This window comes from Opisthocomus hoazin, chromosome 4, assembly GCF_030867145.1.
Source record: "Opisthocomus hoazin isolate bOpiHoa1 chromosome 4, bOpiHoa1.hap1, whole genome shotgun sequence".
NCBI classification, from domain to species: domain Eukaryota; kingdom Metazoa; phylum Chordata; class Aves; order Opisthocomiformes; family Opisthocomidae; genus Opisthocomus; species Opisthocomus hoazin.
This window is the reverse complement of record NC_134417.1, coordinates 47,923,787-47,995,875: the sequence shown is the minus strand read 5'-3', so window position 1 is coordinate 47,995,875 and position 72,089 is coordinate 47,923,787. Positions and strand designations below refer to the sequence as shown.

The 72,089-nt window shown below is 39.3% G+C and overlaps 2 protein-coding genes across 4 annotated transcripts in view; both read right to left on the bottom strand.

Moving 5' to 3' along the window:
- Positions 1-13,508, bottom strand: part of TCAIM (T cell activation inhibitor, mitochondrial) — a 21,599-nt gene extending 8,091 nt beyond the window's left edge. The window contains exons 1-7 of one of the 3 annotated variants that reach the window (XM_075418939.1): positions 13,388-13,507; positions 10,392-10,468; positions 6,981-7,116; positions 6,291-6,444; positions 5,093-5,339; positions 3,371-3,493; positions 852-949 (exon numbers count right to left, since the gene is read on the bottom strand). In XM_075418939.1, coding sequence (XP_075275054.1) covers positions 852-949; positions 3,371-3,493; positions 5,093-5,339; positions 6,291-6,444; positions 6,981-7,116; positions 10,392-10,420 — 787 coding nt within the window. In that variant the 5' untranslated portion in view covers positions 10,421-10,468; positions 13,388-13,507. Of the gene's footprint in view, positions 1-851; positions 950-3,370; positions 3,494-5,092; positions 5,340-6,290; positions 6,445-6,980; positions 7,117-10,391; positions 10,469-13,387 lie in introns of all 3 variants that reach the window. The other 2 variants (XM_075418938.1, XM_075418940.1) reach the window with 2 other exon arrangements.
- Positions 13,509-19,109: 5,601 nt separating this feature from the next.
- TOPAZ1 (testis and ovary specific TOPAZ 1) lies at positions 19,110-59,662 on the bottom strand. Its single transcript, XM_075417415.1, has 20 exons — positions 58,483-59,662; positions 54,519-56,988; positions 49,299-49,366; positions 46,780-46,910; positions 44,718-44,779; positions 42,317-42,429; positions 39,962-40,047; positions 39,106-39,243; positions 34,657-34,720; positions 33,380-33,531; positions 33,049-33,141; positions 32,652-32,767; positions 31,096-31,162; positions 29,891-30,065; positions 28,236-28,336; positions 24,172-24,337; positions 23,135-23,299; positions 21,870-22,073; positions 20,605-20,788; positions 19,110-19,323 (listed from the first exon to the last, which is right to left on the bottom strand). Exons 1-20 carry the CDS (start codon positions 59,660-59,662, stop codon positions 19,110-19,112), a joined length of 5,949 nt encoding a protein of 1,982 aa, XP_075273530.1.
- Between the last annotated feature and the right edge of the window lie 12,427 nt (positions 59,663-72,089).

The window sequence follows — 72,089 nt, the reverse complement described above, 5'->3', positions numbered from 1 at the left end:
ACAGCACGATCAACTGTACCTGTATAATTACTGACAGGTATTTGTCCAACATCTTATTAAAGATCTTCAAAGACGGAGACTACAACAGGTTCACAAGACAGACTTCTCTAGCACTTTAAATCCTCAGCAGGGTTAGGTAAAGCAACTAATTTGAAACCTGATACAATTTAAAACTACTACTTATTGTCCTACCCACTCTCTCTTTTGACAGAGGATTAAGCGAACCCTCAAATGAAAGCCACTCAAAACTAAGTATCTGCAGACAGGCATAAAATGTGGAGTTACAATTAGAGCAAAGAGTTACTGCCACAGGTCAAACAACTGTACAAGAAGAATGGTAGGTCAGGTTTACAGAACATTTTAGTTTTTCCTGAGAAGATACAGACTTCAGTATAGGTATTTTATGGAATGATTAAGAGAAGACAATATGATATTAAAGGTATTATACCAAGTTCTCCTTATATTAGCTCTTTAAAAAGCTAGTAGTGTTTGCTTCTTGAATCTATTATGGGTCACAATCCATTGCTACCTCCACCCTTTCAGCGATTCAGTCTGAATTTTTTAATTTCAGTGTTAGTACTAACTCTAATGCCTTCAAGTCACTCAGTTTACACTTATTAAGTAGTAAAATAGAAGCTGAGCATAGCGAATACACTGTAAGGAAAGGTCTCTAAGAAATACCCAGTAGCTCAGAATGTAAGTTCTCATCAGCTTTTCAGTAAGCCTGGCAGGTTTTTTGCAGTTATCAAAAGCATTCATGAAAAGCACTAGAGCTCCCTTGTCACGGAAGACTCACGCTCATCTTTGAATCAATACTGTATTAGGATATATCAAACAAGCAACAGAAATACCTTTAACATTCTTTAATACTTCAGGTCTTTGTTGGACTAAGCGACCTAGACTGTGTAGCTGGCTACAGCGGTGAGCAATACCCCAGCTTCTCTGCCACCTAAATAAAAATATAATTGAAAGGATTTCATTCTCAGCATTATTTAAAAAAAAAAACCACAAAACCAACTCTAACAAAATAACACTTCTTCAACAGTAATAAAAGCACAGGCCTACTTGAAAAGCTGTGTCATATGCTATTTTAACACAAAAACCTAAATAAAATTTCACGATCTCTGTTAAAGTGAGAGAAAAAAAAAAAGGAATAAAACCAGATACAGGAAAAAATAAATATAAAACCTGGTTGACTGAACTTGCAAATCTCTGCCCCAATAAGAAGGTTAGCAAGTAAATAGCAACAGACAACCCAGTATTTGGTTCAGTCCCCTTCAGTTCCTAGCCCAAAACATTACTATGATTCCTGTGGTAAGTTGCTATATAGATAAAATCATATTTTTTGTGGAGTAATTTTTCTATCTGTATTAATATATGTTAAACCATACAGGAGCGAAGTATTACACTGGTGACTTCAATATACATAGTTTTGACATCTCTTCCATCAAGACAGATCAGACAAACTATTAATTAAATTTCAAAAAGCATTTAAATTGTAAAGTTGTCCCAGTGTATTGAAAAGTTATTCTTGTACAAAGTTCTACCTGATATAAAATTCTCATAATGGGAAATTACCACTCCCTTACCGTACTGGTCTGGCTGGGATGGAGTTAAGTTTTCTTCATAGCACCTGTGTTCTGGATTTTTTAGTAAAACAGTGATGATAACACACCGATCTCTTGGTTATCGTGCAGTGCTGGCACAGTGTCCAGGTTTTCACTATTTCCCCCCACTCCACCCCCATCAGCGTGTAGGTTGGGGTGGACAAGAAACTGGGAAGGGACACAGCCAGGACAGGTGACTCCACCTGACCAAAGAGATATTCCAGACCTTATGACATTGTGCTCAGCAATAAATGCTGAGGGCAAAGAAGAGGAAGGGGGACCTTCATGGGCATCTGTCTTCCCAAGCAACCATTACACACGCTGAGTCCCTGCTTTCGAGAAGCGGCTAAACATCTGCCCGCTGACAGGGACTAGTGAATGAATTCCTCCTTTTGCTTTGCTTGAACACATAGTTTTGCTTCGCTTCACCTGTTAAAATTCTACCTTGATCCATGACTTCTCTTGCTCTTGCTTTTGCTTTTCCTATTCTCTTCCTCCCATCCTGCTGGGGGTGTACAAGCGAGCAGCTGTGTGGGTGCTTAGCTGCTGGCTGGGGTCAACCTACATCATCTCACCTTGGGAAATCTAACTGGCAAAAGCCACCCTGAGATGCAGAGAACGGGACTATGCCACAGCACTCACAAGGCAATTCAATCTATTATAATGCAAGTAATTCTAATAACTATTTACTGTTACCTAGCAGTACCACTTCCGCTTTCAGTAGCGCCAGGCAGGAATGTAAAAAGGTGGCTTATAGATCCTACCTTCTCTTCAGTTGTCCTAAACTTACGCATGGAATAAAGCTAAGGACCCCATTATTTTGCAAACCTCTGAACACCAGTGTTAGGCTGCAGGCTCACAAGTAGTTGTTTCCTTTTAAGATACTTGCTTGTCAGATTTCCTGACACTCACATTCTTTTCTGACTTATGGTTAATACAACTCTTGGAAGGTCAATAACTCTACAAGGAACACAGAAGTTTTTGGTGTATTTTAAAAGCAAAAACTGTAAGAAAATTAAATACCAGCCATAAATAAAACCAAGCCTACGCATTTATTACTAAAGACTGTTTCAGAAACTTGAAAAACCCCCACCACAGCACAGTTGCAGAGGATCAGAAATTGTGTTCACAAAAACTGGCTTCAGCTTAAAGGAAGCCAGGGCCCTTTACAGTGCAAAAGGAACAAAAGCATAATTTCAGAAGCTCCAGCTCTCTTTCCTCGTTAAAATGAGGTATTAACAGACCAGCCTTTGAAATAACCCCACAAAGTTTATTTTCCCATTGTTGAATACCCTCACTGCCATTTTCCCATCCTGAACATCCCACTTCAGGACATCCACATTCGAAGGGACAAAATTTAAATTATTTTCTGAAGAATATTCTGAAGAATCAAGGTTACCACCTGTACTCAACCCTTTCAAGCAAACAAATATCCCCCTTCTCTGGGGTGTGGGAAACAAGACACTAGAAAGAACAACATTTTTATGAAGCCTTCACAGGGTGTCAATACATACCATGTGCAAAGTTTCATTTCACTGCCAATCTAGTTATCTGTGTAGATATTAACTTGAATTCAGGAAGAACAATTTTATTGAGCAAGACACCCACACTAATGCATACGCACAGGTCTTACTTCAAGTGCTTATGTGTTTGCCTCAACTGGAGTCTACGTTATTAGTTATAAATACCAGGTCTTTTTGAGTAGATTGTAACAGGGAACTTCAACTGTCTTAATGCAAGTCCAACTGACCTAAATTTATTACCTGATATCTGAGAGCTGGAGTTGATGCAAGAGTTCAAATTTTAAACGTTCTAGTTCTTTTCTAAGTGGCAAACTCTTTTTCAGCTTTTTTACTGCACTTGCTTCATTATCATCTAGCCAGGATCTGAAAGAGGAGGAGGAAAAAACCCAACAGTAGACGCATGTTGTATTACCTTTCATGCAAACAGTACAACTAACTGAATTCTTATGGTTAATATAAATGTTTTATTTCAAGTTACCAGGTGAAGGGATTTTTTAAAAGTGGAGGACAGAAACTGAAATTGCTAAATGCTTCACCTTAAAATATCTAAAAAGGAAAACCTGGCACTTGATGTCTTTGGCAGAACTAGGTAATGAAACTGAACCAAAAGACACTGACAGTGTTACAATCGTAAGACTCTGAAAGCTGTAGAGCAGCAGATTAGTGTGATTTATGGGGGGCAGCTTCAGAACTTAGTGCTTAAATGAAAGAAATTTCTGCATGTCTGTCTTTAAAGAAACAACCAAAGTGATCGTAATAGACTATCAAATAAGGGAGGCGGTACTAAAGGGCCAAGTTAGGTAACTCTTACAGAGCTGCAATAAACATAGATTAAACAGGTCAAAGTTTTACAGTTCTTTTGTCCATAATCACAACCAGGCAAACTTTACTCACGGAGTACATATAAAATTTTCAATAAATAGATCATTCTAGGAAAACTTACTCTTTAAGAGATTCCGCCTTTGTTCGTAGCATAAACTTATTTTCATACTCCTATTTTTACAAACAAATACTTCCATTCTCACACTGTATTCTAAGTGAAAAAATTCAAACTCCGAAGCAAAAAGAGAGGCCCAATGCCAAATGGCTAGGTATTAAAACCAGACTGTTAATATGTAACTGTTTGTGGCACTTCTTGTAAATGTGTAAAAACAAGTACAAATATTCTCTAGTATGTTAAATCTCAGTTAAGTGATCTACAGTAACATATATTATAGTAGATTTATTTTTGAGGTGCTAGGTAAGATGAGGCGCATTCTTAGCTCTGAAGATCTGACCACCACAGTTCTCCACTTATTTCAAATGGTACCTAAGTCTTATCATTACAAAAAGTTTTTCAGGGCAGTATTTTTCACCCTTCCCCAAAATGAGCACATACAGATTTTATAAACAATCAAAGTCTAATACACAACACACTGCATTTAATGGAAGTTCAGTATTTCTAATTGCCTCGATGGAAATATTAAGGTTGGTATGCTGAACAAATCAGAAGCACACCACTAGGATACCTGGCACATTAAAACATTCTAAGCTTTGTCTGCATTCCCCAACAGAATGTGATAATGAAATACTAACAATTAAATTAATAGCCCTATAGTGTTGTGTAACAGAAGTCCTTTAAGAGGCAAGGAGCTATTTGGAGCAAGCGGAACCTCCACCTCCTTCTGAATTGCCACCAATATCCAACAAAACTGAAAAACTAGATCAACCCAAACTTGATTGACCAAACATGAATGCTGGCAAACAAGAATGCCTTGGCTTAGCTGGCGTTATAGTTATCCCAGGAGCTCATCTGAACTCTCTTTATAAATGATAAAAAGCATGACAGAATTACATGTCGGACAATGACATTTTGTATTGTTCAGAATGTTTATTGATTGTCTTTAAAAAAAAAAAAAAATCAGTATTAGCATAAGAACGATTTAGCTTACAAAATATCAGCTAAGTAAAAGCCTTACATACATTAAAGTTGTTTCCACTCTCTGGGCTTGTTCTAGTTCTTCCTCAGGATCCTTGAATCCAGTAAATGAATAATAAGTCTTATCCCATTTGATAGGTCTGTACAGTGTGCTTTTAGCTTCCTTGTGGGGCTGAGAGTTCACATTCAAACTTTGAACATGCTCCGTAGACAAACTGCAGGAGTTGAGAATATCTAATACTGTGCTCAGGAGATCTCTAGTATGTAACGTAAAACTGACTGCTCGAAATCCTATAAAATACAAGTACCACAAAATTAGTATTATTTAATTAAAATTATTTTAAATGCATTTGTATTTCTCTAATCTTACAAGAACCCAAGCAAGGCGTACATAGGTGGAAAATATTACAATACTGTTATTTCAATACTCACTGCAAAAAACACGTGCAGTTTAACCTTTAAAACTGTTATGTGTCCAAAAACAGAAATAGAGCTGTTTTAACTATCTGAATCTTTGGACAAATTCGAAACCTAGCTACAGATGCAGCATAACCCAAGAAAGGATGCTTTTGCTTTAGCAGTGGCAGCTTTGTCCAACAGCTCTACACAATCCACATTATTACTGACCATCACTCTGTATATACTTTACTGTAGAAGAGCAGTATGACAACAGCTCTTCACAGGATACCAACAGAATCTTCAGAACAAAACATTACACTCGCACACTGCCTAAAATAACGTCCCATCACTTTGCTATTGGGCCTTACTGCCCCATTAGAAAGCAAGTATTAGACTCAAGAGCAGAACACAGCTGCCAGTTCAACTGTTCTTTTAAGTAGACTGGACATAAAACTATTATTTTCTTGACAAACAGTATGATTTTGTTTTGTTGCACTAAGGTCCTTCACAATTTACTCAAGTGTACTGACTAGCAGGATATAGAATACAAAACTCATCTGTTAGTATTAAAAGCAGAAAAACTATCATTTACATCAACCTATGGTTTATACTTCCTCATACCGTAACTTGACTTCAACTTCATAATTTCTCATTCTTTCAATGTTTTTTAAAGGTTAAGATGTTTAATTACTTGGGATGGCCCTAGCTGTCTGATCTAATACATATTTTCATGGTTTGACAGGGTTTTATTCAGTTGAAAAGTCATTATGAGTGCACAAGGCTAAATAACGGTTTGAAAGAGTTTAAAAACAGGAAGACACATTCTGCACGATATAAAAGCACCTGAAGCACTGAAGGATTCTTGAACATTAGAAGCGTTTGGTTCTCTTTCTCTTACATAAAAAGTAAGCTGAGTTGGCTTAAAGCAGCGAAATCCTGGTTTCTGTAGATTCTCCAAGTAGCCATTCAACCTCTTCAGAGAGTTTTCATTTACTTCCTGTTTAAAAAAAAGAAAACAAAAATTACAGACGATTTATTTGGCCATTTTTCATCCAAACCTTCTTAATCTTACATGCAGAATTAGTTTTTACAAACTGCCAGCTGCTCTTAAGTAGTGATACAGTTCATACTCTCAGCATAAATAATTATCATGCGTTAATAAACTCTACGATGTACATACTTGTACATTCCAAAACACCACTTCTAAGGCTTTCAAGCTTAAAGAAATCCATTCATACAAATATAATGCACGGCATTTCAAAGTGATAAAGCAAGTAGTATGTATTATGAATTAGGCTGGAAGGATTCAGTATTCTCTTTATAAAAATTAAACAGAAAATATGACTGATAAATGACGGGTGTTGAAGGGATCTATCCTTGTTAAAAATAAAGAAAGTGCATCTTATTGTTCTTTGGTAACAACCACATTCAATTCTAATATTACGTTTGTTTCTCTGACAACAGGAAAACCAGAAAATTTCCATCTTTGATATATGACAAATTTACAAAGAAAGCACACTAAAAGATTATTACCCTCTCTTTGGGATGCTGGCCAAAGAAATCTGGATGTACAGCAAAATAGAAAGGTCTGAGAGCATTGATGGCATCAGCTCCTGACAAAGTTCTTGACTGAAGAACACACTGTAGCAATAGCTTCTCAAGACATAACCTAATAAAATAATAAAGTGTTTATGTATGATGCAACGAATCAAGTGACAAACTGATATAAAATACACTAGAATGTGACAGAATGGAGTAAACATTCACAGTTGCAAGTATAATCATTTAAAACTGATATTAGAAGTCCGAATTCTGGGTTTTTTCCCTTGGGACTCACAAAGCTGTATTTATAGAGAGCAAATCCAACAGGTTTGAGAGATGGTGGATGCCAACGGCTGACTAAAGACACATAAATAAGTACAATAACTTTTCCCTCTACTTTCTCAAAGCAGGCTCAAATAAAAAATTCCCCAGTCAAGTAGTTCGAATGATGAAGACTGGCTTTAGTGGTATTTTTTGCAGCCTTTGCTGAAGCTGTTCTTAAAAGCCAACCCTTACGTACTTTTGAACCTCCAAGTTAAAAAGACCAACCCAGTATTTTTCAAGCAGTGCCAAAAGAATATTAAATTTTACCCAGGAATAATAATCATAATTCAATCAAAAGAAGTTCTGCATTAGTTTGAGGGCCAAATACTTGTGCCCGTTAAAAAAAAAAAAAATTAACTCTGCTTTCCCAAACATACTCTTCTATAGGAGACCTCAAGCAAAAAGACAGTACTTTTTTGCCCTTTGTTCTTCACTGAAATAGAAGAAAACAAGGCCTAAAAGAAATTTCAATGGTAAGAAAAGCAGATTGTTTCACCTAAGATCAGAAGGAAAAGTTAAGTAGAAGAAGTTCTAGGAAGTTCAGAAAGTACAAAAGATTGAATACCTCCAATTACACATAAATTAAACAACAGCTCGGCAAAGAGCACACTTGCGTAACAGAAGACCAAAATGGAAGGAAAAACAAGTTATGAACTAAAGACCACCAAAATTTCCTGTCACAGATCAAAGCTGACATTCAGCTTAGCAAACTAATTACCAAGAGACAGCGTATACAAAAGTAGCAAGAAAACGTGGATTGGTAAATATTTAGTAACAGATTTCTCCTTCAGCTAATTTCACAGGCTAACAAATTCAACCAGGCAACCATTTTCTCTGTGGTTAATGTTCATGTTCGCTTGCAACTCGGAAGAGCAGGGATTCTGCTCTTTTAAGCAATACAGTGCTGTTTCACTCCTCACATGATACATTCAAACTGCAAGCACTGAACAGGGAAATATATGGCAGATTTGAGGCAAAGTTGCTTCCAATCCACATAAAACTAATAACTTTATTAATAACAGGAAGCAAGACTGTTTTATAAAGAACTATTTGCTCAGCATCCTAGACCAAATAATCATCCTGCACAGAGAAACATGTGAGACTATCTCCTGACTGCTTTCACTAATTAAAAAAAAAATCTGCAAATCTGTGCTCAGACAATAAGCAGTATTTTTCATTGTGGCATATGGTAGAGTAAATGACCACAGTTGTCAAGCAGATGCAATGACCCTTCCTTTACCTTTTCCTGTCAACCTTTCCAGCTCTTCAATTAGAAACATGAAAGCAGTTAAAACTAATGTTTTCTGCCTAAGAGGTAGGCAAATATTTAATTAGTAGGTCTTAAAAGTCAGCTTGCTGAAAACAGGAGAAGTTTTTGTAGAAAAGTGGGATGGAAAACCTGTAATGTAAGATGACTGATGAAATTTCAAACTGTTACGATTAAAACAAATTTTCATGCATGAAGATTAAAAAAAAAAAAAAAAAAAAAAGTATTACCAGCAAACACTTCTACCTCCTTGCTGGCTGCATCTGAGAAAGACACTAAGACTAGTCACCACTACAGCCCATGATCCCGCTCAAAACAGCAGGATGAAGTACCACAGCAATACCATGATTTTATGGAGACCAAAAGCTCTCAGTAACAAGAACACGCCACAGTTGCTCAGTGATGCAAGAAAAAAAACCTCTACCTGACCTGGCAAGAAAGGAAGCAAAGAACACTGAGTAAAAGTCCACTTGATCACATGCTTTACCGTTTTGGATCCAGAAACACCAAAATAATTGTGTTGCTGACAAAAAAATAGCAGATTTTTTTTTTTTTTTGGTAGCAAGTGGACACAAAGTGATAAAAAGGAAAAAAAAAAAATCTTTCCAACAAAGGGGGGAAAAAAAGTAGTAAATTAACCAGCTACCTATCTGATGAAAGTTTTGACTAACAGCCATGCAAGAAACCCACATCCTCCTAGACCTCGCTGCTCGGAGGAAGTAAGGAGCTCAGTTCTTTCCATCTTCTTCATGCACCATTTTCCACATCCACTCTCAAGCAACATTGCATGCTGTTTCCAGTAGCTAGGAAAAAAGTTCCAGCGTACCTGGAAACTACTAATCATACTACAAAGTTTATTAATCATAAATTTCCATCTGGTATACTACAAGAAAAATGGCCAAGTATGGTTAACTTCAGTTCTCTTGTTTTGTATCTAAACACCACTGTCATGCTAGTAGGAAGGCTCAGGATTCCAGCCAAAGGTCTATTTTGAACTTGCTTAAAAGAGAAACGCTCAAAGGCCAGAATTAGTCTGCGTGACACAAGGAAGAATTCATTCACTGAAGGTGAAAGGCAGAACTCTGAGGCATCCTTCCAGTGAACTGACAAATAAACGAATTAAAATGAATTTAGAGAGACAAAATGCAAGAAAGATGCTTACGGCTTCACTCACAAGGAGCAAAGATTGTTCCAAGAGCTTCAATCAGATCTGAAGCGCAGAGAAAGGCTTCGTGTTAAAATCAAGGTCATAACCACTTCGAGGACAGCAGCCTCCACTTCATGAAAGATATGAAACACAATCTCCGCTAGAACAGATTATGCAATTGTACTCGAGGACTGATTTAATTTATTGATTAAATAATTCCCTTCAGCTTTCTTTGTTTTTTCTTCACAACTCTCTGAAGTTTAACTTTTTGGCTTATATAGCTTTGGCACTGAAAAGCTTTGTTAAATTAAGCTCATTATTACAGATATATTCACTCATTTTGAAATGCTGAGCTTTAATAACTCAATAACGCACTAATACATTGGATATCATATTCAGATTTAGACTACCACTTTCTCATAATTAAGCTATTAAAACCCTTGTTTTGTTAAGAGCCTTTTTAATGTCTCACTCGAGGATAAGCATACGGCATTTGGAGATTTTCAACTATGGATGCTCTGTTGAAAGCTTCAAGCTGTAAAGATGAGAAAGTCAAAGAAATAAGCATTAAACAAAAATACCAAACCAATTTTACATACAGGCAAGTCTTTAGCAAACATTTAAACATACGCTAAAGGTAAATCAGGTTAGCAGCATGCCATACCTTCTCATGGGTCTCAGGCAGCAAAACATTTCAGCAACTCAAAGGTCAAGGCCAAATTTCAGTCATCCACTAACTCACTTGAAAAAAAGAAAAAAAAACCCCTGTTTAATAACGGACATGAGTATTTTTCTCTGTTACTTATCAGTGCATTCTCTAAATCCTAGGCAATAACTTTTAAGTCACACTAGTAACACAAAATTGAGAAATCACACACACCCTGAAGTTTTGCATAAGAATGCTTTCCGTTTCCTCTACTAACAGCGAGTCTTAAAAATATTAAGAGTTGTTACCATATTTTGATTTGAAGATAAATATTTAAAGACGTTCCAGTTAGGAAAACAACCCTAAAAAATTATGTATTGAAAATGTTTCCCACTCTTCCTGATGTTCAGTTTTTGTCTGAAGTCTAAAACCAAAAAACCTGAAGCTTTCTTTAAGCACTAACACATACCAGTCTGCGGAACTCCCTGTAAATGTTTACTGTGTTAAGTCCAAAATTTTCAGACCCATGATAATACTTTAAAATTTATATGCCAACTATTTTATGGGGCCACAATATAAAACCAAAGGGAAGACACTGTAAGAGAACAATGCCTGGAAATCATAGAATAGTTTGGGTTGGAAGGCAGATTTCAAGGTCATCTAGCCCAACTCCCCTGCAATGAGCAGGGACATCTTCAACTAGACCAGGTTGCTCAGAGTCCCATCCAACCTGACCTGGAATGTTTCTAGGGATGGAGAATCTACCACCTCTCTGGGCAACCCGTTCCAGTGTTCCACCACCCTCATTGTAAAGAATCTCTTCCTTATATCCAGTCTAAATCTACCCTCTTTTAGTTTAAAGCCATCACCTTTTCTCCTATCACAACAGGCCCTAATAAAAAGTTTGTCCCCATCTTTCCTATAAGCCCCCTTTAAGTACTTAAAGGCTGCAATTAGGTCTCCCCACAGCCTTCCCTTCTCCAGGTTGAACAACCCCAACTCTCTCAGCCTGTCCTCATAGGAGAGGTGCTCCAGCCCTCGGATTATCTTTGTAGCCCTCCTCTGGACCTGCTCCAACACATCCATGGCCTTCTTGTGCTGGGGACTTGTCTTGAGCTTGTCCAGGTCCCCCTGGATGGCATCCCATCCTCTGGTGTGTCAACTGCACCACTCAGCTTGGTGTCATCTGCAAACTTGCTGAGAGCGCACTCAATCCAGCTATGTCACTAATGAAGATATTAAACAGTACTGGTCCCACCCAGTACGGACCCCTGAGGGACACCAATCTCCATCCGGACATTGAGCCATTGGCCACTACCTCTGCATGGGACCACCCAACCAATTCCTCAGCCACCAAACAGTCCAGCCATCAAACCCGTATCCTCCCAATTCAGAGAGAAGGATGTTGTGAGGGACTGTGTCGAAGGCCTTACAGGAGCCCGGACAGATGACATCTGCAGCTCTTCCCTTGTCCACTGGTCTAGCCACGCCATCACACAAAGCCACTAGGCTGGTCAGGCAGGACTTGCCCTTGATGATATCTTTATCAAAAGTTTTCTGGCATTGATAAAAATGAATCAGCAACTTTTACCAGTAACTTCTGCACCATGCAACTGTAATTGAGTGTTTTCCAACAGGAGATAAACCACTTGGCATGCCAGAGTGCAAACATATACCTAAATATTAGGAATTATGAGGGAAGCTCCTTACTGGCAATATTTTCTCGTATGTTTTCATGCTCTTTTTTTTTTCAAAATACACTTTGCACTTTTCAAAACAACATATTCCCACTAAGTGTGCCCTTTTAAAGCACCCAGGATGAGCAGGTATCAGAGAAACAGCCTCCCTGTTCCAACACAGAGTAACACCTCCTATGACTGTCTCTCAAAACACTTGAGGTTTCAGAAGTGCATCTTAGCAATACAAATATACTTAATCAAGAACAGAAATTGCTTGCCAGATCTTTTACTAGAGGCAAACAGGCTGAGGAAAAAAACATGCTGAGCTAAAACATCCCCCCCCAAACTTTGTAATTTGTCTTCCGATTTTCAACCAGGTGGGCAAGACAATAATAATTCCATTTTTACTGCCCCTAACAACAGTCCTAATCGTAAACTAAGTTAAATACGTTAACAAGCCCTCTGGTAATAACACAGCTTTCTCTCTCCGTAATTTTAGCTTCAGGGATTCGGACAGAGGATGGAAAAAACCCATTACCTCACTAATCTGCGGCGACACTTTATATAACCAGACAAAAGCAGCATTGTTTTAAACGCTCTATTATAAACTGCTCAGAAATTGTTACACTGCTCAGTTAAAAAACAAAATCCCCGGTGTGGAGCGAGTTCCGCCTGCCCCCACCTCGCAGCCGGGCTCTCTCTCACCACACGGAGCGCTCCCGGCGCCGCAGAGGCCCCTGGAACCGGGCACGGCGCGGCCCCAGCGCCCACCTCAGCGCCCACCCGCGCCGGGCCCCGACGGCGGCGTGAGGGGAAGCGACGGTCGGCACTGCCCGAAGGAAGCGAGCCCCAGCGACCCAGCCACCAACCGCTGTAACCGGTAACAGCGGAGCCCTGGCGGAATCCAGTTTAAAGCCCACGGTCCTGCCCGCAGCCGCCTCACGGCACAGCCGTCCGCGCCGCGGGCCTTCCCCCCCCCGCCGCCACGCAGGCGCCGCGACACGACAAGCGATCCCGCCAGCAGCAGCGCTCGGAAGCGCCGGTGCCCACCGCCCCCGGGCCGGCCGCTGCGCCCGGGCAGGTGCCCCGGCGCTCGGCCACCGGAGAACGGCGGCACCGAGCTGGCGCCTGCCGCCCCGCTTCCCCGCGACAGCCCACGGAGACCCGGCGGCCCTCGGCTACCCGCCGCCCCGCGCCCGGCCCGGTTTCGGCTCAGCCCCCCCCGTCCCCAGCCTCGCACCGTGCTCCGACGCTAGCGACGGCCGAGCCGACCCCCCGCGGGGCTGCGCTGTCTGCCCCTCTCACCCCCCTCTGCCCGGTGTCCCCGGCCCGTACCCCCTTACCGCCACGGCCGGACAGCGCCCGCCGGGGCTCGTCCCCCATCGCCCGGCGCAGCCGCCCCCGCCGACGGCCCCGGAGGTGGCGGGAGGGGGCGGGGCCGCGCCGCGGCGGGCGAGGGGATTCCCGCCGGGGGCGGGGCCGGTGGGGACAGCGCGCGCCTGCGCTCCGAGCCCCGGCGGCTCCTGCGCGAGCGCTCGCTCCTCCACCGTCTCCCCGCGCCCCCGCCCCCCGCCGATCACGTGGCGGCCGCGCGCCCTCCCCCGCGCAGGCGCGGTAGGCCGTCGTCAGCCGCGCTGGGGCAGCACTCAGGGACGCTGAGGGCCCCCCCGGGGTCGGGGGCGAAAATGGCGGCTGGGGCGGCGGTGGCCGTGCGAGCGGCTTCGCGCGACGTGAGGCGCCGCGGACCGGAGGATCGGGTGGAACGAAGAGGCAGCAGGCGCCGATCTCGCGGCCTTGGTGCTGCTGCCGCCCTCGGCTGCGAGCCGCGCCCGTCCGGTGCCGCAGCCGTCGCCCAGAGGCCCGTGACAGAAGGCGGAAAGAAGCGGCCGCTGCTCGTCGCAGCGACTGCGCTGCTGACAGCAGAGCAGGTCCGCACTCGTTACTCGGGGGCACGGCAGGGAAATCCCTGACGCAAGAAGTGACTGCGCTTCTGCGAAGGGGAGGGAAGGGGCCCCCCAGGTGCTCGGGCGCGCTTCCCATCTCCTTGGTTCTGCAGAAGGAAAACGCGAAGCGGGCGAAGAACCAACCGCCAGCTTGGCAGGCCCAAGGGGCAAAGCAAAGGCTGTTTTCCCACAGTTACTAACGCTCGATGTATATGTACGTTTATAAATCTGCTTTTCTTCCAAGGGAGCTGGTGTCAAGCAGCGGCTGATGCAGAGGAATGCAACCTCAGAGCAAAAATGTCTATCGGAGACAGGTTTCAGAACAAAGGGAGATTAACTGTTAGGGACTGGAGTTGCTGGCATAGAATCTCTTGCATTTCCTGACAGAAAAGGTTAAAAAGAGGACCGACAGGGTTTAGGAACTGTCTGTAGTTCAGTGAAGCTTTAAATCGAGTTAACACTCTCACAGCCCTTGGGGGATTTGCATAATTTCCATAATGTGCAGCATGTTTTTTGCCTCCTGATAGAAGCCATCAGTTATGTAAGCAAACTGGTTGCATAATTATGCAGATGGGAAAATAAATTTAATTGATTCAACAGAAAAGCGTGCTGTTCTTTTCACCCGGGATTTCTTTTAACTCAGTGAGGAATGAAGTAAATTGGGAGAGGCAATCGGCAGGCGACACTGATACTGGCTCTATTGCATAGGGTACGTGTAGAGCCAGAGCAACCCATCCCTCGAGCACAAGAATGAATTCCTACTTTTTAGCCAAAGGTCTCAACACTTGCTGCTTATGAATATCACCACAATATTCCATGGGAGTAGGACTGTGGCCTTATCTGGTCTCATTATTCCCCATCAGTTCCCAGGACACATCCCACTGGCTCAGCAAGAGCTGCACAGACATTTCTGAATGGCAAACTTGTTTTATACCAGATAACATCTGTAAAAGTTTGTATTTTGGCTACCACTTGTCCTGTAACAGAGGGAGAATTTTAAGCATCGTGATGAAGTTGCTACAAGCGGCACCTGAGCCATTTTCTCCTTGCTCCCTTGTTTCTGTTCTGGTCCTCGGTCTGCAGGTGGTCAGAAAGTGGCATCAGTTTCTCCAGTCCCATCGCACGCAATGGCACAGGAGCTCTGAGGCCAATAATGTCAGCATTACTTTTTTATACTAGTCATCATACCAGTCACTGTAGAGAAGAGTTATGCAGAAGGGGTTAAGACTGAAAAATGTACACCTGGGATTTGCAAAAAAAGCCCCACAAAGATGCACGATGCATCTGCAGAATGTGAAAGGACAAAAATACGAACTAGTACTTGCTCTTAACGTGGCTGTATTTTACTAAGCTGAGGAGTATGGCGTTAAGATTTTGGTAATTAAAAGTTCGATTCCTACACCAGGGACATTTAGTTCTGCTATTTCTCACTCTCAACGAACATGCATGAGAATTGTACAGCAAACTGAGCACAGCCCGCAGGCCCGGCTGCAGCCTCCGCTCGGGTCCGTCGTCAGAGCTGGAAGCTGCCCATCTCCACAGCTGGGAGTTTCAGCCCAATTTATTCATGAGCATTCGCCACATTATGTGCCATGGCGTGGTGAAAAACTGCATAGTCTGACTGATTTCACACATTCTTAACCTCCTCATGCAGCATATCATACTCTAGATTCTTGTAGTAGTTAAGAGATACTCAACTCTCCGTGTCTGCTTTGCCATTTGCCTATCCTCCTGCATACCTAAGAACATTAATTCCAGGGATCTGAACAGAACTAAGTAATTTAATGACAATACCGACTCACAGATATTTCGGATACTTCATACAAAGAATAAAAAACGTTTATTAACATCTTAACAACTCCTCCAAAATGATCCCCCCCCCAACTGCTTTTTATAAAACATTGTAAAACTACCAAGCTTCTGTTTCCAGCTTCTCACCTCTGTCCCCGATGTGGGTTGGGAAACTCTCAAAACTATTAATGCTTTGAAATAAAACTCTGGTAAGTCTTCCAAACAACATTATTCTGCTTCAGTTACAAGAAACCGTCTGTACCCAACAAAAGTAATCTTTCCAAGAGCATTCCTTGTCATCAGTGAAAGCTGAAGAAAGATTTTCCCAAAGGGAATTTCTCATGCATGTAACAACATACTGAAGGAGCACAGCGTTATCTAGACCTAGCTACTGAGCGCAGCACAAGAAAGGTTTTTTTGCACGTTTTCCTGTCTCCCTCTGCTAACAGGTAAACACACATTTTATTTCCTATATGAAAAATTAAACACATCAAACGAGTTGCTTAATCTCAAACACAGAAGTTCTTTCAGCTATTAAGAAACAGTAACTTATACCTGGGGAAAAGCAAAAATACAGACACTGTCTACTGAGTGGCTGGCTCTGCAAAACTGCATTGTCTCTGTTGTTCTTAACTCTGTTCTTTGGAACCTTCTTTCATCTTTTTTCTCCAGGCTCATTTCCATTCCACACTGGAGTTTTGTCCCGTTTAGCACATCGAATTTCTGTCATTGAAATGGTACTGAGAATGCTGCTCAAGAAACCTTTCTGGCATTTTGATACACATGAAGATGACCAGATTTGTACGGGATTTCAAGTGGACCCAGACAGTACAAAAAGGTGAAATACAGGACGTAACAGTAAAGTTGTTTAAATTGCCTACTGGTTTATCATGGTGATAGGGAGAGACACTGTATTGACAGAAACACCAGATACACCAGTTGTAACAAAACTTCTGAGCAATTGTGTGGGGAGCTTGCTTTGCTTGTTAATATAAAACACGACCGAGATTGCATCCTATCAGCTGAAGATGATACTCAGGAGATGGAGCCAAAAAATTGCACAAATTTTACACAGTTCCAGGTTAAGCTAGAAGGTCAATGGTTAACCTCTGTCTGAAAAATAAAGCAACATTTGGATTTTTTTTTTTATGGGGATGATCTAAGTGAAAATTGTAGGCTGCTTAAAATGGAAAAAATAATGCTGTCTCTAGAATGTCCCGAGCTTTGAAGCCATACAGATTACTATGGGAATTTTGTCCTCCTGTGTCTCTTAAACACAGTATTAGCCACATCTGGTACCGCTTACAGAAATGTGGGATTTAGCTGTGCTTCAGATAGCCTCTGTCTAATTGCAAGGGAGATTAAGCTACAAATGATCTTACAAAAAGTAATTAGCAAAACTGACTTAGTTTCTCACTGCCAGTTCTAGTTTGTTGAAACCGTCCACAATTGCTCTTGCCACTAATGCTGGAGTGGCTGGAAGAACTTCAGTGTAGATCCCTCATCTGAAACCTGATCACTTCTTACTCAGTCTTTCTGCTGCTGGGAAACAAAAGCAGAACGCTACTGGATTTGACCAGGTCGATCGCCTTGCAAATGGCAGAGCCATCTTGGTGAATACCAAGTGGTGGAACCCAAAGTCTGTTTGAACTAGTGCCAACTGTTCTTCAAGAGGAATTTTGTGATAGGGGGCTTTTAAAGAAATGCCATCTGATTGTTATTGCTTAATCTACCATTTTTTATAAGGACAGCAGATGAGATCCCTACAGAAGAATGATACCCTGTGAAAACAGAAGAGCTTCTATCCTTGCATTTTTCTGTACAGTTGGCACTGGAGGAAAGCACTGATCTTGGCAGTCATCAGATTCAATCCTCTCTTCCAGTAGCAACTCCCAGACTGGTTGAGCAGTGGTATCAAAAAGGGTCACGACCTGACCCTGAAGAGGGTCAGGAATCTAACAGCTGTCAATCAGATTAATGACAGGAACCTCAAGACTAGAGCAGCAACCCCCCAAACAAAAAAAACACCAACACCCCTCCAGTACCCTCCGCAACCACCCAGCACTAAGATCATGATGGCTTTCATGATTCAGAGGCGCAAAGGACACCTGCAATAAGGCTGCTGGAACTGGGAAGAGACTCATGCTGCCCCAAAGGAGGGAAAGATTTTTCAAACATTGAGGGCTTATGCCACCATCTTGATCTGACTTAGGATGGAACAGCCTTAAAAAAAGCTATGAACTGCTACAGCCAAGAAAGCAGAAATTTTCAGCACAAAAAGCTCTAAAGGGGATGGAGAGCAGGATCAAAAGAGCTGTATTATTGGCATGTTTGTGAAGGCTGGTACTGGAGATCTAAACTAACACTACAGAAGTGGGGAGCTCAGGCAAGTATCAATTTTGACAGAGGTTTCACTGATTTGCCTCAAGAGTTTTGCAGTATGAAATGTTTGATTCTTCTTACTCAGGCTGCAGACCAGTAGATGAAGTGTCACTTAAGCAATTCATGGTCCGAATCTGAATCAGGCTTTGCAGGTGGAAAAATGACTTCCTCAAGAACCAGGAATGCTAGAACCAGCTTGCTAGAAGCCTTTATCTCATCATGCAGTTGGCAGAAACTAAAAAATGGGCAAACCCACTTCCTTCTAAGAGCACAATTAAGGGAGAAAGCAAGTTTTCTTTTTCAGTCAAGTTATTATCAAGACACAACTAAAATTTTAGCTGTGAGCAACTTGTGTAGACTCAGTTCTGTGAAGGAAGGTATCCCAAGTCAGACATGTCTCAAGTGAAGTTCTTTTATTCTCAGTGCTTTTTTACTGGTTTTTTGGAGTAAGGAAATGAAGATCTAAGGGGCACACGGGACAATATCCTCACAAGATACTGTGAGGAAGACAAAAGGAAACGTGTATTACTTCTACAGACTATGAAGCAATGTGGAAAACGTCTCACTCAGTAACAGCAGATATACTCAATGAATGCACTTACATCCTATCACCTGCTGGGAAAAGAGTAACAGTTAGTGCTAGATTCTCCATAAAAAAGAATGTAGGTTCTGAGGCTACAGTTTCCTCTTTATCTAATAATGCCATTGCAAAACATCTATGTAAGTCAGTGTGACAATCTATACAGTGAGGGAAAAACCCACTTTGTGCTACTATCTGCATTATCGTCAATATAAGTATTTAAAAGCATAACTCGAGTTTGAAGCCTTGCTTTAATTAGTAAGGTACAGTCTGAAGACAGTGGGAACTGCCTTTACTGATTTGTATTATTTTCAGCGATTGCTTTAACCATTAAAAACCCAAAGTCTTTACTATTTAATGACTACTGAAACAGCCAGACTTCCCCAGCCCATTTCATATTCTCCTGAAGCCATTTTAGAGCAGATGTAAGCTCCAAGCTGTATACTTCTTCCATATTAACATTCATTGTCGTATGCTTAAGAAAAAGCTTTGGATCAGATAAACGAGCAGCCAGGATCAGTCTCTCCACTGCCGCCTGATAGTCACTGTTATTCTGAACTGTCTGATCTTCACATCTGTAAGTGAATTTTCACAAATACAAAATTAGGTACCACACAGGCCCTGTGTCACTTGCCTGATGCCTTTATACTGGCAATAGGATTACAAAACCATTAAAATAATGCCTTGTTTTCACTTCGCTTATAATAGACTATGTTAATTTCTAGACAAATTATAGCTGATTATTCTGAAGAATTAAAAAGTCAGAAAAAGTATATGTTTAACATATTTTATGATAATGAAAAGTAATAGGATCTAATGCCAGTGAAAAGTAGGTCTGCAATATTCACAGCATGTTTCATGAAGAAATGTTTGACTCTGGGCTGGAAAATTCAGTAAAGGAATGTAAACCATTTTATGAACTGGATATAGCAAGAATTCATGGACATGCTTGAATCCAAGAGGATTACTCATTTTTTGGCACTTTTGGAATAAGGATGTGCCTAAGTGACACATCTATGTTTTTGCAAGAGTGGAACTTACTCTTTTGAAGCAAACAAGCAGATGTACAATAGCATACATGTGAAAACAAGAGAGAAAAAACTTCTCATTTATCAAAAGAACAAAATTAAGAGATGTATTCCTTGGAAAGGGCAGAGGGGAAGGAAGACAGAGTACTCAAGTTTGAGATGCCTCTGTTCTTTCTTAACAAATGTAGCTTTTCTAGCAGTTTCACGTTTTGATGCTGAGCCAGTCAATCTCAGAAAAATGCGGTCTTGTAGGTATAATCTAGTGATAATGGTTGGTGGTTTATGGACAAAAGGAAAAAGCAACAAAACGCATTTTTATCTGAAGGTATTAAGTCTCACAGAAAGGAGAAAAAAAATATCTAACAAATCCAATATTGCTATATCCACCATAAAGAGAATCGAGTAAAATAACTTCATGCACTTTCCAAAAAAACAGCCAAGAAGTGTTAGAGTTGCTTTTTGAAAGGAGTAACATTTTGACTGTGCCCTTCTACTCCACTGCTTAACCACAACACAAGAATCTATACACCAAGATATCAAGCTATCCTGTTTTTGAAAATACAGTATGCTCTTCATATGCGGTTCACACAGTCAGTTAGGGAACACAGGCCAATACCAATTGGCAACAATTACTTTTCTGTTACACGCATGTAAAAATAATAGTAATATAAACCCCCAAAACATTTACTGTTCTATAACCTGTTCAGAAACAAGGATTAAAAACAAGTTTAAAACCAGGCATTCTCTTTCCCGGACAATGGAAAATAAGATCTCTCCTTAATTAAATGATCACACAGATAAATGCAATCAAAACATTTGACAACAAACCTTTTCAGTATTATTTGAAGAGTCTGATTAGGAGCTATTGGACTTTGAATATCACTGGCATTTGAAACAAGAAATATTTCAACAGCCAACAGCATCTCAACCTCAGACAGGTAAGATGGAATCATCAAAAGTTTGTGAGAGAAATTTCCCTGCAGTGGCAGGTAGCAACCCAATGACAAAGCACCTGAGGGTAAATGCAGAAACATAAGGAATTAGGATTAGCAATACTGAACACAGATCAGTTTTCTTTGGTATGTGGCAAAAAATCCCCCACCCAAACTCTTAATGGATTTTACTACTTCACCTGCTAAACAGCCAGATTTGAGAACACAGCAAGCACTACTGACTCATAATACTCACTGTTGAAAAATGTTATTTTTATCAATGAATATTATCAGCGATGATTTAAAAGGTCTGTCAGAAATCCAGGGACTCCAAGTGCTTAATCACACAAGTACAATTTAGGACAGGTCAGACAGAGGCTTTATTAACTATGACCACAGTGAGAGGACTTTTGAACGGCATCTCCCTGTTTGCTCCCCTGTCCTCTGCCAAGTGATCCCAGAGACCCAACCTATACTGCATTCCAGGGGAAAAAAAAAAAAAGAGGTGAGGAAGAACAACCATTTCAGTGTTAACAGAGCCAAGTACCCATCTCAGGAGGGATGGACTCCTTAAGCAGCCTGCTAACCACAATTCTAAGACGTAATCCAACAGTAAATGACGTGACAATATGCAGACATGGCTCTTGGTGGACCCTTATCAGAGTGGCATACCCAGTATTATAAAAACTCAGAAGCGGGGAGCTGAAAACAATCACAGACTGCTAGCTTTTAGTTGAAAATAACTTTCTTTTAGTTAGGATAAACTTCTTAGCCAGACCTCTCAAATCTTAAATATTAGTAATTTTACCACCAGAAATCTACACAGAAGTATAAAGAATCAGATTTGCCTAGATGAAGAAGTGAAGATGATGAACTTTTTAACCATTTCAGGTTAAATTCTGAAACCGAACATGAAAAATTAATTTTATCAGAATTCCATGTATTTCATGCCAGGTAGTATGCACTGATTCACATTTTTAACTGTCACTATTTCCCAATAAACATTTTGGTTACAAATAAATTCCTGACAGTGAGACAGAAAATACTGTTTTCTTCTTACAAAGTATACTCTTACCCATTTCTCCCCAACATACTGAGCTGTTATGAGCATATGTTATCCAAAGAACATAAGGGAAGGATACTGTTTAAGAAGCAACTTACTTTTGTAATAGGTCCTAGCTTTAGACCACAAAGAACTTCTTCCCAAAGCTGTGATTAATCCTCTAAGCAAAAAAATATCAACAGCTATATTTTTTGAAAGCATGAAGTCTACCGCAGAAGACGAGACCCCAAGGTTCTTGCTCTCAAAACAGGCATTTATCAGCTTGTTAAAAAGACAGCTGTACTGAGAAACATTTACACCATCTGAAATGAAATGAAGAATATTAACTACTGAATTAAGTCAAGTGCAAATCTAATTGAAGAATTGCTTCTCAGTCAGTACCTAAATCAGGACTCTTGCTTCTATCAGCAAAATAGAACAAGGTTGAGATAACTTATGATAATGCTTTTATTCATCAAAAGTCTTTTCATACAGTGAGTTGATTCATGTTGTGAGAGAGAAGTGTTGAGATCCAAGTAATTATTTGCTGCCAAAACAAACAGGATCAGAGAAAAATTTATTCACTTGCCCAAGCCTATAAATACAACCTTCACCTGATCGCTCAGACTTCAAATCTGCACCAGTAAAGATCACCTTGGTGCTTCAAGTTCTGCTTCTGCTCTTACTCTGAACTGTCCACATCCTCTCAAGTGTCCCCTTCTTGGCAGGACTGAGCAGCCTTGTACCCACCTCATGCATCAAAGGACTAGGTCCTTTTAGGATTCTCTTAGTAGATGGTCTTCCAACTAAGCTCTCCTAACATATCTAAAAGTACTCACTGGCAATAGGACTGAGACCTGCACACAGGAATCAGCTGAGGTTTCCTCAGTGGAGCCTAAGTAACTACGCATTGCATCTCGAAGTATGCACCTAAAATTTGTCAGACAAATTGAGCCTGAAAGAGCATTCAGTTCTTAACACAGTATGTAAAAGAAGCCTAGGTTAGCTAACTCAGTCATAGAAAAAAACAATGCATTCATCTGAAGTTAAGATAAAATGCACTGCCCCAAAGATATCTCTACTTTATCTTATTGTATAGATTGTGTATGATCCTTAAAATTTAGCGGGTCTTTCCTGTTGCCCTGTGTAACTGAGCCAACTCGATAAAGACGACAGGTGTATAAACTCTGTGTGTGCGCGTGGCAAGAGCTGCAGAGCACAATACATATTTTAACTGACACTATGCTCTTTGGAAAAAAAAAATGGGCTTGTCTAAAACCATCTTATTTCTTCAACAAGTTTTAGCCAGAAAACAAACAAAAAGAACAGTACAGAATAATCTGTTAAATTTTTAGCTCTGAACACGGTACCTTTCTTTACTTACCTGAACAATTTTGCAAACCTGGTAAGTTCTGCAGAACTTCAAATGCCTGCCTGTATAAACTCTTCTTCAAGTATTTGTCCACTAGTGAACATAACAGATTATGTCGATTGAGGATGTCCATTTTATCACAGGGCCACAATAGTCCATTTGTGGTCCACTCTGACTCTGTGGCAAACAACAGTGCAGTGTTACTTCTATGAACTAAAACTGCTGGATGCTGAGACTTCTGGCCATTAAGAATATACTGTAAACCGTGGCAGAAAACAAACCAGAATTTCACAGAAAATGCAGGTCCAGTTATTAATAATTCATTCCTTATCATCAATACTTCTCGGATTCTCTGAACCTTTATATTGTTAATAACTCCTTTTATTAAATATAATGGTAGTAAAACAGACTCAGTAGCATATATAAATGTATGTGTGTATATAAATATGTATGTGTCTATGTACATATATAAAAATGGAATAGCAAATTTTAGATCCTCAGTATTACTTTACAGAACACCTTCTATTCTTGTTTATACTTCTGAGTTTCTTCTCTTCTTTTCAGCAGATCAGAATTCCAAAAAGCCAGTAATTACGCATTATTTAACTGCAGAAATATGGTACTATTCTAAAGCTATTTTACTATATGTGGATACTGTGAGGGGTAAATAAACACTGCATTGACCCAAGCCTGAAAATATTTTGACACTGAATGTGCCACCTGGCTCAAGGGAAATCTACATGGGGCAGGGCCACTTTCCAAGCTGCATCCCTCCCTTATTATAGTAGGCTTTTGAGTAGAACGGAGTTGATAGCAGACTACGGTGAAAACTTTTCTGAAAATAATTTGGTATTAGTAATCATATTTCTTATACATATCAAGAAAAATACTAACCAGTAAGATGGATCACATTTTATTTTTGTTGTCCTGGTATTATTAACTTTAGTTAATAACATAATACCAGCTTGTAACTTTTATCTGAAATCTGTCATAGAAAGGGATTGTTCCAAGTTTAACTGAAAGCTCAGTTTTTTATAAGACAAGCTTACCTCTCAATACCCACATCGCTCCATCCAAACTTCCAGTTTTAAGAAAAATTTCTGCAGCTTTATTAACAATTTGACATCTTGATGCTAACCTCTCTGCACCTTTCAGTCCTTTCAAGACTGTAAAATCTACATGTAGCTCATGCAATTTATCTAAAACCTTCCTTCCCTGGCATAAGAGGAAGAACGGAAAGGGGAAAGGTCAGAGAAAGCAATGATATTGGTGAGCACAGAGCATATTTACACAAAATAGAGCAGATTTAATAGGCACCAGTTTATTTATACAAACTCAGTTGGGAAAAAAAAAAAGTATAGTAAAATTTCTAATGAATAGTAAATTTTTTTGACTGTGTAGGCAAAACCACCCCACTGACTCATTATTTAACAGTTCCCAGCACACTGTACCCCGTAATGTTATTTGTACTATATAATGTGCCTATATGGTATTTTTAATATACGTTGTAATTAATTTGTATTTGCTTACTGTAGTATATTAATATTTTTACTCTTTTGATTATTACATTCAGCACTACACAACCCATAAAATTCTAAAAAGATCATACAGAGACTTTTCATTTTGCAGCAGAGGCGTAAGTGTTAAACTGAAACAATTACTCCATTTTGGTATAAGCCAAACAAAACACTGATAGTTGTATCCAGCAGAACAATACTCTGGAAAAAGTTGAGCCTATCTGGCCAACAGTGTAAAAACTGACAACTTTATCATCATATTCCAGATTGATATTTAGACTGGTTTCCTACAGAAGCTTCCTCTTAATAACTTTGTGGTTGGCCTTTTCAGGCAAAGATGGAAGAAAGGTAGCAGTCTCAAAGATAATTAAGATCTGACCAATCTAAAAAAGATGATCGAGTCAAAGTGGGATATCAAATTAATGTCCTCTGCAAGGCAAAGACAGGCAGCACTTGTCCTCTCTGGCTGCACCTTGCTGATCAAGCAACACGAGCGAAACTCCAAACTAGCCATCTTGCTTAGTGGGTGCATCAATGAGGAGGTGGCTTATTAAAAATTGTGGTCATGTGTGTGCACTCATTGTGGTGGCAGAATGAGGGTCACAGAGGCAGAAGGCAAGGGAAGTTTAGGAGAACAGAGAAACTGACAGAAAGCTAAACTTACTTGTTAAGAAGCTCATTTTTTGAAAATGCTTTATGCATATGCACATATGTACTGTGGACTGGCATATGCTCAAAATTGGAGACTTTTAAAGGCCCACAGGTATCTGCAATGGTTTATCTCAGCATAACCCATAAAAGACTACTAACCACATCACTACAGTTAATACTTGAGGTGTAAAGAACCCATTCAGCTGTAGATGTATGTGGTTGAAGGTAAAAAATGAGTACCAGAAAGACTCAGGTGAAACTAAATACTTGAAATCTAAGTGCAAACCAGAGACTAACAAAATTAAGGAGGATCTGCATCTATTCCATCCTTCCAGTGAAAGGAAGCGCCACTAAAAAGCTGGTCTTCACAGAAGGATGGAAAGCATGCAGCTATAAGCACAAATGATCTATAAAGGAAGGGCGCCCAACTGAAATGCAGTTGTGGAATGAGATCCTTAATTGGACAAGAGCCCTGACCAATCCTCTGATGTAGTAAAAAGTTGGGTAAAAATAAACCATAGCAAAGTCCTTCAAGACAGGAAATAATTAAAATAGAAAACGGATGAAATAGTTGCCAAAGGAGCATTGATGTTACAGGATTCTCTACAACTAAACACCCACAAAAGTAGTCTAGTATTGCTTGAAGAGCTGTCTCCATGGAAGACCTATTCATGTTTCAAATCTGTATGTTTTCCTCGAAGTACATCTGTTTTATGAACTTTCCTTAGTTCTTATGAAGAATACTCTTGTCAGGACCAAGGAGCATACATGTTTTACCCCCAAGAGCCACCAAGCATCAAAGCTATGCGATAAAGAGGTCTGATGTTCATGAAGGGAAAGTGATCTGAAAAATCCATGTAGAGTTCGTGAGACATGGGATCAAGCAGATACTAGCCCATAACCACAGGATTAGGGACTTCTCTGATACATATCATGGAGTGAAACTGGTTGGAGAGAGGTAGGAATGACAGTACTAGTTCATCCGTGAAGCAGAGATCAGTTTGGGATCAGCCAGTTCTAATAAAAACCATTCAGGGCACAGCCTCATTCACTCTCCAATATGGCCAACACAGGTTGTCTGCAAGGCTATTTGAGGATGTTGGTGAACAGTCTGTTGAGAGGCGGGTGTGATACTTAACAAAACGCTCTCAAAGAAGCAACGATCTAGATATGAAAAAAATCATAGTATCCTAAGAACTGTTTACTTTTAGTAACCCCTGTTACACAAGAGAAACACTACACATGCATTTGACACGTTGCACCTCTGAAATCAGGACATAAAGATGAACTTTCCTGGAATATCAGAGATCCTGCAACCCAAATACCAGGAGCTCCCTTAGGACGGATCTGGAAAAAAGCTAAAATGTATTAAGGCACTTCCCTACAGACACTGAATATATGCTGTCTCTGCTGAAGACAGCCAAAACCCAAGCCAGACTAAGCTCTTTCATGGGCATATGAGCACTGACCACTTCTCAACGCCAAAAATTTAGACTACTTCGTCTGTGGCCAGGAATATCTTCACTGTTCTAACTGCTGAGTTTTGTGGCACAAAAATGCTTAAAGACATTCTAGTGCAGTACTACCGAAGTGCTAATGCAAAGACCCTCTCCCCTTTACTCCTGAACAGCACCACACTATGCTGCAGCTTGATAAGGACCTGCTAACGACCAATTCAACTCAACAAGTAGATGCTGCAAAATTAATGATTCATCAGAATGGGTGTATTGCCTCTAGACTAAGCACCTCTATCAAATATCTCCTGGGGCTTGGGTTGACCCTGGAAACAGACTAAGCAGGGCACAGGTTTTACATAACAGAATTCCTGAAGGTCATCACCTAGAGACAAAGACATTTTAGTCCTCTGATGCAAACTAGAAAAGTTCCCTTGACGATAATTCACAAAAAACCCAAACTGCTAGAGACAAAAGGGGATAAGGAGAGCGTTTGCTTTGATTTCCAGCATGTATTTTTATGAACATGTTGTATGGGATGAGGAACATCCTAGTACAGCATAATTATTAGTTGTAATGATCAGGCCCATTGACACAAAGGTTAAGTTCCGTATGTGATCACTGACCAAAACACACTCCAGAATCATTGGTGGTTTATATTATTTATGTTGTCATTTGTTATGTTGCATGTATAGGAGATCCAGCTTGGTATACATCGCTTCCTTTCAGGAAGAAAAAGGTGAATTTAACATTGAAACGGATCTTGCTGCAGTGAACTTACAATCAATACTGCATGATGCCTAAAGAATGTAAAACATCCAGTGAAAGGTCTAGTCTTTTAGCCCTGGCCCTTTGTAATATCTGACAGCAAAGAAAGGACTGTGAACGTGAGGTCCAAGTCTTTGCAAGATTCACAGAACTTAAAACCCTAGATTCAATGGAAGAAAAGCACTTCTAGTGACGTGGGGAATGACCAGTTCACCAAGTCCAGTAGCAGCCTTCCTATGCTTCTCTTCTCTTCTCCTGACCTTCTTCACCCCATTTGAGGTCAGGTTCAGAAGCATCGGTGCAGCAAAGGGCCCACTCAAAATTCTGTAAATATTGAGTTGGGAGGTTTCAGAATACAGCAGTACTGCCAGACAGAAGACAGTGACATTTCTGGGAAACAAATCCCATCAGCACCTTGCCCCAGAATCTCAGGCATATCAGTCTCCTAATCCAGATTCATCCCTAGCTCAGAAAAGTCAAAAGCTGAACCTGAACAATCAAGTTTCTAGCTTGCAAGATGAAGTTATGATGGGGTCCATAAAAAACTACTGCTCAGAAAAGTACAATAAAGTGCTTTGATCCGGCTGGACAATTAAGAAGTACTAAGATTGTCGGGAGGCAGGTGGCACATCCAGCCATTCAACTACACAAACACAGTTTAACATCTAGAAAACAAATGACTCATTCTTTTTCTTCCAGTCAGGTTCCTATTGTCCAGTATACCTTTATCCACTGCAGTTCTTTGTGGTAAGAATACATTACACTTATCCCAGTCCTTCCAATGAAAATTCTGTCTCCTTCATTATGTTGTGAATTTTTTATTACTGGAAAGAAAAAAACACATTTTTTTTAATTTTATATGTAAATGCAGTTTTAAAGAAATTACACACTTGAAAAACAAGCTCATTCTGAAAATATTAAATATACTTTCTGAAATATTTGCCATTAACAGTAGTAACTTCCTAAGTCTTAACATGAGAAGTTGGGTAAGTAACTACAGCTTATTCAGGTACAATTTCATAGTAGTCTAATTCATCCATAAGATGCTTGGACATGTAATGGCGTAATTTCCTAACATCATTATTTGTAAAGCAAGCTTTGCATTGTCTGGCACCATGAAGAAACACTGGCAATTACAGAACTGAGTAATTACAAGTTTTTCCAACCACATTATACAACCACTTTGGAAGTACTGTTGGTATTTTAGAGCAGTGGTCTCCAAAGTGAGGTGTGAGCACAACAATCCATTCAGGTGTGGGAAGAAAATATTTTTTGTACCATTAAGAAAGAAAAATCAAGTAAAATATTTTTAAAATAGTGTTTATTTCATCTTTATCTCACTTTAGAAAAAAAATTTCTATTTTTGTATATGTTTTATAATGTACTTCATATATTAGTGCAGTAGAACACATATATCATTTATAAATAAATAAATAAACTGGGGGCGAGTGCTCAAAAGGTTTTACTGATAGAGGTGCCTATGAGTTTGGAGACCACTGCTCTAGGGAAGACAGACTAACTTCCAAGCCCCACCAAAATCTTCTGTCCATGTCACAACCGGAAGCTGTGACAGCTGTTTTATAATACGAAAGTCTGGTCAGAAAGGTCATGTCACATATCTAGAATAAATATTCATCATGTTTTAGTAGTTACTACAGGTTGAAAAAAGATCCAAGTCGTTCATAATAAAACACTTTAATATCCCACTGACACTTCACCAAGCCTCAGTTTTCTGCAGACTTAATAGGAAGGACGATACAGATATGTAAATGAAGGGGCATAGGGAGGAAAGGGGTAAGAAAACCTGCCAGAACTATTAAAAAGCTAGAAGGTGTTTTGTGGACCCAGCCCTTGCAGAAATTCTTGGTTCTTTAGAGAATGATATAGATCTGAAAATCCAAATTACTAAAAAAAAAAAAAAAAAGTACAAATTATATACATGATGTAACTCTGTTCAATGTGTTCTGAAATATAAAAAAATATAGCTGTGTTTACAACTCTAAAGTTTGTTTCTGCTATTACAAGTGTGACACTTCACATGACAATACTTAAATACGTTTGTCCAAAGAATAGGATGTTTTTATTAAAAGACCACCAATTTCGGTTTCTCTTCTTGATTTCACAAAGCTCTAATGTTCTTCTTTCAGAACTTGTAGTTCTTTGACTTCAAGTGTAAGCACTATGGGTTTTCTACTAGCAAATGGCTTCTACTGAGCATTTAAACTGATCGTATTTGCACCTCAAGAAATTCTGAATATTGTAACATATAAAATTAACTAATATTTAGGAAACAGCACGATTCTGGTTTTTTACCTCTTTTGAAAACTCTAGAAAGAATAGGGATGAACAAAATGCATTTATTGCATCTTAATTTTTACCTGCATCAGCAAAATCACAGAAAGGAACTCCTGGTCTGTCTGTCTCAGAATCTCTGGTTAGTATTTCGGCAACACACAAAGACAACTTCTGAAGATCATCACAATGTTCACATCCAGTTCTCGCATTAACGTATAAAGCTCCCAGCTTGGTCCAATCACTTTTTTCCTTGCAATGCTGCGAGGAAGGCAAGGGATAAATATGAGCAAACCTGCTTCGAGAACACCAAACAGAAAATATACTGAAATTCAAGAGATACACCTGGGATAGACTTCAAGCAGAAAAAAGGTGCAGATGAAACGCTACTGCCAAGAACTTCCATGTTCAATATGGCACAGTTACATGTTGCCTAACTTGCATGGACTGTTAATTACTTTTGTCCCTCAAGAAATTAAAATCCTTTTTCCATTTGTCATGACCGCAATTGGGGAAGCTCATAGCTTATTAATCCTATTTAAAAAGTGGCATTCATCCAGTATTTTACTTTTTTTTTCATTTTTGCACGATGCAAGCCAAATTGATGGTTATTTTCTATATGAATTAGTCTTTTCCTTGCCAGATCAACTGATGACTTTGGTGTTAAAGGAGTAAAAAAATCAGTTCTCGTTCTTCCCTTCTTAAATTTTGGTCTTGGGATCTGTGCAGTAAGTGTGGTAATATGTAAACTATATTATAATTGTGCATAATAAGTAATCTGCCCTTGAATATAAAAGAAGCAAGTGTCCGATTAAAGAATTTTAATAATATTTTCTTATTCTTTAAAATACCTGCTTAGTGTTGTCAATTACAGCCTTTTACAATTGTGCCTTTTTATCCTAGATATGAATTCTATCTGCTAAATAATATATTCAATAACTTTCTTGGTGAAGTACGATGTACCACTATCAATTACAAGCACAACAAACGTAAAGCATAGGAAATAGATGCTTAAGATTACAGTGTCTTTGAATTAGATGCAAAACCAAGATAAAAACTACAAGTATGTAAATTAAAATACTCACATCACAGAAAAGCCAAAGACAGCTTTTCCCTGCATGTTAATCTTTCTCAAACATGGCTTTGCATAAGAATATTCTCTCATAATCTCCACATACTTAATAATAAACCCCACTAATTTTAAATTATGTAGAAATTGCTGTTTCTTGTGGGTTTAGAAGAAGCCATGGTTTAAGCATTCTAAAAGGCTTGGAGAATGCATGTACTGTACCTGAATTTCAGCCACCGCCAAGCTGAAGTCAAAAAGCCAGTTCTTTTCAAAATATCTTTCCTGAAATCTTCTGTAGGAAAAAAAAATTAATACTTAATTTTGATATACCCTATTGAAATAAACTATGCACTAGCAGAAGGTGATTAGCAGAAGGTGATTAACAACTTATCATATATGAACTAAAAACTGATGTGATTTTTGATCCTATTTACTAAACACTATGCAATCTGGACACTGAAAACAGACATTTACAGTCATGCCAAGGGAAGTCAGTACAGGCATTATTCAAATAACTGAGCAGAGCTATTTTCACAGAAAATATTCCCTTATCTCAATATAAATGTAACTGCAAAGGTATGAATAAGACTTGCAATCTATTAAGTAAATGCAGAACTGTATTCTATTTCTGATATTCACATTAAAAAAAAAAGTCAATTACATGAAACAAAGTGCTATTCAGCTTCCAATACCTAAGAGCATAATGCTTCATTCTGATGGTGCCACTGAAACAATGGCTACATCTACCCAGCGCAATGCTATCATGCGGAGATACACAACCTACACATGAATGAGCTGACACACGGAGCTGAAGTAGCACAGCTGCTCAGTCTTCACAGACACAGACGGTTTCTCAGCTTGTGCTGAAAACACGCACGTACTGAGGCAACTTGGCAGGGGTCATTCCTTTGTGAATCAGATTTCTGATCTGAAAAGTGATAAAATTACCTCCAACACACGTGATAAGTTGCCCTGGTAAAACACTGAAATGTGCAGCTGAAAGATACCCTATGGGAAAAGTATGAAAAGCAGCAAACAATCTCTACAGTGCTTTCACTTGAAACAGTGACGGCTTGTAGATGTTGCATATTTGGTTTCCTCTAAGAATCAAAGGTTGCTTTATGAATCACAAATTTAGTTTTTCAAACTTGTGTGTGCGTGCATGATGCAGATGATACAAAAAAAAAAAAAAGGATCATAATCTTGTGCAAGTGACGGACATCAACAGTATTTGAACAGATCTGGGCTGTCATTTCACGTTTTGCACAGCACAATCCAGCACTACCTAAGAAATGATCCTTCTCCCTAGTTGCACTGGCACAAGTGTTCATGCAGTTGCACAGTAAATGAAACTAGAAAACTACTTTAGATTGTACCTAATCCTTTTATTGCCTAGAAGGGTTGTTTATTGCAGAAGTACTGTTTGCTTACGCAGACCTCAATGATATATTAAACCATGATGTTTCTAATTTGACTACAGTTCTATAAACTGGTAGCACAGCTGGGAACAGATTGTACAATGATGATCAATACGGAAAAACCTAATCATAACTGTGGTCAGAATCCCAGTTTTGACTTAACAATCCTGGATCTTTGAAGCACAGTAGACTGACAGCACTTTAAAATACAATTAGGCATGATATGGTAGTATTTTCATCTGAAACACTAAATTTGCATTTTCTAATTGCCTTTTAAAGTTTTCACATAAATTTATAAAATTAGACCCCAAAGATGGAACTAGAAAGATAAAATTATACAATAGCTTCTTAAAGACATACCTGGATTTTATGTTCAAAACAGTATTTATTTGCTGACTGGAAACTTGCAATTGGTGAAGGAACTTAACAATACAGTCAAAATGTTCAAACTCAAGGAACATACCAGCATCAATGAGCTGTAATATCAAACAGCGGGAAGAAGTAAGCATAGGAAAAATTGTGATCACTTGCGTATTTCCAGAGGCAAGTGGCAAACAACAGTGGGAAAAACATGTCACACAATCTCAGTCAAAAAATATGGGATCAATGGAAATCCATACCACAAATTCAGCTAGTCACAATATACCTTCTAAAATAATTGTACTGAAATAATATTAAAGTGATATATTTGAGTTTTAAAACAGGCAAGGTATTTCAGAAATTCCAACAGGTAGTAGTAGTACAATCAAGCTCATACCTTACAAAAGGTACTGATTAATGTAGGCACAGCGTCTCTTACATTCAAAGAAGCCACATGCTCAAAAACTTTCAGAAGAACATCTACAGCTGGCTAATTTAGACAAAAAAGCACAATCAGTTTTGCAACTCTGTTCAATTAGAAAGCTTCGAGTTTTTATAATAGGAACTTCTGAATTGGTCTCGTTCCTCCCCGCCCCCCCCCCCCCCCCCCCCCCCCCCCCCAGTTTAAGTACCAGAGTAAAACCAAATTTATTACTACAAATGGCATAGTACTAAAAAAGCCTAAGCAACTAGATCAAAGGTTTAAAAAACATTACCAGGTCACCTACCAGTGTATTGATTTGTACAGTTACATTCAATATCTGAAATACTTCCCACAACAAACAGTTGTCGAGCAAAGAAACGAGAAGATCATTCAGCACTTGAGAAGTAAAATCCACACCAGGAAGAACTTCTCTGTAGTATTTCACAAATATTTGGACTGAAAAAGCAATTAAATTAATTTCACTTTAGGGTAACTGATGCTATCTATTTAAACAAGGTACTTCCTTAAATTTTAAATGAAATGTAAGAACCCTTAATTATCCAGGATATTCTGGGACAGAAATATGAGGACAAATGGGTGAAAGGATACAGTTTGGATATAGTGTTAACCTTAGTAGACTGAGACTGACTATTCTGAAATAGCTCATGTTGTTGAGCTGAACACCATAAGCCCTGCGGGTTTCAAGAAAGCTTAGCTGATTTGGTGCAGCACAAGAAAAATGCACAAAACCAGGTTACATTTGGTAAGCGCATCAGGTAATGGGGCCCTTCCAGACGTGAAGCTCTAGGAAGTGAAGTGCAGTGTTACCATGGTGGATGGTCTTACAACACGTTCCAGTTTTAGCTTTGACAGATACGTACTGTACTGTACCCACTGTTGTCTGCATTACAATGCTCAGAATTTCAGCATGGGAACATTACTACACAGAGTGCAACTGGATCCCACATTCGCACTGTACTATACTCTAATAAGCTTTCAAAAAATTAAGACTGCTCAGGACAGGTACAAAAGGAATGACTGTCCAGAGTAAAATTTAGCCCTTTCTGACTCAACTCCAAAGCTCAGATGGATCTGAATCAACTACAGCCCCTAAAATGCATTAATTGTAACAGTCTGCATATATGGTAAAGTGAAAGGACTAAACTAAAGCTGTTTGGGTGCTGTAACAGCACTTCATTTCAAGAGTTTAAGCCTAAAGTTTTTGGATTTGTGATGTTTGGCCAGGGTGTTCAAAAGCGCCTTAACAAAATTTTGGTTCTGTCAAACCTTCCCCCTGCCCCAGTTACTCATTTCTATTCTCAAGCCTAGTTCCATTCAGGCTAAGTTCATTTTCTGTGGAAGCAAGATTTATAACAACCTCCTGAGATAACTGCATATTTAAATACCTAGACTCAAGGGCAAACTGGAACATGAAAACACAGGTACTGGATGTATTCCTTCAAAATCAGAACTTCTTATTCACTGCTGTAGTGGCACCTGTTTCTCTCCTGACAGCCTATTTAATTTGCTTTAAATAAGCTAAGTATCAAAGGTACATCAAAAGCTACTACTGTGTCATACCTGCACGTTTTAGAAGGCCTGAATCTTTAATATCAATGTATGTCCTAAGTATTGCCATGCAAATCTAGAAAAAGAAGAAAAAAACCCCCATAGTAAAATGTTACGTCAGTTTATGACAAACAAAAGAACTATCCACAAACATGAGTTCTATAAGGAAACAAGCTTTACATTGCTTCTATTTAACCCACACCTACTGACAAATGGTCTAACAAGGTAACTGGGTCTGTAGGCAAAGGCGCTGTCAAAAGGACAGCAAATCTAATAGAAAAATAACGTAGATTAAATGTCTGGGAAAGGAGCTCCGGTGATCACCACTGCATTCATGTGTATATACTCACAGCAAACAAAAAAATGAATTTGAAACTACAGTTACTTTGGAATTAGTATAAATGTGTCACACTGTAAACAGAGAAAGGGAAACAAAAACTACAAGAATGTACCAACTAAGGAGTCAAAAAATCATCTAGAAATGAGGTTAGCAACACCAATCATCACAAAGTGTCACTCCTAAGAACATACAAGAAAAAACTCAGAACTAACTCAGAATGGTTTAATGAACCATTTCATCCCAGATCCACTTGATTAAAAAAAAAAAAAATCCACACCTAGGTATTTTAATATGTTATTCAGTATTGGAACATTCTTAATGTCTTCAAACTGTTAGCTTTGTGATACTTACATATCTTGCTTCATCTCTGCAGATGAAGAAATAAAGACTAGTGAGATTAAATCTTAGAATTCCAAGTCAGGAAAAAAACCAACCACCCTTTGATATCCTTTGTCACTTCTGGAACATTCACAGTCTTTCTGCACAACAATGTAAATGAGTCATATTTAATATGGTTTTGTGAAACTGAAAAATCAAGAGACACAAAACCCCTCAACTAGTAGTCGTGGTATTACAGAATTGAGTTGGGTTTATTTTTACACGCAACTTCAAAATTAGGCAGGATGCACTCATGGAGTGTGTTACACAGCAAATGAATTATCACCAAAACAGAAGATACTGGCTTGTGGCCAAGACATCTTTCTTTTCTTAAAACTGTTGATCTGTTCAGTTCATCAAGTCAAACAACACAAAAATTGTACGTGTATGTTGAATATAAAGCTTATCTTTTTATTTTGAAACAGTGTCATAATGTTGTTGAACTACAGTCGAAGATATACCTTTCAGAAAATCATGTAGAATCTTTGACCATTAATATATATGCAGTGTCACTTGGCAATGGGCTAACTCATTTAATCCAAATCTACAGTCCCAGGTGGTTGAGGGCATTTCCAAATAAAACTTTAGCATGTGCTTACAGTATGTAAATTAGTTTGCTTTCTTCTGGAATCTGTTTTCCTCCTCCTTTGGACTGACTCCGAAAAAAAAAAGCCAAGATTGCACCTGGAGCTCTGACTGTTCCAAGCATTAGTGAAATTGCTTGGAAAATCCAGTTGTAGTAGTATTTAATCATGGGACATGTTACATTACATTCATAAAAGAAACTGTGTTCTTCATTTAAAGCTTCTAGGAGGCTTCAGTTGATTCAACTGTTTCAATTTACAAAAAATGTAACTGAACCTACAGACCATGTAAAAATGTGAGATTCTCTAAATTCTGAGTTAATTGTGATAGATTTAGAATGAAGGTACATGAAAGAGATGTACATGAAAGAAACGATTCCCATTTTCAGACGGTAGTACAGATCTCACTATTCGGTCACCTGTCAGTTGATTCCACAACTCATTTAACATGACAATTTAATAAAACCTGTAAAAAAGCACTATGTATTTTATACAAGCAACCAAATGCCCAGTAAAACACAACTCTACTAGAGCAACACAGAGGCACTTATGTCAGAAGAACAAGCACCAGAATTTATGAAATCCTTCAGCATCTCCCAGCCAGTGTGCACTCGGATATTTAGTAAGCAGGAAAACCCCATGCTGCAGCCCTTTGCTCAGTGAGACTAAAACCAGGATCCTTTTTACAAGAGATTTTGTTCATGTACCCCCGTGGCAGCTTTGAGACACACTCTCCATATTAAACATGGCTGAAACTGACCAACAGGTTAAAAAGTTATTTAAAGGCAGTTAGAGACAGCGTAAGTCTCATTTCTTTAGGAAGTCAGATTAAAAAAAAGCCACAACGGAAGCATACACCCAAGGCCCAGAAGTTGCAAGACTACACTAATGAAGACAGAAATCTTCCTATTTTATATCCTGTTTGTTTCCAGTTAGAGGTTCACAGGATCAAGAAAACAAAGATAGTAAGAACTCACAAAACCTAAACATTTCTTTAGTGGATACGAGTCCAAAAAAGTTCATAAGTAGGTGCATAAAACTAAAATAAAATCAGACCAAGAACTACTATTTGCAGAAAACATGTTTTCAAACCACTTATTCAACTGTGCAATTATTATCTATGCTACAGTCTGAAGTGTCATTGAAGTCCAACTGCATTTCCTGTAATTTCAATTTATGCCCACTCTCTCTTGTCCTTTCACTGGACACCACTGAGAAGAGTTTGGCTTCATCTTCTTCACCCCCTCGCCCGCATCATACACTGATACACATTGTTAAGATCCTCCCCCTTTTAACACTTTGGGGAGTATTTAAAACACAGTCTTAATAGTTTTGTTTACTTTGCCTAATATAAAAGAGATTTCACTGTTTTAAATTAAAAGCCTTTTTTAGAAAAATAAAAACTTGTAACTTGTAGGACTTGCTGAGGTCAAAAGTATGCTGATTTTCAAAACATATCATGTTTTTATGAATTAAATCACTGCTGTGTTGTGTGATCAACCACAACTGTGAGGAGTGTTAAATTCTAGTATGTTATGCCTTTAAGCATCAACCAGTTACTTAATGAAAAGGAAGGAATATCCATTATGGGGAAAAGTATTTCTCTTCAAAAATTCCTGTAACAGTCGTCACTGAAACCACAGTACTAGGCAAGTGGACCACCAGTCTGCGTAACAGGTCCTAAAGAGATTTATTTCCCCTGTATTTGACTACATGACTTTGTTGCTGTTTTACCTGTCTTCCATTTATGTACTTTGGTGCCACCATGAGGTGCCTGGCCTATTATCATTTTTAAATGGACAGTTCTAAAAAAAAAAAAAAAAAAATACACAAAGAAACCCCAAAATATACTCCCAGACTACCAAGAAGGTTAGGCTAGGTTTGGTGGGCAGAACAGCAAGTATGCTGGAGTGCTGCACCACAAGTAAAATTAAATGGAATAGATTTTTAATAGTTTTAGACAAATAATTTAATTCTTCAGTGTGTCTATATAATGAAGCACTACAAACCATGGTAATTCATACAAACTAGATTAAAATTACTGATATTCACTACAGCCAAAGATATTCTACAATTGAGGAAAAGGGAAAACCTCCCATACAAAATTACCCTCAAATGATCTTAGTATTTTTAAGCTGTCATGTAAGTTTTCAAAGGGGTTACAAGTCATTAACCCCCCCTCTCCAGCCAGTACTTTTTTGAGACAAAAAGAAAAAAAAAAAAGAAAAATAAAATCAAATTACATTGATGTATCTTAACAATTCTGATACATTATATTTAAGATATCAAGGAGATGTATAAGGTCCTTTAGATGATACTTTTTAACTCTTTATGTCTAACAGGTTCACCACAAGTTATATTTTATATTTTGATTCTGTAATTTCTTAGTTATTGACACCAATGATAAAATTGTACTCATACCAGTAAGATGGCAGGTAAGAAATAAATCTTGAAAGACCTGATGAGGACAACTTTAGGCATTTGTCTTTGTTCAGTTGTTTTAATGTTTTTGTTTGCCTCCAGGTGGCTTACAGAACCACCTAAGTCTTGGTTTCATACAGCCAATTCCAAAATCTTATTCACGACAGCACAATTAGCTTGCCTTGCACAGTTCTTTGAAGTATTGGAGACTCATGATTTCTTTGTTAAATGGTTTGAAAACGCATCTACTTTGTCCACCACTGGAAAGTATTTTGGCTTGCAAATATTATGAGAATTGTTGTTCCGTTCAAGGAGATTACAGCACTTTTAAACACACGTGCTCCTGCTACACAAAACTTGCAGAAAGTAATATACCATAGATGGCTTTTGACTTTAAGAATACGTACAAAGTCTGGATTTGCTTACAGGTCTCCAGTGCTTGGGATAGAAAGGTCTCAGAATCTCCCCATTCTACTACTCTGTGTTCGTACAGCCTAATTCTTGGTTTTTTGCTGATGTCTGTTCTCTTAAAAAGTCTACTAGTTCAAAATTATATCATTTCTTAAAAAAAAGAACTTTAAAAGACCTTGAGAGGAAGAATTTCTCACCATTTTTTTGATCCATCAATTTCTGAAATTTACTCCCTTTACATATATAAATGAACAAAGGAGATGTTGTTTTGCATCCAAACAGTGTTCACACTTACAATCTGTTCCTTTCTTCAACAGATCTCTTTACCTTTTCATCCCCTTGATCAGGAACATGCCAAAACCAACATTTTGCTCTTTCACACCCACACAAAGTCATGAAATAAAATCTGCAATATTTACGGGGCAATTCAATCTTGTCGAGAATCCACTGGACTGAATAAGAAGCCTAAAATAAAAATTAAAACACACAGAAAAAACTCAACAGGTAATTTTTTTTTTAAAGCAAACACGCTGATTTTTTTTAGAATTTCAAAATAGCTACAAATTACACAAAAGCAAAAAATACACCATCTACAATTAAACCTTTGAAACAACCCTCATCTCTATACTGTATTTGCAGCACTTCAAAGCAGACCAAGATCAATCCCTTGTGTCATGTTGTGTTAGTGTCTAGCATGACAAAAATCTGTCTTGAACACCACAGACAGAGAAAATGCAAGAACTACTAAATGAGATGGACAATGAGTACAGAGAAGGAAGAAAGGTGACAAAGTCCTGCATGGCTCTGGGTAACAGTCTGAGAATACTGGGGCATCAATTTCCTTTCCCCTTTTTCAGTGCCCAACATAATGGACAATTCAGTCTGTCTTGAACATGTGAAATCTTGTCTGCTATTCAGTTCTACAAAAACAATAAAGCAAAAAGCATTATTTGATTTTGCTTAAGCTGGAAATAAAAATCAACAAAGCTCCACCGCGGATAGCTGCCCCCTCATCAGTACTGTTCTCAGAAATTGTCTTTACTCAATAGCCACATCTTTAGAGGAGCAGAAACATAAGCATACACAGATTCATAATTTGAGTAGATATACGGAGAATTGTCTGAATATCCATAATAACACTAGTGCCAAAGAATCAGAAATCATTAAGGATTTAACAACTCACAGTTGCATTTTTTCCCATCTTCCATGGCTCAGAATCTCCATAATTTTGCAATGTCAGTAAAGGACTTTTTCCTGAAAATCTGTAATCTAAAAATTAGGATGAGCGCAATAAATGGATCATGTAAAAGGAAACCATACTGAAACCACTCTCATTTATTTTATTTTCCTTTATATTTATCCTTCAAGTCACAGCAATGATTAATGAAAATTTTATTAATACAATCTAAAGCCCGTAATTTAAGTTAGTTTTCTTAATTATCCTAAAACTGAGACCTTACAAAAACTTCCAAGAGTAAGCACATTTAAATTAAAAACTTCAATACTTATCCAAGGTTTCTAATCTAACTTACGGAGATAAGAAATGGAATAAAAATATCCAGAAGTTTTAATTTCAAAAGGGAAAAAACCACCCCACTTTATCACTAATCTTTGCATTCCCACATCATTAGCCATAAAATTAAACTATTTTTCGAGAACTGAAATAAAACCTTTCATACCCTATGCTTTAAGCAGTGCAATATGAAGCTTAAGCCCAATGTTAAGTTACTGGTTTCTTAACCATGAAACTTGGTTTTAGAACTTTAATTATTATTGAGAACAGATTTCTTTCTCTGAAAAAATGAGTAATGTTAACGGAAGATAGAAGTTCAATTTTTCAACTCCACATCTAAAGAGAAATAAGAGCTTTTGAATGCCTTGCTTTCTAGGGTTCCCATCTAGCCCCCTGAAAGAACTGGGTATTCAAAAGGCAGGGTGTGTAGCCCTTTCTGACAAACTGTAATTACTGAAGAGCATCCAATAATGATGCATGTTCTACTAGAGACTTGCACAATGTAGCTGGTTCTTCATCTGCATGTCTCTCTAAACAGACAGGACTATCACAGGATAAGAAGGAGAAATATAATATATAACAATTAAATATCTGAATGTTATGTACTGTCACAGTTGTGTAATTTTGTGCAGTTATGGCAGGCAATTTGGTAAATTCAGGACTGGATAAATTTAGTGACAGGAAAAAGACCGAGAAAATGGTCAACCACTAGCTGCAGAAAAATGCCACTGGGAACTTGAGCTCAAAGTCTTTCCTCCAGATTCCCGCCATTCCCACAGCACAGAGTTTCTGACCAGGTCCTTTCAACAGTTTGTACTCTCCCTACTGACTGTATGTCAGATTTATAGGGGAGCAGGCACTGAAGTGAAATAGCCAATCCTGCCTGCACAGTTCCAGGGGAAAAAAAAGGCTATTTTGCCCTCTCCTAGCACAGAAAGAGCTCTGGCAACTGTTTCAAATGATTTTAAGAAAAAAGATTTAGAAGAACTCTTCAAAATGTGTATACACTTTTAAGGCCAAAGACACGAGCAATTTCAAACTACCATAGTCTAGAGACATAATTCACAGTTGCTTTTTATAGCATCTATGTTTCTTGCACTTCCTGAAAATATTGTTAAATGAAACGATGATAAAATTGTTCTGCAAACTCAGACTGACAGTATAGTTTGCAACTAAGCGAGAACCTCTGCCACTGATCTCAATTCAGGAAATCCATGTTTATAAACATCCATATTAACCACTAATTCTAAAAACCTTAATTTCCAAAACAGCTGTTGCAAAGAAACAGAATACAGGATCTATCCATAAGTAATCAATTCCTGTTTTTCTCTATCTTGTATGCCAAATAAAGCTATGCATTTATGTAAGGCTAAATGTCAGAGTTCTTTTGTGCAGAGAAAAAGAGAAGGAAACTTTGGCTACAGTTCCATTACATTACATCTGGTGGCAGAGACACTTAGGTACCTGTCCCTGTTGTGAAATGTACCAGGTCAAAATGAAGTGCTGCTTTTTAAATCTAGACCATTTCCTTGATCCAGTCTAGTGACTGCTTCACAAATGTTTGAACTGGTATAAACTAGAAAGTTCTGACCTTTGGCAAAGTGGGCAAATCCCTTAGTCAAGTTTTGTGACAGGTAGCAACCAACCAAGAAAACCTGCAGTCACATTCTCTGACCACAAATCCAGAAAAACAAATTGCCAATAACATGGCTCAAACACAATGTGTCAAAATACTTGGAATGCAGGCATTGCCATACCATTAAATTATCTGAGAACCACAAATACCAAGACAGAATGATTGCTGTTTCACCCTACCAAATAGGAGTCTGCTAAAAAGCTGAACCCAAACCAAAAACACCTGCCAACCTACTACATGAGAGCTTCATTTTTGCTTCTGTGTATGCAAACCAAAACAAATTCCAGCCAAAGCCTTCAGGAACTGAAGACGTTCCTTAAGATTTTATAGGTAAATAAAACACATGGAAAAATACGTTCTGGAGGGTTCATTGATAGAGCATACGATACCACTTGTCCGGGGTTTCATCACTGTAGCTTCACTGAGGGCATTTACTTTTGGGGCATGCAATGGCAATCCTGACAGCAATTCACAGTTCAGAGGATCTTTGTATTTACAGACACTGTTCAGTATTAAAAAACACAAAAAAATGTGTTTAACCAAATCAAACAGGTGCTTCTCCCATATACTAAATACCTAAAAAGGGGGATTAAGCGTACAAAAGATGAGAACTTCTTCAGCAATTTACAGAACACTTAAAAACTTGCTGCAAATTTAAATAGCTAGCAGTCCCAACACCTTTACTTTCATTACTCTCTTTTCCTGGTTCTGTCCTAAAATGTAACTATATGAAATTCAATAAATAAGTAGAAAAGGCACCAGGGAACCACTTCTATTTTTTTTCACTATGCTGACAGGAGGACTGAAATTATTTCTATCACCTCTGAAGAAGCATATACTTTTCACGGAGTCTGTTATGTAATATCTGCCAAAGAAGTAATCCACAAAGCTTCTGAAATTACATCTGAAGAGCCAACTGTTTTCCCTCCTAATAACTGACTCTACTCAGCAGAAGACTTTGGTGATTTCAAAGGGAATTCCAAATAAAGACTGTTCTGCATTTAAATACTCCCAAATATGTCTATTCTAGATAATTCAACTACAAAAATGTGATGTTTTCCAAAATAAGCTGCAAATATTGCTAGCAAAACACTTGGTGATCTCTTTCTCATTTGTAAATAAAGCCAGAGAAAAAATAATCCCCTTTTATCAGATCTCCCTCCCCCCTTCAATTAAGAATCAAGGTTCAGTACAAAGGACATCTCAGCCTGCTTGCTGTTTGCAGACAGACACAGACTTGGTGTCCCCTATGGGGGGCACATTCTAGCTATTTAACACATCTCACAGCCAGGATAATTCAGATCTTTCCTAAATTGCAGGTTGTTTTTTAACACAGTTTGAAATAAAAAGGCTATGGCAGAGAAGAATTGCATCTAATAAACCCAAATTCTTCAGTATCAGCCTTTATTTTTATTCTAGTCAATGTATTGTGTTGGTCTCCAGAAGAACAAAATCTGCACATCTTGTTACTCAGAATTTTCAAGTTACCGTGTAAAATTTTTTTTCTGCCTCCCTGTGATGCCAGCCTCAGATCTGAGACAACAGGATTTTCCTAGCAGCTTACCTTCAGGATCACAATCTCAGCTCTAATTTTTAATCTAGACGTGAAACTACACACAATTTTGCCAGGAACTATAAACTATATAGCTCTACAATAAATTTCTTTTTTCAGTAACAGCATCACTAGAAGTGGAGTTTGCTAAATAAGAACAGTAACTATGTCTTTGTCTACATGAAAATCTGCAATGGGAACATTTCTGAGTAAAACTAGAGAAAACAGTTTGACTCCAAATGCCTCTTTTCTCTAACCACAGAGTGTGCTGCGTTTCAACTACGCAAGTGAAGTAATGCAGCATCACTTGCACAAACACATTTTATCCAGTGTAATCTACTTATGCTATAGCATAAAGAACTATTTATGCTACTAAGGTAAATTTAAACGGGTACTTTACCAGAAGGAGGAGCTTGGAGCTCTCTAGCGGATTAACGAAAAGATGCAAAATTCTCCATTTAACGGACTTTTGATACACTTCCAAGTCTGTCACAGAAATGTGACTGGTGTTGGAAAATAGCAATACCCTCTTCTATGTCAGCTAAGGTTTCTTGATTATTGTGAAAATAACTCTGAAATAGCTGTTACTTCTCTCTAATTACTCAAGTATTCCATCAGTTAAGTATACTTTTTCTACAAAGTGTTACTCTGCTTCATTTTTGGGCTAATGTAGAATGGAAGTTTCTTCATCTGACACTTTAAGTCTTGCCTACAGTAAACACTGTAAGCCCAGTTTGAAGCTAGCAGAACAGTAAAGCACATGCACATGCCATGTTTTTAAATGCCTTTTTCTACTGCTGTTCAAATATTTGTCAGCCTGAATTTGGAAGAGATCTTTTTGGAAAATCCAAAGAGGCAGAAAAGAAAGCTGGAAGTTTAATTGATTTTTTTCTTTTTTTTTTTTTCTTCCTCAAGTTCTGGTAAGTGCTGTGGTGACTGGAAATGTATCTTATGCTATGCTTACACTGAGATGCCAAGGTGAGATGTTGGCATAAAGTGGATATATTTCATCACCAGCCAGAGGACAAAATAACCTCTATTGTCCTGTCAGGCTATGACTATACTTGTCTTGTACATTGCACAGTGAAGTCATATTACTTCACATCTTTATTTTCTTTACTGCATAGTCACAATAGCATAGAAAAATTGAATTAAAATGCTGATGGTGTTTCAGTAAAAACATCACATTTCATTCGTACAGAACATCACAGGTTACACGAAGGACACAGTATATATACCTTTTTTCAGGTTCACCCTTTTTTTCTTGTTTAACATCAGGCAGTCCATCTGCAAACCTAAACTGTGAAGATATTTAAAATATACTTTCAGATATAGCAAAGCACTACTAAGCCCGTTACACTTTACACTACAGACTTAAAACTGTTAGTGATCGTTGGAAGCTGTGCTAATATCGTCTTGACTGTAAAAACTGTAATTTGGACTGCAGGGCTACTCTTACACCATCGTTTTAAATGGACACACTGCCATTCTACTCTGTGATCTTTAAAACAGAGATTTTTAATTGGAAAAAAAGTTTATATGATATGTCTTCACTTCTCTTTGCTCCAACTGATAATCCCAGCAATTTTTAGGCCACTGCCCAATTTTAACTGTGCCTGACAGATGTGTAGAAACCCACAAAAGACACTCCATCAAGGTTAATGAAAATTCAAAGCTGTATTGAGGAGAAATCTTCGGGTTTTGCTCAGCTGTGCATCATGATGTATAGGTAAAAAATCCCCAAATATATGGAAAAAAAAGACAGCACCTAACACATTTGGGCATGCGAATCTGAAAGGACTGACTACAGAACAAAGTCATGGAATCCTGGATTTGTTTTGTCCATTATTCATGAAGTAACTAAAACTTCACACTGTATCACAAATTTATGATAGCCAAAGAATTAGAGATTGATATGCTCTCATCAGATTTCCAAACTTCACTTTAGTAGCTCCTCAAATATTTTTAGGGTTTTCTCCCTGGTCAGTTTTTGTCCTTCCCACGACATTATTAGTTGGAAAAGTCACCAAAAAAACAAAGCCCAAGAATCACTCCTAACGGCAGAATACTTGCAACAAGTGTTCTGCCATTCCACTCCCTCTCCAGGTCTGCACAGCTAGTTTTCCATCCACATACAGGAACAGATTTAGGGCTGTAGCGTGTATTTTGTGGCTTAAGTTTGGTTAAGTTTGAGGTTTGGATGAGATTCATTGTTCATATTTACTGTTGTCCAACACAGCGCACACAAGCAAACGTTAGGACATTGATTTTATAAAGCCACACCACTACAAAGTAGCCCAAGTGGGACTGACCTGGCAGTATTGCAACAATTACTACACCTCCAGTAACCTATACTATTTGACAAACCCTCTTACGGTCTCTAAGAGGCCCGGGAACAAAATGGTGCTGTTCACTTTGCAAATCAGATGTTAGAAGCCCCAATTCCATTTACTGAAGGAAATGTTTCTATTCTGCTTTTAAATAATGATTTTGCCAGGGAAACCAAATTCCTACTGTTCGATTACCTTATCAATTACTTGCCAGTTTTTAGCCGTATGAATTTTACAGTTTAACTTACCCAGTTAAAACCATTATCCACTCTTGAAGTAGTGGAAAACAGTAAATGCCATCAGCGGCTATGTCTGAGTGGCAGTGAGACGTAAATTCCAATCCATTATCAAAAAAGTAAATAGTATAAAACTTCAGCAAGACTTAAAAGACCTAGACTTATTATCTAGAGGAAGGAGGACAGTCAGTGAGCATGCAAATGGCTTCACGTTCCCCCTGAACTGCCAGGAAGCCAGTATGTTAATGTAATGGCCCTTCTGCCCCAGTAATGAGCCAGAGAATGATCCTCCTCGGATGCATGATGGCTGTGCAGCTCCCAGCTTTCCAACACCATCCCATCCTTCTGAGACTGTATGGTGAGAAGCTGAACACCAGCTTATAAAACGAGGTATGTTATGTAAAAATGTCACATATGGACAGTAGTACACTCAGGTGTTCACTGGAACAGTAATTTTCATACAATTGGTAATACAGAATTACTGATATAACAGTATCTTGTTTCATTTCAAATTTGAAGATGAATTATTAGTGACAAGGTAAAAACAACAAGTTATGTCCAGCAAAACTTACATTTGTGTCAATAGCACAGTAATCTATGAAATGATAATATTATTTTTTTACAGGAAATTAAAAATCTTGTTGATAAAACAGCATTAGTAATTAGAATTATCCAATTACATGGACTATCATTTCTTAAACTATTTAGTGTCAGAAAGCATGATTTGTCAGTACCTTTTCATCCATATCAAAACTCTTTAAAAGTTCATCTAGTTCTCTCAGTTTCCTATCTTCAAGAAAGTCCTCAGTAACACCTCCTAAAGGACTGCTTCCTCTGGAGGAGTTGTGGGTTTTAATATCTTTAGCTGAAAATATATAAACACATTACTTTATGTGTTTCCCATGCTACAAGACAACAAAGCTTTTATTTCCTGAATATTACAAAGCCTTAATACTAATGACATTTAAGAACTCCTAGGACTTCCTAAATGTCAAATTTGTAATGTAAAATTATTTCACCTTTAAAGCACCAACAATTTCAAATAAATATTAAACTGTATCTGCAATTAAAATTCTATTCCATCTGTATATTCTGCAATAGTCTCTGTAGAACAACAGGTTTATTTATACAAAATTGAATTCAATATTTTAGAAATAAATTCAGTACAGCTTTGTTATTAAAACACAGTCAAAGATATGTACAGTAATCTGCTAAGCAACTAAAGACAAGTCTTTGCTGGAGAAGGGGATAAGTTCTTCGTCATGACATGATGCAACCCTGAACTAAATATATATAGCTTTGAGAAACTCCAAATTCCTGTAATACAGTGAACCCAGTGAGAATTCAGTGTCAGGAAATTTCAGCACCTTTTGCAGATGCCACAGGAAATGGACAGAACACCCAACTGCAGCTTTCTGAAGCAGCTCTTTATGTACAATAGAAGAGGTCTGCACAGAAAAGAAATTCACTATTTCATTGGATCAATGAATTTCAACTGCACTGTGTTGTCCAGATACAGGAAGAAAGAACTGGATTATTATTGGAAAGGCTTTTCTCTTATAGTCACCGGTCTCTGTATGATCATCAGTACAAGACACATCTGCTTGAAGACAATGTACGTAAGATTTCCACTTGAAAGATGAAAAGGATTGATGTCATCCAGAATACCTTAATTACAGTATTTGTTGCCCTTACATTGTGAAGTCAAGGAGACAAGGAGCCATGACCTCACTACATAACACAAGACATCAAAGCAGTAATATATATTTCTAAATAAATACATAAATTGTCCACACTTACCAAAACCAAGCACCTTTCTTTTCTTCTGTACAGGTCTTTTTAAATGTCATACATCAAACATGAGTTACCATGTGCATATTAATCTACGAGTGTGATGTGATCCTAAGTTTCTCAGATGTGGGAAGAAGGACCTACTTAAACTTTTTTCTTTATTTTAAGCACCACAAAAAGACCTGAAGACTTTTAGCCTCAAACTTTGTTAGAACATGAAGTAAAACAACAAACAGTTTAAGAAAATGCAGAAGTTACTAAATAGTACAGGACTTGTTCCCAGGTTTGGTTTCAATCACCTCAGTACTGCAGATGCTGTGGCACAGGCCCTCTGGCTCTTTCCATCACCAGAGGCCTAACTGTATACCTCCTCCCTACTCCTCCTCAGGGAAGTTGTGTCTATTTCTTGGTGTGTCAGCTCTTAAACCCTCATTACCTTTTTATTTTGCCTTCTAATCACTGAGGCCTGAAACTTCATCTTCCCCAAATAGTCACTATGCACTCCTTTTTCTCCAGAAGGCTACATCTGCCCGAATCATTCACTCTTTCTACATGAACATAATACACTAATATGAAAAAGCAGCACAAGAAGTACTGTCACAGACACTTCTCAAGCCTGCAGCAAAATCAACACATCATGTCAGAGTTCCAGATTAACAGCAAGATGACAAACTTACACCACAAAGGCAAACACCAAGAACCTTCAAAACCAGTCTCAGCACTGTGCTTTCTCCACTGTGCCAGTAATGGGTTTCTGTTTCAAGTCAAAATCCTGTTCCTCCAACCTAAGAGAAACTTCCACATCAGACATACCTTGCATAGTGGGTCTGTATGCAAGCTTGAGAAAACAAACAAACAAAAGATGTTCAGATGCTGCCTAGCTGGACTGTTCTGCTTAAAATAGGAAGAAAAAAACATTAAGTAAGAAGTATCCTTCTTGGGGGGGGGGGGGAAGATGAGGGGGGAAACATCCTTAAAACACAAAAGTTTGTCAGAGGAAAGGGCACAGCATCTGCAAAAAATAAAAGTATAACCTGGGAAAAAAACTATTACAAAAATCTGCTGATGAACACAAGAGAACAACCAAGTGAGATTATGAGTCATACTCCAAAGCAGTTATCACAGTACTCAGTGTCTCACTATCATCGCATCAACTAAGAGAACTCCTTGCCTAAAGTATCAGAGACATGTCAAAAAAACCCACAGCCAAAAACAAACAAAAAAACCTTCCAGTACTACAGAGAAGTAAATATTCCCTTTAAGGCTCAAGTTTGTACCATCTCAAAAGACATCCTCTTTACATGCATTAGGAAACAAATCACTGTTGCAATAAAAAGATACTGCTGAACTGACAAGTTCTCATTTTATGTGGAAAGGAGAAATCCTAGGTTTTGCCACTGAACATCTTTGTGGTTACTTTCTTCTATTGATTATGTATTCAAAAATCTCCAAAGACTCTTACCTTTTAGAACCCAATCACAGGAATTTTCAGTGTCATTTGACATTCCAGATTCTTGTATGGTAATGTGTCTGTTTCAAACAAAAAGTGTATTAAGATTTTTGTCTTGCACAAAAGCAGAATTAATCTAACCAGTTATGTAAAATTAAAGTTCTCAGTAATACTTATAGCTGTGAACAGAATCCTTAAATACAACACACTGCTCTATGACTGCTCTTAACTCTCTTTTGGCTTTCTTATGTTCATCCCTACAGATATACACGTAGATATGTTAAGTAAAACCAAGACATTTCAAATCCCAAAATTTGTCGGGAAAAGCTCATTATCTCATTTCACCTTTGCCTAAAATATTGAGAAGAGAAATATTCCCTTTATAGCAAATTATGGAAATACTGTGCTAATAAGTCAATTCATCAGTTTCCACAAAATGTGATTTATAGTAATTTTATATTCAAGACAATTTGCGTAACAATTACTCTCAGAGTAACAAAAACATTTGTCCATAGAAAGATAATCACTTCACCTATTTTCAAGATAAGTTGGGAAAAAAAAAAAAAGTGTTTCTCCTCAGAAAAGCTCAGAAGGTAAAAATATATTAAAACATTATATATAGAATATATGAAACAAAAACATCATCATCATAGATTTTGGAAGCTTGTATCTGGTGAATGACACCAAAAACTATGACAGCAAGCTGCCCAGTAAAATAGAACAATGAAAATTTGCAACAACCTAACGGAAATGAAAAAGTTCCCCAGCATGTGTAACTTGGAACTATACAAACATTCAGGCACAGATATCTACGTATATACAAGAGATACATAAAGAAGTAGAGTTTAGTAAGTTATAGCAAGTTTGCAGAGACAAGAAGGGGTTTTATTAGAAGCAGGCTCTCTGTAGGCTTATTTCCTCTCTCCTCCACATTTTATGTGAAAAGTGAAGCTTGAGTGATTTTGCCTACAACAATTGACTTTCATTTTTGTAAAACTGCGGTGCAGACAGTTCCAGAAAGCTGTCATCTTCATAAACATTGCTTAAAACTGAAGATGTTTAACAGCATCAAGAGACTGAAATTTTCATGTTCAGGTCAAAAGCCACTTGAAAATCTTTTCCAGATTCTGCTAATTGTGTAGTGTGAAATAGTTACAGAAGCACTTTCTAAGTTCTTGTAAAGAAGGTGCCTAAAACACATACAGAAAACTACGTATATTACAGTACTTGGCATTTGCTCAGCAGCCTGAGAAATCTCGGAGCGCTGACAGAACGAGAAGTCAACACATTTTAGAGATCTAGAAATAGAGACAGACTAGACCATGTCAGAATGTGGGATGCTCTTGCATACTGCTGCTGATTAAAGTTTAAACAATTCTCTCTTTACAGCACAAGTTACACAAACCACAGTGTTCAGTTTGCTATTTTGCATATGAAACATGGATTCAAGTTTAGGCTTTTTATTCAAAAGGAAAACAGTAAAATGCAGAAGTCTCCAGAGATCATGAAGGGCTGCTGGTGTGCTCTCAAAGGATTCCACTGAACCTACTAGTTCTGCTGGGATGAAAAGACATACTGGATGCCACTTAAGAGCTGTCTAGATTCCCTACATAAGAAGAAAGAAATACCTCAGATTAAAAATCCTGCACTGCTGAGAGTCACTTATGGGCAGGCAATAGAAAATCGTAAACAGAAGTATATGGGAAAACTGAATTTCACTACCCCATTCAGGCTGCATGTCCAAAATCCTTTCCTGATGACTGGCAACTGATGCCTGGAAGTGACCAGCACTCTTCTCTTCTTACAACGCAATCACCAGAGCAATAACCAGTCCTACTTATCCTGTAGGTCAGAGCATGCTAACTGATCAAACCATTCAGGACATACATCCACAGAGCCTCTTCTGAATCTTCCTGGATTAAGAGACATGACCTGCTTGTCCTATTTAAACCTCCTTGTTCAGAGACATCAGTTCTGGGCACATGCACAATCACAATTACAGTAGTTGGGAAACTAAGAGATGTGTAGTAATGTTAGGTGCCTCTTAGGTTGTTGAGTGCTTTGTTAGTTTGTTTAAAAAAAAAAAAAAAGAAACAAAGCCTTATTTGAATTTTGGACTTCACTGACTGTTGTGACCAATATGTTCTGCTTTTGAAGGACAAGTACTCTCATTATCTGAAATATGGAAGCCAAAAATTATTATCCTTGAACTTTCATAACTAAAAATACTCCCCTGGCTTTTAAGGTCACTAACAGCCAAAAATGAAAAGTGTCACTCGCTAAACACATCTTGGTGTTTAAATTCAATGCTCAAACAAAATGGATCCACACTAATAGTTACACATCCACAGTGGCTAACAGTTGCCACTGAACGCTTGTCAGTTACTGAATCAACCTGCTACATGCTCCACACAGCTTCAGTGCTTCAGTTTCACAATGAAACTTGAATAAAAAGTACTACTTCATTATAGCAACTGTCATTTTGACAAGCCGCTAGATCTCACATTTTTGTAGTCGGAAGAACACCACAAATTAAGGCACCAATTGTTTCCTTCACAATTACAATTTAAATGCTATTAAACTCGTAAGTAACACTCAACACATTTTAAAAAGCTTTTTAATAACCCAGCCATACTTTTAGAATAACTTGCTGCTAGCAGAAATACAGTTCTTACTGCTCTGTACCAATGCCAGACTAAATTATCAGTACACAAGAAGTAACATACTGAAGCCCATCCCCATGCATACATGCACTGAAACAGTTCTAGTGAAGATCCAGACTGTTTCTATCATCATCCGCAGGCCCTTATTAATCTGAAGGGAAATAATAACAAAAGCTATGTATTGATATAGTTAAAGAAAACATTCAGCAACAACCACCATGTGCAGCCATTAAGTGTTTGCATTGCTTTTCCACCTAAAATCACCTAGAACGTAACGGCTAATATTAACCAAATATTAAATAAAACATACACATAAACTAATATTTATACAAGTTAACGATGATTTACAATAGTGCAGGTTCTGACTCACTGTTCTAAGTGGACAGATCGAGGTGGCATTACAAACTAATATTGCAACAAAGCATAACGGAGTATGCATAAAATAAGAAGCCAAACAAGAAAACATAGACAATACTCTAGAATATCTCTAAAGAAAAAAAAAACGGACTTTAACACAAACAATTGTTTTATTTTAAAATATGTAGTATGATGTGAGCATAACCCTACCAGCATAAGCACCTTTTTTTGGTTGGCCAAACAAAAGGTGGAAGTCCCAGTTGTATCTGGTGAATACTAACAAAATAAAAACCAACAGTATGAACTGGCCATTCTCAGTATTATCTGGAGGTATCATTAACTACCTGATAAAACTGTGGTAAGGTCTATTGCCTTCTTTTAATATTCTCATATTCAGTTCATTAATACGCTCCTGGCTGTTTCCAACTACAATTAGTCACCTTCTGATGACCTTTGCATCAAATTATGGAAGGTGAAAAGCAAAAATGGACAATTTTGCCTGCTTCTTTAGCAAATCAATAGGAAATTCTAAGAAATAAGAACTGTGCGTTTTTATTTTCCTTGCCTGATGGTAAGCAAATTCAGCAGATACCAGGAAGCAAGCTGAAATATGACTTCAAACAAGTTCCGTTTTAATCTATCTAATGGTTGCGATAATGGTACTCTGACTCAATGTCATTATTAATTAAAGGGAATATTGGTCCTCCCTACAAAGTACTTCTTACAAGATCCAATACAATTTTCAGTTCTTATTTACATACATAGCAAACTTTACACTCAGGTATTGGTTACAGTAATAAAGGGCTCAGAAGTTCTGGTCTTCCATTCTGCGCAACAGCTGTCTGGACATAGTCAGTTGGAAACTACCTCTGAACAGCCATTATTAACCTGGGCTAATATACAGCAAATACTCATTGTGTTATGCAGTGTATATAACATATCATATACACTGTATAACACAAAATGAATACTGATTCTAATAAATTTACTATGATACAGCCTAGCTGCTTCTTAAGAAGTTGGATGCTTCTGCTGAAGACTTGCCCTGTTGTTCAGAGGCTCGTTTCGGCAGAAGTTTTATTTTGTTAACTTCTGAAAGTTTCATATTCTCATGTCTTAAGAAACTGTTCAGCACCTCAAAGAAGATTCCTCTTCTGCACATGGATTTCATGAAGGGGAAAGGATATAGAAAGAAAAGAGTAAAAAAAATGAATGCAGTTATAAGATGGTACAATGTTGAAAATAATTCAAACGTCATTTAAAATACGGATAACATAAAGCTATCCAGAAAGAGTAGAGGAAGAAAATTAAAACACCCCTCCCAACGAAAAAAACTAATCTTCAGAGGAAAATCTTGTACTATTTCTATCTAAGCTTTATGTTTTTCTTCATAAGATGAAAAATTTAATCTGAAAACTCATTTATCAAGCACAAGTACCAAAGCTTGGAAAGAAAACAGCCTAGACAGTTGATGAATTAATCTATCCCACAAAGGTCTACCAATCCTTTTAAAAAAGTTTGTTTCTGCTTTAATCTGCTCTTCCCCGTTCAGCAACTTTTATTATCATCATCTCAAAACCCAGAAAAACATTAATGCCTAATAATCTACACCAGGAACTTGCTGAATGAAGACGCAGGATCATAAACATCTACGTCTTAGCCAAATTACAGATTTGGAAACTTCACATGTGTGGGGATAGAAGAAAAGCAGGGAAGGACAATGGCAGAATTGAATACTACTGTACAGACAACCATTTACTCATACAGATCCAGCAAAAGAGTAAGTTACACCTAGAAGGTAAAAAATATTTTTAAGTACTGTACCACATTACAACTAAAAAAATACCCTCAAAGGTGTATCCGTTGTCTCAAATTAAGTCAGATATTTAAAAACATTAAGTTGTTTATTAAGAAGATTACTCTTGATAATTAGCTTTGTTTATATTTATGTATTTCACTTCACTTGGTCTAAACCAATTCTTTAGGACTCCATTTTCCTTTGATTCATAGTTTATCCTAGCTCCTATGAAAAACAAATTAATTTATTTGCATTCAGAATACTGTCATATCGCAATCAAACTTTGACACTTAAAATCAACCCAGAAATTAGTGAAAATCGCTAAGGAAGCCTGACCACTACAACCAAAGTATACTTACTGATATGAGAACAAAGTACTTAGGATTATTGTAATAAAACGAATGATATGCATACCTAAAATTATCATCTACTGAATCTCTGTTTTCTGAGGTAACAGGATACTTAGGCTTAAGATCCTGCTTTTCATCTGTAATGCAGATGCCAGTACTGGACGCCTTCACAGGACAATTTTCAGGCTCTGCAAGTGCAAGCTCCTCTTCGTTATTGGTTCCAAAAAGGTCAGGGTCATCCTGAATGACATCAATGACAAGAACATCTTCTTTGTAAGCTTCAAGAATATCTGGAAACTTTTGACTTTTGTGTTGTGAAAGATTCCCTCTTGATTTGCTATCATCATTTATTTCTAACGCATCAGGGTGGTCAGCTGCATTCCAAGAATGATCAGGAAAATCAGATTTTAGTACACATTCAGTACCATGGAAATCAGGCACAGATGACTCTAGCTGATCACCAAGAAAATTACATGGAGATAAAGAAAAATGTTCAGGGAGTGCAAATATCTCATTTGAAAGGTTTTCAGGGCTATCACGCTTAAAGTCCTTACTGTTTATCACAACTGCTGTTTTCTTCATGGGGACTGTAGATGTAGCACCGCTCACAATAGCAAAAGGCTGCTGTGCAGAATTTACCAAAGAAGTCTCTTCACCCGTTTTCTGCCTTCTTGTAACACTAGTGCTGTCAAGAAGCTCTAGTGGACTACGGGTTTCTCTTTCAAATGAATGGACAGATTCCAATTTCCTGGATTCACGTTTGTTTTTGCATAAAGGAATTTTGAATTTTTTCAGGTTCCCAGTGTTTAATACTTTCATTAGCTTTACATCAGAAAACGTCTGGTCCACCACTGATACTTTACGGCTGAAGTTTATTCTGGTTTTGTTACCTCTAGATGTACCATTCCTGACCGTCACAGACAGGTTTCTTTCTGTTACAGCTCCTTTATTTTTATCTTTTTGTTTTGTAAAATTCAAGGTTGCTTTAACTTCTTGCACATAATTATGCCTAAAAGCCACAGCACTTCTATCCATATTAACTGGTGATTCCACATTTTTGTTGCTTATTCTCAAAGTCTCTTTAATACCCACAGAAGAAGATTCTGGCGTTTCAAGTGAAGTCAGACATTTAGCATTTGGATCAATTATTTTATGTGTAGATTCTTTGTTAATTTCTGCCAATGACGTATGCAAATCCAACTGTCCCAAATTCCCAGTCATGACACTGTTTCCTACAGCTTTAACACTGCTTTTATCAGAGGATTCTTCAAAGGCAGCCCTCAAAAGTCTTTTTCCTTCTGAGATGGGCCCATGATTTTTATGAATCCACTCAGAAGTCCTGGCACAAGATTCAAAAGGCCAGGCGTTTTTACCAGTCATAGGTACTGTTCTTTGACATGTAAACTGCTGCAATTTCGTATTAACTTTCTTCAGTTTTTCATCTGTCTTGCTTTTGTGACAATTAGAAACATTATGGAACTGAGCTAGCACTCTTAGGCTACCCGAGGCAGCAGAATCATGTGCCACACTGTTTGAATTTTCTCCTTTTGCTATTACAGAGAGGTCAGATGTCTTCTTAAAGCCATCTTCAAGTGCAAGCAATTTGGTACTATTCTTCCTCCCGACTGATATATTTTGTGCTTCACAAGTATTTTTTCCTATATGAAGATCTGAGGTATGATCACATGACGCTGACACAGTAACTTCTTTATGATTTAGTCCTAAGACTGCAAAGGAGCTTGACACTGCAACTGCCGCTTCTGTTTGTAACTCACGCTCACTGCATTCATTAGCCATGTCTGTGAAAATATTCTGCACTGCTGATTTCTCAGTGATTTTCATCTTTTTTCTAGGCTTTCTACCAATACTCCGCTTTTTTCCCCTTAAACAATTACTGTTTTCACTCTGACAGCATGAAAAACACCCTTCTCCATTTTGAGCTTTATCTTCTTTAGTAAACCATAAACCATGGTTTATGGGTGATCCCTTATCTTCCATTCTACTAGTGCTGGAATTCGTATGACTCTGTTCTACAGTACCATCAGGAAAAACATGCTTGCTTTTATCCTGGGCTATGTGGAAGAATTCACTTAATTTATAACTGCTGGTAGTTCCACTAGCTGAAGACTTCACAAGCGTACTGACGTAACGACAGGCCTCTAATCTCACAAATGGATTCTTTTCTGTTGCACAGAGCAAGCCGTTACAATGGTTTAGGGTGTTTCTGCAATGTTCAGCATCACATTTTGCAGATACGTTTCTCACTTTTTCAGCTGTAGTCACACTACAACCTTGAAAGCACTTGATTTGATCAGTTCTGGGTTTTCTTTTTTTATACTGCACACCAGACTCTTTTGTTACAGGATGGCATAGAAAGCTCTTGCTTTGAGACACACCTAATGTAGCAATTGTAGGAGATTTAGAGTACTGAGGTTCCTTTTCCTTGGAATCTTCTGGTCTGTTTTGATTTGTCTTACACCTCTTCACAGCCTGCGTGCTGGAGCCTTGCTCAATTGCTTCCCATTTTTCCTTTGCTGATTAAAAACAAAGAAGTGTCATTAAAAAATATGCTAACGGAAAAAGGTTACCCTATTGCAGTATTTTATAAAGAGAACAAAAAACATACAAGGGTACTAAGGAACATGACACCGTGTAAGACCAAAACATTTCTGTAAAGTTTTCCCTTTTTTTTTTTTTTTTTAATGAGCACTGTTAGCAGACTTCTAGTAACAAATTATGTTTTATCCTCAGAAAATACCAAGATGGACAGAACCTTAAGGTGTCAAAAGGACACTGGAAAATGTGCATTTAAAACATAGGTGGAAACCAAATTAGAGTAAGTCTGGCAAGAAAAAGCAGATGCTGTTTGCACACTCAGCCTTAAAACCTTTTGTTTAGAGTCTCTGTAATAGGAAAGCTTGTTTATAAGAATAGTGTTTTATTTCAGATATACAGCCATCCAAGTGCATCAGACTATCAAAGAAAATCCAGCAAAACTGCAGGACTTGCATTTTCATAAAGTACTACTTTTTATTTAAGAGCAAATACAGGCAATGCAAAAAACTGTACATTTCAAAATTTTATCTGGAGAACGGACTCCAGAATGTACTGGTAGAATGTTGGGTTGTTTAGATACTAGTTTTCAAAGTAAGATGCAATTTTAATACCTCCATTTTTCAGAATATGGCTTCTAGAGGAAGTATTTATTAATAATAAACTACAGCAAATATTTGTCATTAGAATGTAGCCACTTTGGAAGTAAAAAGGCTGTCTTTTAGGCAACTGTCCCGAAAAAAATGACTTTTAAAAACCCTCGTTCAAAATTGTTCCAGTTTCATACTTAAAACACCAAAATACAATCTTTGTTTCTACATTGCCTAGGATTTTGCAGAGAATAACAACTAAAAAGCAAAAAGTTCTGAAAACAAAACCCAGCAACTTATAAAGGCAAGCACTAAAGTAAGACAGCATGATACATATTCAAAAATAATCAAATAATATACAGATGAATGAAGAATTGACCAGCTTTTATTTTGGCTTTGCTGAAGCTGCCTCCTTTCCTGCTTATGCCTGACCTTCCATGCATAAATGGGGGGGGGGGGGGGGGGGCGGGGGCAGGGAGGGAGGGATTTCTCACTCAGGGCCTGTTCCTGCCAACACCCCTTCATCCCCCAACAACCCTAAAGGGTATCTGGTCTCCTCTCCTTTGTGTGAAAGAACTGCTTTTCTCCTTCAAGAAAAGCCGTTCCTCTTCCTAAAAATCTATGTTCTTCTAAGACTAGTTTCACGTTATTGCAAAGCAGACCCTAGTTCTTCTCTCTACACTTCTCGAGCTAAGCTAGCAGCCACCCACTAAGAGTCACTTTGAGATAGGGTACAGGCTACTCTTTCCTGCCCCCATGACTTTGTCCCACACAGACACATCTGCAAAAGAAAAAACTATCTCCTGTTTTTTCACTTTCTAAGTCCCTTGTCCTGGGAGCCCAAATTCTTCACCTGTACTTCTACAATGGGGCACAAGCACTTACCACTTTCCTCCAGGCAGCCTGCTCCTTTCTGAGGGTTTGAGCTCTGCAGCTCTTCTTTCATTCCACGCTTGTTCGCCCTTCCTCTGGTTACTGGTTGCTCTTGGCTACTTCGAGCCTGTAGCTGCTGTGACACCAGCGTACTTCTGCCCCTCTTCCTCAGACTCACAGCTCCTTTCTTGGACTCTGCACAATGTGTATGCAGTTCTGGCAAAGCAGATCTACCCCTCTCTCTGGGACCTTGTAGTTTTAGTTTCTTCGGAGATGTCCCACCTTTCTTCCTCAAGCATCTCCTTCCTTTCTGCTGTGTCCCTGGCTTTTTTGATCCAATTAAAGAACACCCATCCAACTTCTCTGGCATAGCTACCTGTTCCTTTGGTTTTGGTTCAGACAAGGATTCCCAAGACCCCAAATTCTTCTTAAGATCTGGGATTTGCATCTTCAGCATTGTTACGGAGTCAGTGCTTTTCACTTCAACACTGTACTTGTCCTTTCTGGGTTGCAGAACCTCTAGCCCTGGTGAACAGGAAATACCGTATCTCTCTGTGCTCTCAATTTCCTCCTCTGAGGATGGGATTTGTAATTTTATTTCCATAAAAGAGTATTTGCCTTTTTCTCCTGAGCTCTCTGAGCACTCCTGGAAACCTGAGAGGTTAAGTCCTTCTGAGCTATGTTCTTCCCTTTCAATCCTTCCTGAGAATTTATTTTGCGAAGTAGTTCCTGAGAAAAATAGCTGTTGATCTTGTCCTGTCCCTCTTCTCACAGTCTCTTCCCAGCAGGTTGCTGCAGCTGTGGTTGCTGCCTGCCAATCTTCACAAACAGCAGTGTCTGAAATTGGCAGAACCACACCCTTCTTGCTTCTGGCAGCCCTCCCGCACTGTATCCCCGTGTTTTTTTCACCTGGGAGTCCCTGGCTACTCTCACCTTGCTCCTTCTGCATGGGGACAAGAGGAGCAAACTGCTTACAGGAGAAGCTGGAGAGCACAGCAGGCTGCAAACAGGAAGATAAACGCTGCTCCGGTCTTTTCTTTGGTGCCAAGTGAGGACTCTGCTTGGCTACCAACTTCCTCCCTGGCTCACATCCTACCCCCGCACCCAGAGAGTGCGGGCTGGTGACCACCTCGTTGGCCGACCTCACCTTGCTGACAGTTGCCACTTTCCCTGACCTCAACTGCAGCATCATCGGAGCCTAGGGACAGCAACAAAATCCACAAAATCCGCTCACCAGGGTGCCTTTAATAGCGCTCCCGCCAGCCCAGCGCCCAAGGCCCGACCAGGAGGGGAGCACAACCTCCCTCAGGGGTCACCCCGGGGGAGTCCGGCCTGATAGAAAGCCCAGCCCGCCTGCGGCCAGCAACGAAGGCCTCTCCCCGCCCCCCCCGCCCGGAGCAGCCCCTCACCGAGGAGCGGGGAGGGCCAAGCAGCCCCGCATCTCTTCCACCTCAGGGACCGCGCTCGGCCGCCCCTGCCACGCAGGCCGCCACCTCCCGCAGGCCGCCTCCCCTCTCTCAGCCCCGCCTGCCGTCCACCGATCCGTCCCTCGACGCCTCGTCCGAGCGCCGCCTGCCCGAACGCGCCGCTGGCAGGGAGCCGGGCGCTAACGGCGGCGCGGCCGGCGCGGGCGCAGGGCGGGAGGCGGCCGAGGGCGGCGGCGTGAGGGAGGCTCCGTGGCGGGGGCGAGGCGGGGAGCGTGCGCGGCCGGGCGTGCCGGCACTGACGGGCGGGAGCGGAGCCGCCGCCGCCGCCTCGGTGCGCACGCCCTCCTGTCGGGTCCGCCTCGGGGCGGAGGGCGCGGCTCCCGTGGGCGGCGGCGCCGGGCCGGGCGGGGGTTTCTTGGCTCCGGCCGCGGAGCTTTGGGGCTGCCCCCCCCGTTGCCCGAAACCCCGTGCCGCAGCGGGGTCAGCGCCCACCAGGCCCTGCCCGAGGCCCCGGGGTGCTGCGTGGGACAGCCAGACCCTGCGAAGTGCCAAATGGCGGCAGACGCTCAGCTCACCCGGAGCTGAGGGTCGGGTAGAAACACCCCAGATGGCCCGGGTCGGTGGTTTTTTCAGGTGTTTCATCCACCTCAGTGACGCAGCATTGCCTCCTTTACCCGCAGCACTTCAGAAGCTCGCCAGAATTGAGGGGCAATGCGCTTGTCTCCATAACCGTAGCTTACGCAGACTTTGTGTTTCAAATAACACAGTTCCTTAGGGCTGGAGTTAGGGAAAAAGAAAGCTCAAGTAGTTAAGACTCTATAGTCAGAAAACAAAGCTGGTGTTCCGGCTTCAAGTGTGGTGATGGTCTGAGTGCCAATGGAGGACACCAGAGCTTCAGGACCATTCACTGCGTGATAACGTGAACAGGTAGAAGTTAGCTTACAAAAGCAATATCGTACAAAGATTGACTCTAAATGACGAGTGCTATGAAAACCATAAATGATTAAACTTAATAAGGGGATACTTTAGTGCCAATGATGTGATCAGCAAAATCGCAGGTGGCTGATAAATGACTGTGTCCTACAAGCGGTCCCTTTCTGCTCACCGGTGGTCTCTGAGCAATGAAGTGCCTTACTCAGCCTCATTTCACCCTTACTTAGTGCTTGGCGATGTTCACGTATCATGCAGCCCAGTTTGAGAGCCATGCACGGAAATAATGCTTTTTGTGTCACTGCTTGCTAGAAGTGCAGTACTGTGGGTGTAAAAGAGTAGCTGAAGACTACAGCTGTATTTTACCAAGTGACATTGGCTCGCTACGTGACTCCAGCTGATGTTACTCACTTCATCTCTGTTTCTTCATCTATAGGTAGAGAGAATACATCCCTGTCCAAATAAAGACTGAAAACACTGAATTTTTGGCAAAAGCTCTCCATAGACGAGAAAAGGACAGGCAGGCTGGGAATCCATTAACTTCCTTTTGCCTGTCTTAGGTTGCACACACGTGCTTACGTACAATGAAGAAGTCAGTGAATGGCTAACTAGAGCTAATCAAAGCAGAACATACAGATTTCTTAGGCAGTTTCTCCCCCAGCTCAATGTTGTGCTTCAGGTCCTTGGGACAGAAAGGACCCAAGAAAAGGGATTTAACTGCATAGCATTTATCATTGTCAGTGTTCTGCAAGACTAGTATTACATAAAACATTCGGCTCTGGCAAAATTTAACTTTCCTCAGTTCAAATGCAACCTTCTCCAGTGTGTAACACAGTCTTCTAAGTTTGATAGCAAGACAAGAAAGAAAAAAATATGCCAAAAAGCAGTAGTGATGGAAATCTGGAAGAACGGCATATGAATTATCTTATTGCTCTCCAGTATAATTCTTAAGATTTGAGTATTCAGTCAGTTATTTACAGTAATGAGACGTCTACTCAGACCAGATTTTTATGCAATGAATAAAAAATGTACTTGAAATGAATACTAATTAAAGACTTTTTTGATTAAAGCCCTTTGAAAAAAGGGCTAGAGTGTCAGAAAGGACATTTTGAAGCAGCTGTGGATTATGTTAAAAAACAGATTGCATTCAGTTTACAATACTGTTAAAAAGAAGTAGTATAAACATTGTCTTGCAAAGTGGATCAATTTAACCATCTTTTAAAAATACTTGAAAGAAGAGAGAATTTTAATACATAGACAGATTATTTAAAGACATTCTGTGTCAAGTGTTTATTAAAGCTGTAGGTTACTGAAGTGGAAATAACTTTACAAAATCATATAAACAGCTTAAGGGGGAAACAGGAGTTATTTTCACATTCCAACAATGTTTGAATTAGTAATACTACAAGGAAATAGTTAAACTTTATTTTAGAACTAATTAAACTTTTGCTGTTCTGTTGCTTTGTTTCGTTGGTTTCTTATTCATCCTAGACACTTAAACACAGTGTTTTAGTTTAACCTGGCAGCCGGCAACTGAACACCAGACAGCCGCTTGCTCACCCCTGGCCTTCCCCCCCCCAGCGGGATGGGGAGGAGAAATGGACAAAAGGGGAAACTCATGGGTTGAGATAAAGACAATTTAATAAGATGAGAAAGGAAATGCTGCTACTACTACTACTACTACTAATGATAATAGTGAATATGCAAAACAAACTATATACAATACAGTTTTTCTCACCACCCAATGACCAAACCGCAGCCACTCCCTGAGCAGTGATCATGGAATGCCAAATCCGTGAATTTTTGAGAATTTTGCAGAACTCCTGGAAAAAAATAAACTCCTGGAAAAGTTCAAACTCCCAGACAGGAGAGGATTTGAACTCATGGGCATGAGAAGAGCAGAGAGCCCCCTGCCCCCAGGCCAACCCCCATTTATAAACTGAGCATGACACCCACGGTATGGAGTATTTCCATTGGCCAGCTTGGGCTGGCTGCCTGGCTCTGCTAGCTCCCAGCTCCGGCACACCTGCTCATCAGCTGAACATGTGAAACTGGAAACAGTCCTTGATTTCACAGCAACAACTGAAAACATCAGTGTTATCAACATTCTTCTCCTACTAAATCCAAAACACAGCAGGTACTGAGAGGAAAATTAGCACTATGCCAACCAAAACCAGGACACCCAGTGACAGAAATATAAGGTACTGAGTGACTGAAAGTAAAAAGGGAATCCTGGTGTCTAAAACCATTTTTTCCCAGAATAACCAGTACACTCAGCGATGCCTGGCAATTTCCAAGAGAGAAAAAGGAACTTGTGTAACTACGTTTATGTAAAGTCGATGAAATTGTTATTTGTTTCTTCTCTCAGAGAAGTAAGTGTGTGCCCTTAGCCCCCCCAACTAGTTTACATTACTAGTATGGAGAAATTGTGGCTGCAGATCTAACAGTGATACATTTGAGTAACCTTCCAAAAGTTTTTGAAGGATTGACATTTATAAACAAACACATAAACCAGCTACATAGCTGAGCAAATCTTACAGATTTTTAACTGGCTGTATTTTAGGCTTTGCTAATACACTCACCTAGCAACAGGAATTAAGTTGTCTTTTTTAGCTAGGGAGCTGAAAAGAATTAACTCGAAAATGAATTGGGTTTTTTTGTGAGGCAGTGTGAAAAATGTCCCCCTGGACCACTTCTTTTTGCAATGCTTACATCTTCATGCTTGGCTGAGGGATAGATTTGTTATCTCTAGCAGACCTTAGTGGAAGCAGTTTGGCTGTACTGTAAGAACTGAGACTGATTGCTGAAAAATACGCGTAGTCTGTTACATTCTTAAAATTCGCCAAATTAATTCCTTAAGTGATAAAACTAAAATGAAGCATGGAAGAGTTTTAGTCCAGTATGTCTAAGAAAGTAGCCTTTTATAGCCCCAAGGATTTATTTATTAACAGTTCTGAGCTATTGGTTTTGCAAAGGTAGCACCCAAAGATAGTAAGCATAGATGTGGTATTTAAGTAACTTCTTTACCTCTTGCCTTCCGTTCAAATACATGAGTGTTTTGGAAAGAATATTGCTAATCTGTTGAACTAAGGAGTTTTGTCTCAAGCCATTCATGTATACCCCTCTAAAACTGCCTTGCTTTCCATTCCCAGGCACTTAATGCAGGAGCCACCTTTGACGTGACATCTGATGAGCCCTTGTTAGGCTTGAGGTACAATGTATGTATTCAATTTGTGTCCTTGGTAGCTCAGCTGTATGGGTGTTGATCCAGTTTATACTAATGGCTGCTTGCCTACTGTGACGCTATGAACTCCGTTAGACAAGGGCCAGTATGGTGTTGAGAGCAGATGTACCTCAGTGGAAATATGTGATCTGTTTTGTGAAGCAGCTGAGTGATTGCACTGCATGGCATCACGAGGGTAGACTAGGTGAATCCAGTGAGTGGCTGGATATTGCAGCCTCTGTTTTGGTATCTGTTTTTATTATAGAGCTGTACAGGGTAGTTTAAAGTAACTTCGTTTTCCACCAGTTTCAAGTGAGATGTTGGAGGAAAAAGGACAGCTGGTGTATTTCATAATGAACCATCTGGTATTTCTTGGTAGATCCTCTGATTCCTAATTTACTACTGAATTGTGACAGTATGAAAATCATAATTATTGACTGTGTGGAATCAGTGTTTCCCTCTGGCACATTTTGTGCTCCTTCAGTTTCTGTGAAAGAGTAGTCGTAGGAGGGATAAGGACCTCTCACACTGAGTTTTGCAAAGCTTGAAAGTCATCTAAACCATTTGCCATTTTTCTGGTAATCGTGCTGCTTGACATTTATTCTGAAAGACTGACTTTTCGGATTATCACATCTGATCTGAACCTTACAGAAAGTGGCACTGATCGGTTTTAAGTTTCCACGAGGGAACTCCTGTGTTAGGTTCGTATTCTGTTTTATTCCCTTTTATTTATGGCTCTTTTTTAAATTTCCACTGCTAGGAGTTTAACAAATAAACTAACTAGCTAGTTGGAATCTGAGATTCAAAAAATACAGATGCAGTAGAGGATTAACTAGTCAAATAGGACATTCAGTCTCAATTTCGTTTAAAATTCTCTAAATAAAGCATATCTTTGCTTTAACTAGATAGTACATAACCATGTATGTACCACTAAATCTGCCTTTAGAATCAAATTCTTTTAGTGGCTGGATGAAGAAGATGTTGGACTTATGAGGCAAGCATCTGCACACCAGCAAGTACATGACACCTCCATCTCGCTGCCAAAAAGGATTATGAAATGTGATTTCTAAATGAAAATATTACAAAAGAAAGGAAAAAAGGAAATGGAAGTTGAGTAAATCAGAGCTAGAGAAGGCATAGGATTAGAAACAGTAGGGGTGGGGTAAGGTATAGACAGAATGTAATAAAATAGTAGATAAACAAGGAAAAGAGTGCTAGACAGAAATCAGACAAAAAAAAGAAAGGCAAATTGCTTCAGAAAATTGCCCTTAAAAAACGAAAGGAGAGCTGAAGACAAAACACAGTAGTGGGAAACTTCTTTGTGGTTCAGACTGACTGAAGAAACGGTGGAGGATCATCTTCAGCAGTGCTCCTAGGAAAAGTAAAGAGAGCCTTGAACTCTGAGTGGTGACAGTGATCAATCACAAGCTAGAATCCAAATCTGAATCCTAATAAATCTTGCTGTTAGGCATTGAACAGTGACTGGCTCCCAGGTTCAATTTCTTGTACTATGGTCATCCATTAAGGCTTTCCATCTCTGTCTGCTTAATAGTGCTAAAGCGGCTGACATACAAAGTGTGGAGCCTCAGAATAACTTGCTGTGTCTTGTCTTCTGTGGGTGATTCGTCCATAAGCATCAGATCACTCCACATCCCCCAATATATTGTATAGTTTGTATGTATAATTTCGAACTTGAGGAGTGTATTTACAGTTACTGTATGCTTGCAGAACTCGAATGTGAGTTTTTTAGAGCTGCAGATCTAGGAAATGGCCACTGCTTGCCTCTTTTTTATCTTTGAGACAGTATTACTCTCTAGGAATGAAAGTAGTTTTACAGTTGATGAAACATCATTTCAGCCATACTGACTGTATGGAGCAGTGGACTGACAATAAAGCTTCCCCTAATGAGAGCAGCATAGAAATGTTTTAAAACATACGCTGACTTTACCACTGAACATTTTCCCATTGGCATATCCAGGGTAATCTATGGGAGAGTCGCGTGAAAGTTGACATTATTGATTCACGTATGCAACAAATTGCTGTGTAGGGAAGGGGAGAGGAGACCAGAGATTTACCTAGTTTTACTTTCATACTTCCACTTACTTTCTTGTATGTAATTAATTATGCTATTTGAAAACAACAGAAAATGATCTTCAGATAAAACAAGTACATACTAGGGGCAGTAGTGAGGGTTTGAGATAAAATTCATTGATGCTAAGTCAAAGCAAGGCATCCATTCAGCAGGGAGTTGCACCCAGTATAAGTTCTTCAGTTAATATCGACATCACTTGCATGTCTTCATACTGTGATGAGCTGAGTGGCTGGGTCGTAGCGTCTAAGTGGTTTCTCAGCTATTTATATTCTGTGTATGAGAAGACAGGTTCACTTAAAATCTAAATACTTCTTGCCTGTATGCTCTGCTGCTTAACCAGCATTTGAGGATGGATAATTTCTTTTTCATCTCTTCACCTAGATAAATATTTTTCTAATCAGTAAGAGGATTGTTGATGTGTTTGCAATGGCCCAGGTTCCATACTGTGTTAGCTGGGAGAGTGTCCACTACTCTGGCTGTCATCTGGAGGGTCAGACTGAGCGCATAAGTAATTATGGAAAGTGTTATTTCTGGAGTCAGTGTCCCACAGACAGCAGCTCTGTGACTGCAGAGAGTGGATCAGAATGTCTCTGTACCTGTCAGGTGTAGACAAATATGTAATTGCTGAAGAAATTAGGTGTTTCACTGTTAAAGGAGGAGGAATGACTTGCTGGACTGCCTTTCAGCCTTGCCGCTTGCTAGAGCAATTCCTTTGACTCTAAATAAAGAAAAACTCCTTTAATGATACGGTACTCACAACAGCTCTGAAGCGCCATTATAAGTCATGACTCCACTGTAGGCGATCTGCATAGTATTACTATTATTTTGATAGAATCCTAAAGAGAGTAATTATATTCCTGGTGTCCAGGCCAGTCAGCTGAGGACAGTTGAATGAGCCATCTCAAGTGTGTTAGTTTCATGAAGACTTTCTGAGCAGAGACTGTACATGGATGGTTTAAAGACTTTTATTCATGATGATAATTAGAACTGTAGTTTCACTGCTTATTTAGCATGTTGCTCAACACGAGAATTGGAGTGCTTTGCATTAATCATACTGTGATGATCAGGTGAGAAGTGGGGTTACAAATTTCACAGAGTAGGGTACAGAAATCAAGAAGAGTAGGTCTTCTCTGATGTTACTGTATCTGTGCAGAAGTACCTTCCTGGCACCTCAGGAGCCTCTCTTTCAAAAGCTTACTCACCTATAGTAAGGCTGGTAATAAGTGAAAATTCTCAATTAATAGCAGTGTTGTCACATTCAACAAACAGGTCAGAACAGCAAGGCAGCCTGTTTCCTTCCTGGCTGCAATAATGGTGTCGCACTCACTGTGTACCTGCTGACGTCAGTCATTCCTTCCTGGCCTCTGAGTGAGCGTCGAACATTGGGCAATTTTGTCTAAATTTGACTGTCATGGGACAGACACCACAGAGCTATTAAGTTCCTATGTATTTCATGAAGATAGACATCCACATAGATGAGAAATCATCCATGGAAAAAAAGGCTAACCCTTTATTAAGTATCAGGGAATCACAGAAAAGAGATATTTCAGATGCCAGGTCTTGTTGTCCTACTGCTTCCAGAGCTACTGGTTGTAAGATCTTGAATGGGGTTTCAGGCAAGACTTGCTGCCAGGGGACATCTTGCTTATAAGAAGACCTGCTGGACGAGAGAGAGTTTCCGTGGGAATTACGCTTGCTAGCAGAGCTTCATGACCAGAAGTTCCTAGGTGTTGTTCTTGAGCGTTTCTGAAGGTTGGGGCACACAGGCTAGTAGCTGCAAAGTGGTGTTAATCCATATGTGGATTAATATGTTTCCGTAAGTGACACGTCTGAATGATTTTTCAGGATTGTTCCAATAAATAAACCTCTTCCCTGGTCCATGTGAACTTAACAGCAAAATCATTTTTATAAATAGTTTATATTGTATAGTAGAACTACAAATAAAATGTAAATAAATTATATCTTTATTTACATTAAAAGTATGTAAGTTGCTCTTGTAGGTATGTAAATAGTTATTTATCTTTGCAGCCTATGTTTGAGTTTCCTATTCTGTTTTGAACCTCAAAAAGAGCCAGGTAATAATTTGTATTCATTTTGTATGCTCAACAGTCTGAAAAGAGACAAGTGAAATCAGTCAGTTGCCTTCCGTGGGCTAAGAATGATGCGTCCCGCAGGGATTCAGGTGATCAGGGCTAGGCAAATGCCGAACTGAAACCTCTGCCTGTGGCGCAGGATACCCTTGGTTCCTTGCCTTTTCCCCACCATCCCGTATCATTCCCATTTTATCTTCACGTAGTGGTTTGTCACATAAATCTACATTCTGGTCTTCCTGGGGGGTGTTATCTTGTTGTTCGTGGCCATTGAGGAAATTAAAAGATGTAACCAAATAATTATTTCTAATCAGGATTCTGTTTGGATATTTTTAACTAACATCTTTCCTTTGGTGTAGTTACAGACTTCTGCGAATACAGTATATTCCATTACTTTATAGGCTGTATATACTAAAACAGAAAGATGAATTAACAAATCGCTGCCTCGCTAAAAAAGTTGGGCACTATGTACAGCATTTCTTTTTGATGCCGCTTTTTCAGAGACCTGTTTTCTGATACCCTCATCCTCCTCTTCTCTTTGCCTAAATACGTGTTTTCCGTGGAATGAGATGGGAAGGAGGTTATTGTAAATAGTGAAGGGGCTGTGTCGAGTCCTTATGTTTGCTTTGGAATTTGTCGGTGCAGCTGGACGTACCGCACTGCCGAGAGGCTGCGCGTGGGGTTGTGTAGAGCTCTGCCATGGGGCTTTTCGGTATTGCTGAACTCCAGAGAAGCAGCAGTGAGGTGGTCCCGTGCACCTCGCTGCCTGATCTCTTGGTAAGACTCTCTCGCACTCCAGTGTGCTCTTTTGCCCCCAGCAGTCCTGAGCAGTGAATGCTAGGCAGAGACTGTAATTTCAGTTGGATTCCACTGGATGTTATTAGCAGGACAAAGACCGACATAAGTGTTGCCGAAATGCAGAAGTGAGGCGGGACCCTGCGGCAGGGTTCCTGTTCCTGGCAGGCACAGCCCTCCGGTGCTAGCCTGGGAGCTGCCGTGAAGCTCTGCTCTCGCTTCTGCGGAGCGCGGGCCTCAGGCTTTGAAGCCTTAGCCAGTGTTTGAGCTGACCCTTTGTTTTGAATGGCTGCCCACGTTCCTGGCATTTGACCGCATTTTTCTCTCAATAAAGTGATGTGAGGATTTAAGGATGGCCTGAGAGCTGTTCGAAATCAATGGCCAGCCAACAATTTCTCTGACATCTATGTCTTCCTCTTTTGTGTGCAATCGGATGCTAAGGCCATACCCCAGTGTGAATGAAAACTAGGACTCATACAATAAATCCCTCCATGCCAGAACCGGTACGCCTGAACCCTCACCTCAGGTTTTGTATCTGTCGTTCTCTTTCAGAGTGACAGCTAACCTCCTTGACCAGCACATGCTGGCCCCATGAGCTGGAGTTTGTGCTCTGCCACCATGGCCAGACTTCACGCACGTACAGACCTCTGTGTTTGGGGAAAAAGGAGAAGCAGGAGACTTTGGAGAGAGAGCTACCGGCATGCTTTGTGAGGAGACTGCCATTTCTTTTCCTTCCTCTGCTTGCTGCTCCCCCACGCATGAAAACTTCAAGCTATATAATGTGAGTTGGTACATAGCCTATGTGAAATAAAAACAAACTAAAACAGCACTCCTGGAGATTCAGAGAGACTGTTCTGAAAAGGAATTCTATGCCCTGTAATAGTATTCACTAGAATGCAAAAGCTATACATTTTCATTGTCCCCTCTCATATCACCCCTCATTTACATCACCCTTCTGGGGAGACTTGCCTTTGAAATTGCAGGCTTTTGGGTCAGGGACCGTTATTCTGAGTGTCTTCGACTCACAGAGTGAGGCATCAGCTGGTGGAGCCTGCAGGTTGCCACTGTGCACTGTACACGTGAGACAACAGCAATAATGTTTGCAGCAGCAAGTGAATGAAGAATTTTATAATATATGGCCTTTAAATATTGACTAATTGATTTAGCACTTGAAAAATATTTGGGGCTTGTGGATTTGTCTACTAAAACTGTAAATAGCTACTGCTAGCAGTCTCCAGCTGGATTCAGAGAACACTGTTGGTCACAGCGACCTTCCCTCCTGTTCATTTTTTGTTATTTAAGTAGCTAGACAAAGAATCAGGACTGTAATTCAGATTATCCAACTACAGTAATCTTTATGTTAAAATGTACTTTTTTTGTGAAAGGAAACCATTTGAGTGAGGAGGAAACCAAACTATGTTGAATTAAAGTGCCAGAGGTTGTTACATTTAGGTATTTATCAAGATCTATATGCTCAAATTTCCCTGCTATTTTAGGAAGTTCTCATGATAGAAATTGTTTTCCAGAATCATAAAATGCTTTAGGAGAAATACAGGTTGTGGGTAGCAGATTGGATTTTTCAGGAGTGAATGGCTTGCAAATACGATCATGGGGCAAATGACACAGCAGCGTAGTGAATTTGCAAAGTTGCAGACAAGAAGTGATGAAAACTTAGTAATATTTTGATACATTAATAACTGTAAACAGGAAGTATTTATTTGAAAAACATAATGGATGGCCCTTTCTCGTTTGTTAATCTATGATGATACTCTCAGTGAATAAAAAGTTAGTTCTCGCTGAAAGTCTGAACACACAAGCAGATTTGCCAGGGCCAACTCAGTCCACTGGGATTACTAATAAGAGTGGAAAAGAGTTTCTTTAATGAACTAGATGAATTGGCTCCCCAAGTGCATCTGGTCTCTAAGTCTCTGATATATTTTGTGACCTTGAACCACTTTGCAGCAACTGGTTAGCTGATGCTGAATAAAGCCTACAACTCTGTCAGGGGTTCCTGGGTGTCTTTCCTAGATCTTTTACTTAGTGTGGAGTTTATACCTTAAGATAATATCGTTTAGTTCAACTCACCATTAGCTACATTTTACTAAGAGATCCTTAGCTCTTCGATATTTTGTTTTGCTTTTAAAAGAGATCCAAGAATTAAGGTTTTGCCAAAAAAGCCCAAAACAACCCACCCCAAAACCACAAACCCCTTGAGAGTATCACTGAACAGGGCATTTCCTTCAAGCAAAAAGTTTGGCCATTTTTCAGTAATGTCTTTCTTTCTGGCCTTGCCTGTGCCACGCAACAGGATGGGGTAAGGAGATCCCTGGGGAAGGACGAATTGAGGTATTTCCCGCAGCAGCAGCAGTATGGTTGTCTCAGCATGTTGCCTATACCCCTTATCAGCTCTTCTGAGGGTGCAGAAATTCTGTTCTGGTGCACCCTTTCAGGATGAAAGCTTGCTGATTTCTGTCAAAGGTTCAGACTCCTCCAATGGATGTTTTTCTGAGCAGAAAAAACTTCTGAGAGGAAAAAAAAGCCTGCCAAAATTTTCCAGCTGGTTCTTGCTGTTAATGTGGGGAGGATGCATGGTGTTTTTCATAGCTAATGAAGATGTTGATGTCCTACTTTCTGATGAAGCTTAGTTTTGACCGTGGAAAAGTGACTAATTCTGCCACAGATTTAACACTGGCAAAATAACAGTCAGTGCTATGCTCACTAACTTAGATCTCTCACCTATCACCACCTTCTGCTGAATTAACCCCTGCCTTTTCTGTCTCACTTTTGAATGTCTGAAACCAGTCTCGTCGGAAGGGTTAAACACCCAAAAGCGTTGCTTCCTCCAAGGGGCCCTGCCTCAGGCTCCCGGCTTCATTTTGGCATCATGAGCCTGTCCCAGTCTCTTGAAAATGCCCGCCTGTGAAGTTAGCCCACAGAAATTAGAGGCCACCGTATCAAAATGACTCCTTGGATGGAACCTTAAAATGCAAACTTTCTGCAGGCTGTACCATGCTTTTTGCCAAGTCCTCCAAGCTGCCAGTTGCTCAAGTAACAATCTGATT

What these genes read in the sequence shown, in the direction of transcription:
- TOPAZ1 (XM_075417415.1), bottom strand. Translation starts at nt 59,662, where the DNA reads ATGATGCTGCAGTTGAGGTCAGGGAAAGTGGCAACTGTCAGCAAGGTG. An exon ending in GTTTTGATATGGATGAAAAG is followed by an intron (nt 44,780 to 46,779) that starts GTACTGACAAAT and finishes ATATCTTCACAG; the next exon opens with TTTAGGTTTGCAGATGGACT. An exon ending in CTGTACAAATCAATACACTG is followed by an intron (nt 33,142 to 33,379) that starts GTAGGTGACCTG and finishes TGTCTAAATTAG; the next exon opens with CCAGCTGTAGATGTTCTTCT.